The following is a 72,089-nucleotide window of genomic DNA, read 5'->3' on the forward strand; positions in this document are numbered from 1 at the left end:
TGACCGCCTTTTCTTGACTGTGGGCGTCTTCAGCTCGACTCCCTTTGTACTCTTCAACTCTCATGTACTCCTGGGCGACCTTCCGGACTTCTTCTAAGTCAGTAATTTCATGGCGAGCGAGTTCGTAGGCGAACGCTCCTTGTCGCAAACCCGAAAGGAATATATTTACCTGTACCTTTGGGTCTAGGCCTTGAACTTGCAAAGCCTTTTTGTCAAAGCGGTCTAGAAAGAATCTAAGGGACTCCCCAGATTGCTGTCGGATTTTTTCAAGGGAGTGTACGGACTTCGGCACTGGGCGACTGGTTGCGAAGTGAAATTGGAACTTGCTTGCCAAATCATCCTAAGTTGCGATGCTACCTGTCGGTAGGGTGGTGTACCATGTCAGCGCTCTCCCTCCCAACAGCGCAGGCAAGGTTCTGCACATGAGAAGGTCAGTTTCGCCGTGAAGGGTCATTACTGCCTCAAATTTTTGGATCCATTCGAAAGGATCGGCGTTCCCCACATAAGTGGCGATGTTGGATGGGCCCTTGAAACCGAGGGGAATGGGAGTTAGCCTCAAGATGTCGGTCAAGGGTTTGTTGCGTCCTGACGTATGAGCATGCGTTATCCTTATGTTGTGGTTGTGGGCATGTCGGTTCATGTGAGGCACATGTGGGGCTTCAATAGAGTAGGATAGAGCTGGGGCGTGATTGGGAGCTTGTTGTGCGACATATGGTGGTTGACCAGGATTTTGACAGGACCCTTGGGGTTGTGGGATGGCCATGTTATGGATTGCTATGTTATGAGGTTGGGCAGCGTAACCATGAAAAGGGAATCCAGCTAAATAAGGTTGAGGAAAGGGAGCAGCAACGTTATGAGTGTACGGTCCTGAGGGGTATTGGGCGACCCTGGGAACTCGATGTTCGTTGAACATCGCTACCGGCTGACTTTGGGCCGGTTGCGGCTGACGGGTAGGTTGTATGACGGGTGGAGCTGCCATGTGGAAAGGCATTCCGAAATGTACTCCTGGCGATGGGGGTTGGTCTGAGGCTGCGACTAGATTTTCGCCTTGCATTTCGCGCATAGGTGCGTGATGACTTGGTTGTGCTGTTCTTGCGCCAGCGGCTGGTACCTGAGGGCTGACAGATTGTAGTACCGGAGGAAGAGTCTCGACAGCTGGTCGCTCAGCTGGGGCTGAGTGCTTGAAGGCGGGGAGTTGGAGTGCACTGTTCGAACGTGCCCGTCGGGGGTAACGGCCCTGGCTTGTTCCGCTCTTCTGGTTGTGACAACCATTTTAGTTATCGGAATGCGAAGTATATCTAACGAATTTTTGGTAGGAGAATGGGAATAGAGGTTTATAGATTTCCCAAAGATGGCGCCAATGTACCGTTAGGGTCTATAAGCCCACTATGTTCCCTATAAGGACGAGTCACTATATGGATAATATAGTATTCTCAGCGCAGGTACAGACCAAGCTGAGAGATACTAATCCAAAGATAAGCTAAGCAATCAACAGTGAATAGGTAAATAATATGACTCAAAGTAAATGGGCAAGTTAACAATACATAGATGCCTCATCTAGTGTATCCAAGGGGCTATTTATAAGGTGAGGGGGTGGTGTGCATCCGATGCGGGTTGGTCAGGGGAAGGTCAACCCTCCTTGGGATTTACTACTGGTAGCAGTGTTGGGCGTGACAGGCGCTGCTGTTGTAGCAGCGCTGAACCCTCTGCGCTTGGTGGTGTCAGCATGGGGTACAAGAGGTAGTTTCCTCTTATGGCATCTGGGGCGACTGCCTTCGGGGCTTATGGTTTCAAGGTAGGATACTTTGGTGTGTCTCTTTGGGGGAGTCGCCATGTTGGAAAGTGGGTATCACCCCAGCTGGTAGGGCTGACGTGGATACCTGATACGTCGGTTGGGCTCTGACCGTTGGGCCAGGTCCTTATTGGGCCATCCGGAACAGTATCAAATGTAAATATTCAATTTTGATACTATAATTACGAGATTTATTTTCTTTACATGCATTGTCATCAAATTGCGTGTTATCAAATATAAAAGTTGGATGGTTAATTACAATTATTGTCGAAGTTGTTTATTTTTCTTAACAGATAGTGTGATAACATTTGATGGACAAAGGGTACACAACTGCTAAGCAAGAATATTAGGCGATGTAGTTAAGTTTTTTTTTTTCCAAAAATTCATGTCTACACTTGTAGACATTGGCCCCAATGTGGGGATCTGTCGATGATATGGGTCTTATTTCTTTGTAAGAATGAAATGAAATAAATTATATCATTTAAAAAAAGAAATATTTTTTCCTTAACTTAATGACAAGAGGGATGGATACTAAATAGTAAGTGTTGTGTTCAATTCTAAATGTATTTAAAAAAAATATGGAATGTGAAACTCATTTCAATTTTTTTCCGTACAATGAGACCGACAGTATTTATGTGTCTCAGATAAAATATCTACCATTGCGTGAGAAATCAATCGCCCTGTATTTAATCAGTTGAATTTTTAGTAAACTCGTTTTCCAAACACAAAGAGTTGGATGAGGGATTAAAAGTAGTACTAGTCACTAGGCATTATATCTCGTTCGTACATTACAAGTCACTGTTTGATGTACATCATATTATCATTCGTACATTCCTTAAAAGTGAGATTATATATAACGATAAATAAGTCTCTGGAAAAAATTCCTCTCCTGCATCAACCACCGACAAAATCAAAGTTCTTATATATATAACTAAACTATATATTTATTTACATTTTGTTAATTATAAATGTTATTCATTATTTATTAAATATTTAATAAATCATAAAATAACAATTTTGTTTTTATTTAAACTATTAAACTATAAACTACATCATTTATAATTAGGAATGGCAATGATTCAAACTATTTTTATTTAGACTAATTCTCTACACAAGTGATTTGATGCAGGTGTGACACTGTGTTTTATATTATATCTTATCGGTAAGACATAGTGCAAAATACAAAAATAATTTTTTCCTTTCTCTCCAGTACAATATAAGCTGATGTGGCACACTCTTATCAGCCGGATGTACCTGCAAAGGTAGTATTGAATTTTTTTTCCTTCATTAGAAGTGTGCCTGCAAGACACTCTAACGTTCAAATCAGATTTTGTAATAACAAGATTTTGTATAGAAGAACATGTGTACCTTATGTTCAGCATACTTATATTTATAGTGGAGAGATAATCAGTTTTGGGAGATGCCCTTACAAGTTTCCTACAAGTGGTGAGGCAATAAGGTATTTCTATATCCATGTGTAGGTAGGTGGCTTAATTAAGATGGCTTTTGCGGAGTAGTTGCAGAAATAACATTGTTGAGATGCATGGAAGCATTGAGATGCATGGCAACCTTTGTTGACTTGAGATATTATCTTGAAGATACATTCTTTCATGGTGAAAGCTTTAAATATGAGCCTTATATTATCATTACATATCAAAATTAGAAATTTGAAAACAAAATTGGATTGCACCATACAAATGAAAGAACATGAAAAAATAATGAGTTTGGCAAATTAAATATCATTATTACACAATGAACCATTTAGACTAATTAATAATTATTGTGAACTGACCTTCACATCCCAATGTATTGGACGAGCTGCAAAGGTTCATTAAGGGGTTATATTTATGCATTTCCATAGTAAACACATAAATCTCATCTCTCACTCCCTGCATAGCTCACCTATCATACATGATAATGGAGCAATCCCCTACTCGTAGTAGTGAGAGGTGGACAAAAACGATTAAGCTTTTTGTTTTCCTCATATCATTAGGGAATAATATTCTCACACACACACACATGATAATGGAGCAATCCCCTACTCGTAGTAGTGAGAGGTGGACAAAAACAATTAAGCTTTTTGTTTTCCTCATATCATTAGGGAATAATATTCACACACACGCTTTTTGTTTTCCTCATATCATTAGGGAATAATATTCTCACACACACACACATGATAATGGAGCAATCCCCTACTCGTAGTAGTGAGAGGTGGACAAAAACGATTAAGCTTTTTGTTTTCCTGATATCATTAGGGAATAATATTCACACACACACACATTTCCATTAGTAAACATATAAATCATCTCTCAATCCCTACATAGCTCACCTATCATACATGATAATAGAGCAATCCCCTACTCGTAGTAGTGAGAGGTGGACAAAAACGATTAAGCTTTTTTTTCTCTCATATCATTAGGGAATATTATTCCCACACACACACACTCTCATCTGAATTGACCTTCACATCCCAATATATTGGATGGGCTGCAACGGTTCATTAAGGGGTCATATTTATGCATTTCCATAGTAAACACATAAACCTCATCTCTCACTCCCTGCACAGCTCATCTATCGTACATGATAATGGAGCAATCCCTTAATCGTAGTAGTGAGAGGTGGACACAAACGATTAAGCTCTTTTTCTCTCTCATATCATTAGCGAATATTATTCCCACACACACACACTCATCTGAACTGGCCTTCACATCCCAATATATTGGATGGGCTGCAAAGGTTTATTAAGGGGTCATATTTATGCATTTCCATAGTAAACACATAAATCTCGTATCTCACTCCGTACGCAGCTCATCTATCATACATGATAATGGAGCAATCTCTCACTCGTAGTAGTGAGAGGTGGACAAAAACGATTAAGCTCTTTTTCTCTCTCATATCATTGGAAAATATTATTCACCCCACCCACACTTACACTTCTCCACCTGAAAGGGCATTTGATCCATACCTTTGCCAATCTGATCACCTATACATCAAAATACATAACTCATTAAGGGATATAGTCCTAGCTCCAACTCCATAAAAGCTCAATAATATTAGTTTATCATTTTATTTAAAAAAAAATTATATGAAGTGAAAAGTTTAATTAACTCCTAAGTCATGTTTAAACAGTTTATTTAATTTTTTTGTGATCATTTTGTATTAGTAGATTATTAAGATAGACATATTATGAACATAATTAAGATAAATATATTTGTATAGAAATGATTAGAATAAAATTTTAAATTTTAATTTTAATTTATATAGATTATCCATTGTAATAATTTCTTTCAAGATATTTAATCTACTCATGTTCATGTCCATCTTAATAATCTACTATTTCAAAATTAACTCAAGTAAAATATTTAAATTAAATAAAAATAGTATATACAAAATATTTCATGAAAAAGTTCTACACGAGTTATCATATAAAAAAGAGAATACTACATAAAACTTATTAAATGATGTGATAGTATATTATTAGATGGAAGTGTCAAATTTTTTATACAGTGATTTGACACCTTTCGGACCAGTTCTTTTTGTTTTAGTTGTTGTTTCTTCTTTTTTGTATATAAAGTTGTTGTTTCTTCTTATTACACAATTATTTGATTTGGAAAATTTACAGCTTTTTATAAATTCACGGATTCCAAACGCAATTAGATGGTGACATAAAGCAATTAGGCGTGATAGTTCAGTATCTTGTTCCTTAAGTAAGTGGTTGGGGGTTCGAACCCTAACTCTTGCGAATGAAAAATATTCTGTGGTCAGCTCTTTACCGCTTTGTACGCTGACTCTTAGCGAAGGATTAGTCTCATGACTATCAGCTGTAGGGATACCTGGATGTAATAATAAAAAAAAAAAGCAATAATTTTGTCCATTTTGCGTCCAATAAATATGTGAGTCTAATCTTGAAATTATTGGTGCGCAGTTGTGGTGAGAGTGGTTGCAATTGCAAGGTAGTGGGAGGAAAGATGCAACTTAATGGGTACAGTATAGTGGTAAACTGTAGTGATGTGTGATTATATGAGTGAGGTGGTTGGATTGGTTTTTTTTATCTTATGGAATATGACAAGATTACGGGGTGGTTGGTCTGGTTGTATGTCTTTTTGTTGGATGATGATATGATATCAGTATTCAGTAACAGTTGTTTAGATAATTTAAAAGCATAATGTCAATTTATGTATTTCTTTAGTATTATCATTAGTATCATCTCTTTCGTTGCCAATAAAATAAAAAATAAAAAATGCAACAATTGTCATGGTGTGAAATGGCTCATTCATCTGACAACTTAAGAAGTTCCAAATGTGAAATTGAGAGAATGACTAACTATTAGAACAAATAATATATTATTAATATAAAAAAATTATTTTTATAATATATAATATTAAAAAATTTAAAATTTATTAAAAAATCTAAAATTTAAGGAGGGATGACCCAAACCAATGCGTATCACATGTGTCCGCCATTAATATCAACAAAAATTGGAGGAGATGAAACACGGAAAGTTTGGAACACAACACAAATCTTCAATTATTGTTAATTACAAAGCAGTAATTAACAATAATTAAATATCATATTAAAGTGATTAAATGAGGAAATTAGTCGGTGGATGATTTCCCCTTTTTTAGTATTGTTCATACATATGTTATTGCATATGTCATTGCGATACAACTTAGAGGTGTACTGAATTAGAATTTTAATTGATTTTTTTGAGAATAAAAAATCTTTTAGATTTTAAAAGACTTAGAATTGGAGAGACGTTAAAGATTTTTTTAAAAGACTTTTTTTACAATCAAGATTTTATAAGATTGGATTTTAAAGGATTTTAATAAAATTTATAAGATTTGAAAAGACAATATTGATTTATAAAATTTTAAAAAATCATATGAATTTTTAACAAACATTCAAAATTACAAGAGTCAATAAAAAAGGAAAAGGTTATACTTACAACTTATTTTTGCTTACAACATTTTACAATCATATTTTAATCGTCGATTTCCGTCAATCAACGGTTATCATTCATTGCAAATTAAATATTAATTAATGAGTTTGATTTGCGAAAATAATAACCGTTGATTGACGAAAATCAACGGTTAAGATATGATTATAAAAGGTTGTAAACAAAAATAGGTTGTAAATATAATCTTCCCCATAAAAAAAATAACAAAGAAATGCAATGAAATTAATAAAAAGAAAAGAAAAACCTAATATAATTTTCTCAATCAGTAAAACATAATATAATTTTTAACAAACATTCAAAATTACTAAACAACAGCTTTTCACATATCTAATGGGATGAAAATTATCTTCTTTATTTGGTATCAAAGCTATGCATATATATTTTATCAAAAAAAAGCTATGCATATATGATTATAAGACCCAAATTTTTTTAATTATAAAAATAATTCTAAATTTGCATATAGAACCTAAAATTCATGATAAAATTTCGTTTCAAATTTTTTGCAATTGATCTTGAAAATCTTGGGATTTTTGTTTTACGTGATGAGAGTTTTCTAACCATATATCATATGCATATTTTCATTGAATATTCTAAGAAAATTTCGAAAATTGTTTTGAGGGTTTTAGTTCCCATGTTATTTTTTCACTGTTTTATGTTGTTTTTAATACAAAGATCACATATTTTTGTGCCAAGAAAAACCGCGACCCATAGCTTGAAAAATCACTTTTTAAACTTTCAAAATTTCTCAAAAATGGCTCAAAATATATGTTATTTTTGAGATAGATTATATTAAAATCTCGTTGGTTTGTTATTTTTGGATTGTTTTGTGATGAAAATCGCTAAAAAATATACTCTTTTTTTTTTAGTTTTGACGAAGCTCCCATGGCGGAACCCAATTTCGAGCAGTCAACCTGCCAAAGAAAGAAGAAAACACTGCAATAGAAGAATCTCAAGAAATCCTAGGGGTTAGGGTGAGATTGTGAGAGGCATCCTATTTATATTTTTCACTAAAAAATCTCACGAAATCAACAGCAATAGAAAATCCATTAAAATCGTCGGATTTTTGTATACCACGAGATTGTATTCCATTGTTTAAAATCCTGATTGAATACCAACGGATTTGGACGGATTCTAAAATAATCCTTTAAAATCCTAATTGAATACCGCGTGACTTTTTTTCATTCCATTAAAATCCTAATCGAATACCAACGGATTTTTTTGTCCAAAAATAATCCATTAAAATCCTTTGAAATCTCAATCCAATACACCCCCTTAGTTAACCTGAACATGGATGTTTGTAGAAGTTTTTTAATAGCCCTACAAGTTCCAACTTCGATCTAGTTTTCAATATATTGATATTACATATCAGAATCCTTTTCTGGAGAAGTGGTTTGGACAATTTATGCAGCCTGTTTGCCACTACCAATATAGGGCAAAACATCTTCTTTTTCTTTCTTTCTGGACAAAATGTCTTTGCACCGATCTCTGCACATCTCCATACCTTATCAGACAAATGGCTTCAAAACTTACGAGGGGGATTGAGTTTTATAGCATCTTTTAAAAAATTACCTCTTTTGATATTTAAAAAAATTATTCCTTCAATTTTTTATTTAAGACAAACAACTCTAAGTTATGGTAAAATTTTATGATCAAGGAAACATGATAATATGCAGATGAACATAATCAATAAAGCAATCAAAGGTTTGAAATAAAGAAGATGAGACTTAGAGAGATTGCATATTAAGATTTATCCTGATTTGGTCACCACCACTTGTGACTTACACATTCCTTTCATTATTGGTCAAGTTTCACGGGTGTTTGACAAACTTCTATAATTCATCAAGTTTTTAGGATGATCCAAACGTGGGACTTCCGCTGGATAGGTCTCTTGAGGAGTTCCAGTTGGGTTTTGCCATAGGGTCGTCTCATCCATGGGAGAGGCACCAGGACGCTTTCTGGGAGTTATATGATGGGGTCCTTGAACGGAATCCTTATGTGAACGTTCGTGGATGTGAGCCTAGTGTGATGTGATTTTGTATGTTATGCATTTTATATGATGATCATTGTACGCACATTGAGTGAGCCATGAGGTGGAGTGATCCTCTATTACCCTTGGTTTACTGAGATATATTTGTATATCTCACCCCGCGTTTGGGGACATCATTTCAGGTCATGTTGAGCATGGAGGACCTTCGGGCAAGAGACCCGCTTAGTGGAGGAGTTGAGCATGATGAGCATATGGAGAATATAACATTTTGGAGGATTACATTTGATGCACACAGCATAGTCTTTAGCATTTTGGACTTAGATCATGAATATATTGCATATTGATATTGCCATGCTTTTGGGTGTTCATGATTATATTATAAGTCTTTTGTAATTGATTTATATTTCATGCCTCTTGTGACTATTGGTATTTTGGTGAGCATGAGACTTGTCCATGGCCACATATTTTTTTTTTGGATTACATCCGGGTATCCCCACAGTCGATAGCCATGAGACTAATCCCTCGCCCTGGGTCAGCGCACAAAGCGGTAAAGAACTGGCCACAGAATGCTTTCCATTCGCAAGAGTTGGGGTTCGAACCCCCAACCACTTGTTTAAGGGACGAGATGCTAAACCATCACGCCCACCCACATGGTTCATGGCCACATATTTAGATTTAGAGGCATTTGAAGACTTAGGATGTAAAGTGACCATTTGATGTTTAAATGGCTTTGGAATTGGGGACTATTGTAATTGATGCATGGATTAATGATTATGCATGATGGAAGGGCCCATGGCCTACATTATTATTGGTGCATGTGTTGTGATAAGTGTCAAAGTGTTAGGAGTAGAAAACATAGTCCATTTGGTAAAGAAAAAGCTGTCATCTGTGAATTTTGCAGTAGGTTAATCGATTACCTTCAGTGTGGTAATCGATTACCTGAAACAGGAGACGCAAAAATTGAACTACTGTGATCAAGGTAATCGATTATCTTTGCATAGGTAATCGGTTACCTAGTTCAGTAATCGATTACCTATGTCAAGGTAATCGATTAGCCAAAACAAGGGAGCCCAAATTGAGCTACTGTCTGTTACTGTAGCTTTCAGCAATTGATTACCTCAAGCATGATAATCGATTACCACTGTGCAATTTTTGAAAATAAGAAATTTTATAACTTAGAGTTAATGATATTGCTTAAAGGGGTTATAATAAATAAGTTTTATGCTTCCGCGAGTTTTGCATTTACAATTACAGTGTTGTTTTTAATTGATTACGGAAATGGTTAATGTTTAAAGATAAGGACGTAATAAAAGAAAAAGTTTACCCGTAATTTAATTAACTCAATCACTATGATTGTAACTGCGCTTAATACCATATGCAATGAGAACATTATCGGTACGTAATGGGCTGTTACAACAGACATAAGAAATCTCTTAAGAAAAAAAATCAATTGCTACCTTGGGTAAAAGACAAAACATGAGAGTTATTAAAAAACACTACGGTGAGGTGCTTGATAATGTTCAAAGTTGCATCTTTGGTTGTAAGGTCCATTATTTATCATTCTCGGGAAGAGTAAAATTGGTCAGTTTAATCATGTAATATGTTCCATATGTAGCATTCCCTACTTCTAAATACAACTTGTGATGAGATAGCTCGACTACAACATAATTTTATATAGGTGATACGAAAACACATTGTTATCTTCAACTTATTTCATGAGACCAAATCTATAATTTGATGGCCTTTAGAGGTCTATGGGTAATTAATATGCAAACCCATAACATCACTTTCTTGCACAAGTCAGTATGGGGGTGTTTTGTCTAAGCTAGATGCTCTATAAGTTCAAATTTCCTTGGGACAATATGCTAGAAAGTGTTATTCTAAGCCGTTAATTGCATTGATTTGTTAATCGACAAGAGGTTCCTTCAACAACCGTTCAAATTGACACAGAAATATCAAAAAATTAACACATTATGCCTCTAGTTCAATTCATGATCCCAACCTAGGAAGCACCGACACGTGATTTCTTTAAAAAAATGTGTGTCAGACACGTGTCGGTGTTTGACACGCTCTGACATGCATCTGGCACGCGGTCAATATTTTGTGACACATTGACTATCTCGACATGCGATTTTGACCGTGTCTGACACAGTCAAGTGGCCAAAATGTAAATTTTTGAAATTTTTATAAAATTAAAATAATTCTAAAAAAAAAAGACAAACCTCCAACTCACCGCATCATCTTCTGCAATGATCGCGAAGCTAGTCTTCCCATCCGATTCAAGGTTCACTTCCTTTGATCAACAAAGATGATGATTTTATTCTTCTTATTGTGAGTAACTTCACTTTTGAGCTGTGAAACACGGACACATGAATTTTGGAAAAAAATGTGTGTCCGACACGTGTCGGACACGCGTTCCATATGTGTCGGACACGAGTCCCACACGCGGTTAATTTTTTGGGACACGTTGACTACTGGGACACGCGAATTTGACCGAATCCGACACGCGAACGTACGTGGACACGATTTGGCATTTTTTTTGTAAAAAAGAAATAAAAATAAAATAAAAAAATATTTAATAAAAACCAAAAAGTCTAGAACGGTGGAAGTGGAACCCTATCCTCTCGCGCTGGAACGGTCCTCGTCTTCTTTGTTGTCGGTCGCCGTCTACATCTCCATAAAGAGGGGAATCAGTGTTCTTGAAACCACCAGCGGCAGGTAAAGGCACAACTCAGGTAAAGGGAAACAGCAGCAACCTTGATGAGTACTTGATTTGGCTTCAACTCAGGTAAAGGCACATTCTGATTAAACTTGAGAACATCAGCGGAGGGACCATATTCGGAGTATGTCCAAGCTCTCACATGAGTAGGTATTGCACCCATTCTTGTGTTGTGTCGGTGGTGGAAATGATTCAGCAAGAAAGACTGAAGGGAAATGAAAGATGATGATTGAGATAAAGCAGCAGCTGCTTTGGAATAAAAAATTCACACTTTATTATTAAAAAAAATTAATCATTTAATTAATCCGATTTGAATCTCCTGTAAACACTTCATATCGAACTTTTAGGCCCAGTTTGAATATTATTTTTAAAAATAATTTTTTGATTTTTAGAAAAAAATTCATTTAATAGGGTTTGTTTCGTAAAATAAAAATAAAAATTATAACTTTTTATTTTTAAAATTAAATTTAAAGAATATGTTTGAGTTATTTTTATTTTGTTTTGACTTTAACTTTAAAAAAAAATACAAAAACAATTCTTTATTTAATATTTATGTTATGAAATTTAAATATTTGATTGGTTATATGCCTTATTATGAACTCTTATATGTATTAAATATAAATTATATTATATATATTAAAAAATTTATTTAATATCAAAACGTGTCTCAACGTGTCCAAATATGACATTTTTTAGAATTAACGTGTCGTGTCTCGTGTCCCGTGTCCGTGTCCGTGCATCAGCTTTTGAGAAGGTACTATGACTCATCGTAGAACTCAATCAAGAAGAGAAAGAAGATTGAATCTCTCCCCATCGCTTCATCCTACAATTTTCATGCGAACATTTTTCTCATCTTTCTTTTTCTCTGTTAATCGATCAATTTGTTAGAAAATTCAAATGAAAAATCTCAAGCACAAGCACTACCTGGGTTGGTTCCAACATTGAAGAAACGAAAGCAAAGAGATTCAACCCTCCATTTCCTGTTTGACATTTTGCCCTTATCTTTCTATTTTCGATTTATTGAATTATCGTTAGCATGCATCACACACACATCCACCTCGTTAAAATTAATTGAATAAATTATTGAATATTTTTATTAAATTTGTATAAATATCTTCAATTTGTTTAGAATGAAATTGGTATTTTTGTTAATTTAAAGAATGGAGGTATTATTTACTCCAAAGTTGTTTTGTTTTCAATTGTATTTCCAAGATTGTTGACCCTTTTCATGTGAAAGTTTCAAAATTTATATGGACTGCAATATGTATTAAATATAAACTATATTATATATATTACAAAAATTACTTTTGTATCAAAACGTAACCTAACGTGTCGTGTCTTGTGTCGGTGTCAGTGCAACATAGATCCTAACTTCACTAGACACCCGAAGCCAAAATATGTGATTTCTGCTTTCATAAATGCTATAAAGGTAGAAATTTTGCCCTCTTTTAGGGGACGTTTGGTAGAGGAGAAGTTTTATTTGTCCTGGGAATCATGAATATGGTGGAAAAGTAAATTTCCCGGGAATGTTACCAAAAAGTTGTTCAGTAAGCCAAAATATTATCAGGAATGTTGGTTTAAGTTTCCCGATTCTATGTTTGATTGATTATCAAATATTGCTGGGAATGTGGGATAATCTTACATAAGAAATATTGCTCAAGTAACCCTACCCATCATTTCATTCAAAATTTGTTGAATTTAAATTAAAATTCCAGATGTGGTTGTGTGGGTGTGGTTGTTGATGGGGACTGTGAACCAGATGGTGCTGATGGAGACAGTGAGCTATCAATGCCAGGGAAAAAGATGGGTTTGGTGACTTGGAGAATGGAGATGTTGTAAGGTTCGGTGGTGAAGGTTTTCACGAGCTTGACGTTGGTAGAGGCACCGCTTATGGCGGAGCCGAAGACGATATTGCCATTGCCGACTTGTGCAACCTTGATGAAGCCTTGCTGGTCGGTAGCGAGGCCTGAAGCTTGGCCAAGGGTTGGTTGCTACCCTGAGCTTCCATTAGCTTCTCTCATCAAAATAATCGATGACGACATGAATGACGGGCTGAGGGTATTTTTGTTTAAAAAACTTGAGAATATTTTCCCACCGTGTGGAATTTTCAAATTACCACCTGTAGGGTGGTATTATTGATTGGGATTTTGTTGAACATTTTAATATCCCAAAAATGTAATTTTCCTAAGAAAATTCTCACACTTCCTTGTACCAAACGTGGGTAAATAAGATTTCCAATGTCAGTTTCTCGAGAATCTAAAATTTACCTACGTACCAAATGCCCCTTAGTTCTTGTATAAGCTTTGAAAACTCTCGAGCCTAGCTAGTGCAAAGTCAATATTGTTGGTTCTATGAAACTTCACTGAAGGGCTACTGGTTGCAAAGCTCTCATTTGCTCAGAGAGAGGAGCTTAGCTTGGAGGTTTTAAGAGTTACCTTGGTGATTGTAGCCTTTTGGAGTTTGAGTTGTGGGGTGTACTCAAATGAATCGAGTTGGCTTGATTATTGGGCTTGTGTACTCTTGAAGGACATTTGCAAGTAATTATCTCCATGCTTACCATTTATGGTGATGATACCAGACAACCACATTTGGTGGCTAAATTGCAGGATTGGCTTGTTAAAAATTATGATATTAGGATAAGGCATACATCTTATGAAAGGAACAAATGTGTAGATCCACCACTCTTAAAGGTAGGGCTGACAAAACGGACTCGGCGGGCTGACTCATTTTTTTGGAGGGTTAATGGAGGAACTGGGCGGGCTGCCCCCTTTGCCACATTTACTTAAATGTGTCATTAATTTATGTTTAAAAAAAAACAATAAGAAAAAAAATAATAATAACAATAACAATTAACGACGTCGTTTTGAAAGTAAATGCAGATAAGTTATCTGCATTAACTGCAGACATATTTTTCTGTAGAATATATGCTATTTTCTTCTTCTTTTTCCCCTTTAAATAATGTTTATTAGAATTGGCTTTTAACTTATTAAATTTAAGGGAAATTGTTTTCTTATGTGACATAGGATAAGACTTATCTCCTATAGACCATGGTAGTTAAAATCTGAATTTAAATATTAAAATCTCGATTTTAACGATTTATTTTTGCTAAAACGATTTAGATTTCACTTAAAATTATTTCCAATATAAAATCCCGATTTAGACATTTACTTAAGTCCCAATTTTAAGATTTAAATCCCGATTTTAACTATTGGAATGATTTAAGCAAGTTAGGAAAATTGTTGAATATAACATTGCTGATGTTTCATCCGAAGATGAATGGATGGTGGAAAATGAAGGAATTTTATCTCATGATGAAAGTTTAGATGAAGACAATTTTGAATGATGTAGTTGAAGATCACGTGGAACAGAATGTCTTCGATGATAATAACTTGAATGATTTATTAGCTTAGACTCTTAGAGTGTGACAATTGTATGCAAATGTATAAGGATGACGACAGATAGTCTATTTTTCTTAATTTTTTTTATACATAAGCATAGGTATATAAAAATTTAATTTTAGAGTGCAGGTAAAATCTACGATTTGTATTACGATTTTACGATTTACGATTTACGATTTTTTATTCTCTTTCCGATTTTAGGTAAAATCCCGATTTTGACTACCTTGCTATAGACACATAGAGGAGAGAGGAAAGAGAATATAGGAGAGAGAGAAAATATAAGTGAGTCCCATCTCTTTATATGTTAGTGTAGGAGAGAAGTTTTACTTTATGTTACATAAGAAAAACAATTTCCTAAATTAAATACAATTACATTTAAAGCTAGAGAACATAATTTATTTTGAAAAACCATAAAAGAAAGTCACAAATGTTGCGGAAGCTACCAAAAGAAACAAAACAAAAATAAAAAAAGCTACAGACAAACAAACCATTAAATCGAAGAGGTTGGGTGCGGGCCCCATTTTATCTCTCTCTTGATCTCCATTTCTCACGCAACATCTCACTTCGCTTAGTACATAACTCACAAAGACAGAGAGAGAGAGATCCATCCATCCATCCTCCGCCACCGCCATCACCACCACCATGGCGACGGCGACGGCGGCGGAGCCAGAATTAAAAACTTACTGGTGTCACGAATGCGACATGAGCGTGGCTCTCACTTGGTCTCCCTCTCCTTCTCTTTTGTGCCCTCATTGCCACACCCACTTCCTTGAGCTCATGGACTCTCCCTTGTCCCAAAACGACGCCGAATCACCACCACTCCCTTCCGCCCTCTTCGACGTCGTTTTCCAAGACGCCCTCGCTCTACTCTCCCCACAACCTCGATCCGCAACCTCCAAGACTCTCACCGTGCCCGTAATTGCAGTGACCAAAACCTTGCTCTCTGAGCTGGACCCAAACGGCGTCGTTTTGTGCGCCGTATGCAAGGACCAAATCTGCGTGGACAACGACGCCAAGCAACTACCTTGCAAGCATTTGTATCACTCCGATTGCATCACGCCCTGGCTGGAGCAGCTTCACGGTTCCTCCTGTCCCCTCTGCCGGTTTCCGATGAGGGAAGATTTAGATGATGATGGTGATGGTGATGGTGATGGTGATGATGATGATGCTTTGTCGCAGTCTTCGCGGACGAGGCAGCTGGTGGTGAGGCTGTCGGAGTTGACTGAGGATGATTTCTACGGTTTGAGAACCACTCTCAATCACATTGCTTCTAGACTCGCCCTCCTCGACTCGAATAATGAGAATCGTGTCCAATTGAATGAACCTGGTGATGTTGCTGGTGAATCAGGATGCTGATGTTGTCGTGTCTGAAAATTCATCACGGTAATTGAGGTATGAAGTTGGAGGGATCTTGAATATTGATTTTCAGCTATTAATTCATTAACTGCTATTTGCTTAATTAGTTATGTTTTGGCTAGGTTTCTGTATTTCTGTTATGTTGCAGTTGGTTGTTAGCTGTCTGTCTTTCCACCATACATAGCTCAAGCTATGTATCAATGTAGTCACAATTTTCACAAACTCTACAATTCAGTTTTTTTTATTTAATGCAAGTCAGGATTCATAAACAGATCAAATCACTCTGATGGGCCTGAAAATAAAAGAATCAGTTAGTTAAGGAATGATTCTAGAATATTCTGATAATTAGGATAAAAGGAGGGGAATGTGAGGAGTGAGGTGGACATGAATTCAGTATTGGTTTAGTAGGGGAAATTGTAAGGATCTCTTTGGAGCCTAGGTATGTTGGTCTTGGAGAGTAAGTGAGGTCTTTTGGTTATCTGTTTTGCCTTTTAATCTGTTTGAAGGCTTTATAGCCATTGTTATCGTGTCACTGTTACTGTTATCTGTTTGCATTCTCTGGTTATTGATACTGTAATTGCTGGATTGTGTTGATATTAATACAAATATGATGATTTGTTTTACATCTGGTGTTATAACAAATTGAGGTTCCATCACACTCATTATGTGGGTCTATAGAAGGCAGTTTTATCTTGCATTTTTCAAGAGGTTGATTACATGAATCGAACTTGTGACGGTAGATCACATGGCAACAACACCAATACTTGTGCCGATTTTTTCTACTTTTAATGTTAGTTTGTATAAAATATAGAGAAATGCATTTGAGGCATCTCTTTGAACCTGTTCATGGAAGGAACCTGGAGAGTAATCTTTGGATTTCTTGCTTCCATTTTCTCTAACATGACAACTCCTTTAGGTTGTGGCTAGTTCCCTTTCTAGTGCTCCGTGCACTAAGCCAAATTTAGAGTGCTGTGCTGGTACCTTTGGGGAGGGGAAGGGCGGAGGGGGTCAAGATAGGTTTTCAGCGGAAACAAACATGTGGAAAACAGGTAAATATAACCAACAACTATTGGTTCAAGTGATAAGCAATTTGTTCCTCTAATTTGAGGTCTCAAGTTCGAGTGTTGATAATGGACAAAATGGTGCCACCCCCAATATGGGTGTGACAGTTCGAGTAATCGATGAGCTGATTGGGAAGAATATAGAAGATTGAGATTGGTCTTTTGTGGATATTTGTAATGGTAAATCAGAGCTTAAATATTTATACGTGCTATAACTCATTGTTATCATCATCGTGTAGTTGATCATGTGCATTTTATTCAAGCTAAAACATTAAGATTACCGAGTAGTTATTGCATAATTCAGGATTACCACAACTGAACTCTTGGGTGATGTTGTATTTTGGCCTAAAATGTTATTATAAATTTGTTGTTAGTGCAAACATTGAAGCTCCTTTTTTTGAGGGGTTGGTGAAGGGGAGGAGATAATAATCAATTCTTTTGAGTAGTAATGTTTATACCCTAGTCTGTGTCATTCTTATATGACAAATACTTATTGGTTTAGCAACTTTAACTATTTTCTATTTCCTGCAGGATAGTCAGCACTAATGCCTCGTGGGATAATAAACCTACTCTTCTGTCACTTTTATTAGCCATCCATCTTCTATTTTGAACAAACCCTATTACTGCTTGTGAACTAATATTGTCTGTTCTTATATTTGATTGCAGGTATATAGTGTATTAAAAGAATGTTGAGGTTGTATCACCATAGATCGTCTTTCAAGTGTAAATCTGCACGGACGATTAAGTTTCTCCTTCTCTTTTCCCTCCTTTTTTGGGGAACTCCAACTAGCTAGTTGTAGTGTTATAGCCAGAAATACAATAAATCGATGGAGTGTACGAGTAATGTGCATCCTCCACTCTCTCTGTGTAGGTTCTTGGAACTGGATTCTGAACCCAGATTCTCCTCCATTTTAGGCAATAAAATCTTTGTAAAATTCAGCTTTCGTTTGTATAGTATCTGAATTGTTGAATTGGATCATTTCCACTAAATCATTTTTTTATCACAATTTTTATGCTTTACAGTCAGTAATTGAATCATGGCAGTAATTACCGTATAAGGTTGTCAAGGAATTGAATCATCCTAGTGTAGTTGTGTACCATGGAAGAGCATTAAACTGCATACTTTTTTGGTGTGGCTAAAAAATTTAAAAATTGTAATTTAAATAATAGATTCCAAAATTAATATGATTTTCAAATATTTTATGCAATTAATGCAATCATTGAGCCTAAATTTGGACGCAACTACCACGTGGCAAGCTTTGGTCAATTGTGTTCATTTTGATGCCCAACTAGTTGGATCAATTTGGGCATAACTCACTAGTTGGGCATCAATTTGAGTACAATCTACCATAGCTTGGCACATGTACTAAGGGTGGTTGTTTGCATAATTTGGGCGCAATTTTGTGCATTGTGGCAAATTATCATGAGTTGTACTCAAATTGATGTGCAATTGGTTGCATAAAATATTTAAAAAAGATATTAATTCTGCAATTTATTATTTAAATTGTAATTTTAATTTTTTTTTTACATTTTGGTGTAGTTTGATCTATGCTTGAGGACTGAATGCAGCTGGCTGATTATATGATCACTACTGAACTGAACCTCAGCTTCCCTCTGACTTTGATGTTTCAAAGAGCAGGTGGATGATGTTTTTTTGGGTAAACCATAACTAGAGCAAATAAGAAGTTTTTATCTTTTTTTACTATCTGCTATAAAGAACAGGGCGAACCTTAAGGGCCTGTTTGGAGCACCTGACAAAGAAGATAGGATAGGATAATTTATCATATCTTGCTTTTATATCTTGTTTGGTGGGTCAATAGGATATAATTAGCTTATCCTATTGTCTTATTTTTGTATCCTATTCAATACATGATTTCTTATCTTATGGGGGGAGCTGAGTTAGGATTCAACAAGATATGATACCAATATTGAATACTCAATATACCCTCACACTACTCAACAAGATCTGAATCTTACTTGAGATCATTTTTTCTCTCAAACTGGTTGGAATCGACGTGTAAACGCATAAGATTAGTGGAAACAAAAGTTTTCACCATTGAAGTGATTCAGGTGAAAAAAAAACCCAAATTTATGGCGGCTTAGATTTGGGAGAAAAAAAACACAAAAGAGGAAGAGTCTTCAAGCGGTGGTCGGCGGAGACCGAATCCTCAACAACCTTTTGCGATTAAATTTGGCCAATGGAACTTAAAAAAGAAACAAAAGAAAGAAACTTAAGAAAGGAATAGAACTCAAGGAAGAAGAAAGGAAAATACTCGCTTGAAGAGAGAGAAAAAGTATGTGAAAAAGTTATTTAAAAATATTTTGTTTAAAATTATAATTGTTAGAATTGTGTTGTATAAATAAATTTAATAAATTTAAAAATTAGTTTTTGATAAATTATATGACATTATGTTAAAAAGGGTAATTTAGTTTATTTGTATTATATCGTGATGATATCTAGTTCGCCTCAAACACATGATATGATAACATAATCTTATCATATTGCTAATCAGGTGTCCATCAAACAGAAGACATGATATAGGCTTATTAGCCTTATATCATATTCTACCCTTATCCAACTCTCTTATCCTATTTATTCTTATCCTATCCTATCCACCAAATGATCCCAAAAGAATATGGATAAAGTTGTTACTTCGAGTTCAAAAAATGGTCTTTTTTTATAAAATTACAAGGGTGAAAATGGGTACAATCAACCGTCACCCATATTTTCGCAAATAGTAAAGTTTTATGTATCGGAGTTTTTCCTTTGTCCTTTACTATATCAGCTAAAAAGAAAAATGAAACAACACCCCTTTGATTTTTTTTTTTATTTCATTGGCCTTGGTCCTCAGGTGTTTATTTAGGTCTGGAAGGCAAAATTCTCAGATTATCCTTTCCATGAATCATAATTCCTACACTACCTTTAGGCCATGATGTCCCACATGTATAATAATTCCAAAGAAAAGTTTGCAGTCACCCAAAAATGGTTTATCTAGAGTCTCTCCAAAGGGCTGCCAACTTTATCATTGTGGGACACGTATAGGTTTTATTGTCATTGTTTGAACTCAGAACGCAAGCAGATGGCACTCGTGTGGTGCAAGTCAAGTTATTTCTTTTCAATCAATAATTCAAAGCAAACATTTGCGCGTGATGGATCTATATTTCTCATAAAAAGAAAGTATAAATGACAAATACATAAATTTTAGCGAAAGAATAATCTAATATTTTAGGGTCACACAAGGGCACGAGTCAAAAACTGTTGTCATCGGATGGCTAATTAAGCAAAATAATAAGAAATTTCATCTCCTTAATCCTCATAGCTAAAAAAAGAAAAAGATAAACAACAAGAATTAAATAATCGATAATTACGTAATCAATTAGGCTAAAGAAGACGAAGACGAAGCCGATGAGTCAGCACCCCTCATTGAAGGCCACAAACTGACCAAATCCAAATTATGTTAGGAAACTTCTAGCAAACTTCTCCTAATGGGTCAACAAGCAATTATCCTCATTCATTGGTTTCTCACTTGAAATGGCCACTACATTCTTAACACGTATTCTTTATTACCTTTCTGGATAACAACGAAAATTCCACTTCAATTCCAACATTTTCCATATGTGAAATAACTGGTCAAAATGCTTATTCTTTCTTTGCTTTTCCAAAGGCTGGTCCAACATATCCTTCACGCACAAACAACTATAAAAGTATGCATGCCACTTTTTTCTTCAAATTCATTCATCATCCCATTGTTCTCTTCTTTCTAGCTTGCAAACACACGAGATTGAAGCAAATCATTAAAGGGTGTTTATATTTGTATCATACAAAACTTGAAAAGATGGAGAGTAGCTTAGGTGACATGTTGTTGAAGGTGATCATGTTCATCATAGTCCAAGCTTTGGTGTACCTTATCCTTACCAATTCATCAAACATCTTCTCCAAGAACATCAAGAGATCCAACAGCTTCAAGCCTGCACGATCGGTAAGTATTCGCCGGATGCTTGCTTTGCTCTCTGATTTTCCTCCTGAAGGAGAACCCTCTCCTTCTTCAAAAAGTCCTCAATCACCAACCCTTCAAAATGAAGATAAACTATCATAGATTCTTAGTAGGGTCAGGCTGTGTGTAAATTATTTCTCTCTCACTCTCCCTTTAGTGTAGAGGTTATGGTATTGCAAAATTAGTTAAACTATCCTAGATTATTGGTTTGGGGGTCTTGAATTCTTTTGTTCATTGGTTTTTTATTCATGAATGATGTAATATATATTTATAAATGGAATGTTGAGAGATTCATTTATTTTTTTACCTCTACTTTGTAAATTGAGTATCATATATGATTAAGAAAACTCAGTGATTGTGGCCTTGTAGGTTATATATATACTTGCTTGTTAAAATATGCTACTTGCAATATATTGTATATCACCGAAAAAAATTTAAAACAAAAGAAAATTCAAGTAACTAGCAAAGACATGACTTTATTTGGCAGAGTGTGGCATGATTAATTTTGGACTTGCAAATGTTGAAAAGCCTAGCACTATATATGTGCCTTGAGTTAACAAAATCCAATTCCAATACCATTAATTGATTTTTTTGTTAAAGAACCTTGGGATACACCACCCCAAAAGTTAGCTCAAAGGGTGAGAGTGCCCAAGTCCTTATATATCTCAACACGCCCCTTCACGCAAGAGCCCTCTTGGCTTGAAGCGTGAATTATGCAACAGGCCCAATCTTTGGTATACCTTTTGTGCTTCCACTTTAAAATGGGGGGCGGTGAGGATCGAACCTCAGGCTCTGATACCATGTTAAAGAACCTTGGGATACACCACCCCAAAAGCTAGCTCAAAGGGTGGGAGTGCCCAAGTCCTTATATATCTCAACATTTTTTATTATATTTTTCTGAGTGTTTTCAGTCTTATACTAGTGTTACATGTTGGAATTTATATATATATATAAATTGTATAGACAATCTATTGGTTATGAATAAGAAGTTTGGTAGTGAAAAGGTGTGTCTTTTCGTCGACAAACAGATGTATCTTTTCATCTTAAAGGATGTGTTGTTTCATCCTAACGGACATGTTGTTTCATCCTAACGGACATGTTGTTTCATCCTTGAATTAGTGTCTTTTCGTGTTGAACGAATGTGTCTTTTCGTGTCGAACGAATGTGTCTTTTCGTGTCCAACGGATGTGTTGTTTCGTCGTCGAATAGGTGCCTTTCGGAACGTGACTTTACGTTGTCTATAAATAGACACTGACACCTTCAGAAAATGGATCCAATTTTTCTGCACTGAAACTCTGCCGGAATTTTTCTCCTTCCGGTTTTGCATGTTCCTTTTCATACTCCGGTGTAGTTTCCTCTGGCATTTTGTTGTGTTCGTTTGGGCTGTTGATTGGTAGTGCCACCATTCTTCAGATGAAATCCGTTCTATCCTGGGAGACAAGTGTCCATCAACCTTTGGCATCAGTGAGGGGGCAAATTGTCTTAAGGAGACACGTTCTGTGGGCTCGGATTTAATTCCTCTACTGCATACATTAATCTGTTCTGATTCTTTATACTGACTACAAGTAAGTCTGTTTTTAATATTTTTATAATTGCACAGTGATAATTCTGATCATCTACCTCCTCTGCCTTATACATGGGTTCAAATCTCTTAGTGATATAATATCACCCACTGTCTTCAATAACAATCTTAAGACAATTTGGTGTTTTGAACCTGTGATCAGTATATTCTATTTTTTACTTTAATATACTGTTTATACTATTTACTGTGTGATTAAAAGATTAATTTGTGTGATTAATCGAAATTTCTGTTTGAGTAATAGAAATGTAATTTATAATCTGTGTTGAGTGTTTGATTTGTGAACATTCAAATGATGGAATAATTATTTTGATATTTTACAAATATTAATACGTATTTTTAGTTTTTATCAGTATCGATTTTTCTTTGAATATTCATCTGTGTTTGAATATTGGAAGTGATGCGTTTAATTTGCATCTAATTATGAAAGTTGCCGTGGCTTTTGATTTTGATATTTTGATTGTTTCCATTTTTTTTTATCTGTGTTTGTTATCCCTGTGATCGGTATCAATTTTCTATTGACTTGTCTGTGTCTGGGTTTCAAAACTGTCACAGAAAACAAATCCGCACTGTTACAATATTGCATTCAGATTTGATTTTTTCATATAATATCGTTTCTCGATTTTGTGCATCCATATTGATCTTAAATACATACCAAAATTGGCATCTTGATTCGTGTGATCTTGATCGGTATCTTGATTTGTGTTGAACCGATTTACACATTGTTTTTCTTTTCACAATGTCTTCTCGATTGTCGTGAATTTGCTTTCTCAAAAAGTCATGCACTGTTGTAACCATTGCATGGAAAAAAAAAACCGAAAAGAACTTGTTTTCAATCGGTGATCAATATTAGCTTTCATGATCGCTGACTTCTATACATAAATATTTGTACTCTATTACACAATATATGAACACTTCGGTAATTGTGCATAGAGATATTGATCTTCAAAGTTTTTCAGTTGCTGTGTTTGGTAACAGTGTAATAGATTTTGTTGTGCAATTGAAATTGCATCTCGGTTTGCATGTTTGAAATATATTTGGGCTGCACTATATATTTGCTTATATGTTGATAAGCATTTATTGGTTGTTATATATGCAAGAATCGAATAATTCAAATGTATTGAAAATCATTTTTTCAATTGTTTTGGATTTTGGTTAAATGAATTCTCCATGTTGTCATTAAATGCACTGAATGCATTACTATTGAATTTGAAAAAAAAAAAAAACGTAAAAAGTTGCATCATTTCAATTTTGGAACTCTGGTCGTCCATTGAAAAAGTTTGTGACTATTCCCATAGGACGTATCTTTTAAATTTTAAAACAGTTTTGTGAAGAAAAAAAAGGTGCTGTGGGACTTAATTTTTAATCAGTATATAAACGGTAAAACTGTAGTTCCTTTGTGCACATGTATGATGTATTACATGTTACTTTTTTGTTCAATTATATGGAATCACAGTGTGTGGAAAATGTGAAGTACTTATTGGTGCATTGAAAGACTTTGTTTTTAGAATTAATACTAGTTTATTTCCACGGCTTTCCATTTGAAATGGAATTAATGGTTGGCTTGTTTCGATTGTCGTGCTATATTGCATTTGCAATTTGCGTACAGTGTTACATTTTTTTCATTTTGACAATCAATGCATGAAATGGAATTAATGGTTCTTAATGACCATTTATTATTTATAAATATAAAATTGGTGTGAATTAAATATAAATATTAATTGTGTGTTGCATTGAATTAAATGCAATGTGCGGTAATAATGGATATGAGGCTCTTATATCTAGTGAAATATTTGATACTATGTGAACTCAAAAGAGCTATCTTAGTGATGGCATGATCAAGGTCAATGGATAACTTTGAATATTGTAAATGACATGATAATTGTATATTATCTTATGGTTAAATTGGATTTATTATTTGATATATGTTAATGTTCAGTAAGAAAGTTAAAGGCATTAAGGAGCGATCGAGGGGAAGATTATAATGACTCTTCGAGGAGTTCAGTTTGGAGTGTGATATCATATAACAAATGATTGCTCCTTATGCTTCACAATCCAATGGGATTGCTGAGAAAAAGACCCAGACATTAAATGATATGATCTTGTTGATGTCTGGTTTGTGGGGAAAAGTCATTTAATGACAAATTATATAATCAGTAAAGTATCCCACAAGAAAATTAAGAACACCCCCTATGAAATATGGAAAGGTAAGGAGCCTACCTTGAATTATCTTGAAGTGTGGGGGTGTTTGACAAAGAGCATACCATACGACATATGGAAAGGAAAGAAGCCATCTCTGAAATACTTTATAGTGTGGGGGTGTTTGGCTAAGGTTGTGGTTCCTAAACCTAAAAGGTTAAAAATCGGACCTAAAATCGTGGATTGTGTATTCATCGGTTATGCACTTAATAGTAGTGCTTATCGATTTCTACTGTATAAATCTGATGTCTCAGATATACATGCTAATACGGTTATTGAGTCAAAGGAAGTTACTTTCTTTGAAGACGTATTTCCGTATAAGAGGATACCTGAATCAAGTGGTAATAATGATGATCAGGTTGTGATACCTCAGGATGCTACAATTGATACTGATCCTGTAGAGGATATAGAAGATGAACCTAGACGTAGCAAGAGGCAAAGGACCGCCACATCTTTTGGACCTGATTTTACGACATATTTATTAGAAAAATGAGCCTCGGACATATAAGGAAGCTATAACGTCTCCGGAAGGACCATTCTGGGAAGAAGCTATCAATAGTGAGATAGAATCTATCTTGTCCAACCACACTTGGGAATTGGTAAATCTTCCTACTGGCAATAAGCCTTTAGGAAATAAGTGGGTGTTCAAAAGAAAAATGAAAGAGAATGGCACTATTGATAAATATAAAGCAAGGCTTGTGGTAATAGGCTATAAGCAACGTGAAGGTCTCGACTATTTCGATACTTATTCACCTGTTACAAGGATCACATCCATCAGGATGTTGATCGCGGTAGCTACATTAAATTGATTAGAAATACATCAAATGGGTGTTAAAATCGCCTTCTTAAATGGCGACCTGGAAGAAGAGATATATTTAGAACAACCTGAAGGTTTTGTTATTCCAGGACAAGAACGGAAAGTTTGTCGCTTAATAAAATCCCTTTACGGGTTAAAGAAAGCTCCAAAACAATGGCATGAGAAATTTGACAAAGATATGTTGTCAAATGGATTTCGAATTAATGAATGTGACAAATGTGTCTATGTTCGAAATACTGAAAAAGGTTTTGCCATTGTCTGTCTTTATGTAGACGACATGTTAATCATGGGTAGTAATAATCAAATGATTAATGCTACTAAACAATTACTTAAAAGTAAGTTTGATATGAAAGATATGGGGATAGCAGACGTTATCCTAGGTATTAAAATCCATAGAGCATCTACAGGGTTGGCCTTATCACAGGCTCACTATGTAGCTAAGGTTCTTGAGAAATTCAAGAGTTTGAAAATAACTCCTGTGAGGAACCCTGTAGATTCTAATCTGAGTTTATTAAAGAACACTGGTAAAGCTACAGCACAAAAGCTATATGCTCAAGTGTTGGGAAGCCTTATGTATGTTATGAACTGCACCAGACCTGATATTGCTTATGCAGTAAGTCTGTTAAGTCGCTTTACCAGTAATCCAAATGAGAATCATTGGAAAGCTATGGTAAGAGTTTTGGGATACTTGAAGTATACTCAGAATTATGCTTTGCATTACGAGAAATACCCCGCGGTTATAGAAGGGTATTGTGATGCAAATTTGATCACCGGCTCTAACGACACTAGATCCACAAGTGGATATGTGTTCACCATTGGTGGAGGTGCTGTGTCTTGGAAATCGTCCAAGCAAACCTGCATTGCAAGGTCAACCATGGAAGCATAATTTATTGCTTTAGATAAGGCCGGTGAAGAAGCCGAATGGCTTCGTAATTTTATTGAGGATGTTCCTAATTGGCCAAGACCGGTACCATCTGTATGCATACATTATGATAGCCAAGCAGCTATTGGAAGGGCCAAGAACGTCATGTATAACGGTAAGTCCAGACACATACGTCGTAGACATGATACCGTAAGACAACTACTCTCCAATGGAATCATTTCAATTGACTATGTTAAGTCTAAGGAAAACATAGCGGATCCGTTAACCAAAGGGATTCCTAGAGAGTTAGTTGAAAATTTGTCGAAAGGAATGGGTTTAAGGCCTATCAATTGTTGAGCATTGCGGTAACTCTACCTAGAAGAGTGGAGATCCCATAAACTAGGTTCAAAGAGACAACTAAGTGATGGTCGACTGTTCAAACACTGTGGAGTTTTTAAACTCACACTCATTCCTAAGACAAGACAGTGTATTTATGAGGGTAAGCACTTAGGCTTTTAATGATTTCTTAATCTGTTGTGTTCAGATGATGTATAGTGAGTTACATCACAAGAAATCACCTATGTGAGTGTGAAGTGAGGGCCGCTTCTATGAGAATTTTACAAAGGCCGATTCTCTAAAACACTCGCAGAACCAGGCAGGTGTCCCACGGCCAAAATGGGCGCAACAAAGGACCAACAATGCTAGAGAAGCAATTGTGTGACTCCTATTGTCTAGGTATACACTAAAGGTTGACGGTTCAAGTCGACCTAGACCACCGATTGACCGAGTATATCCGATAGGTTTCCATTAGAGAAGGTTCAAAGGTAACTCCACCTATCTCGATGCAGTTGTTTCTCGTTGAGGAAATTACACTTTGCATTTATACTCTTGTGCATTTTTTGTCACGATGATTTGACTTCTTATCCATGTGGGGGATTGTTGGAATTTATATATATATATATATATATATATATATATATATATATATATATATATTGTATAGACAATCTATTAGTTATGAATAAGAAGTTTGGTAGTGAAAATGTGTGCCTTTTCGTCGACAAACAGATGTATCTTTTCATCCTAACGGACATGTTGTTTCATCCTAACGGACATGTTGTTTCATCCTAACGGACATGTTGTTTCATCCTTGAATTAGTGTCTTTTCGTGTTGAACGAATGTGTCTTTTCGTGTCGAACGAATGTGTCTTTTCGTGTCCAACAGATGTGTTGTTTCTTCATCGAATAGGTGCCTTTTGGAACATGACTTTACGTTGTCTATAAATAGACACTGACACCTTCAGAAAATGGATCCAATTTTTCTGCACTGACACTCTGCCGGAATTTTTCTCCTTCCGGTTTTGCATGTTCCTTTTCATACTCCGGTGTAGTTTCCTCTGGCATTTTGTTGTGTTCGTTTGGGCTGTTGATTGGTAGTGCCACCATTCTTCAGACGAAATCCGTTCTATCCTGGGAGACAAGTGTCCATCAACCTTTGGCATCAGTGAGGGGGCAAATTGTCTTAAGGAGACACGTTCTGTGGGCTCGGATTTAATTTCTCTACTGCATACATTAATCTGTTCTGATTCTTTATACTGACTACAAGTAAGTCTGTTTTTAATATTTTTATAATTGCACAGTGATAATTCTGATCATCTACCTCCTCTGCCTTATACATGGGTTCAAATCTCTTAGTGATATAATATCACCCACTGTCTTCAATAACATTACATAGGAACATTACAATACTACATTACTGCATATAAGAATTTGCATATACATACATGAATGAGGGCTCTTTGACCGATGGGGGTTTTTTGTGATGTTAATTTATGAATTTGGTATTTGGTTGAAGGTATTTACGAATTGGGGTCATTTAGTGACGCGAGGGGGACCCAGCGTCACTGAGTGCCGCTACCATCCCCTCGCGTCACTCTCACTTTTTTTTTATTTTTTTTTACTTTTTTCTATTGAGTGCCGCCCCCTCCCCTGAGGCACTCACAGAATTGTGCCAAGTGGCACAATCTGGTTACTCCTATTACCGTAAAACTTCAGAAAGCCATAACTTTTGACTCGGGTATCCAAATCAGATGATTTTTTTTTGATTTCACATAACTTTCCGAGATCTACGCAATGACATCTCATTTGACATATTTTATCTCTCACAAACATAATTCAAATCTGTAAAAAAGTGTAATTAGTGTTGCACATTCGAACTATATTAATGGAAGATAAAATATGTCAAATGAGATGTCATTGCGTAGATCTCGAAAAGTTATGTGAAATCAAAAAAAAAATCATCTGATTTGGATACCCGAGTCAAAAGTTATGGCCTTCCGAAGTTTTACGGTAATAGGAGTAACCAGATTGTGCCACTTGGCACAATTCTGTGAGTACCCCAGGGGAGGGGGGGCGGCACTCAATAGAAAAAAGTAAAAAAAAATAAAAAAGTGAGAGTGACAGGAGGGGATGATAGCGGCACTCAGTGACGCTGGGTCCCCCTCGCGTCACTAAATGACCCCCGTTCGTAAATACCTTTAACGCAATACCAAATTGATAAATTAAAGAAATTAAAACCCCTAATAGGTGAAAGAGCCCATGAATGAGTGGTCTGGTGAACATAACTTCAGAGAAATAATTTCAGTACCTGTAGACTATTAAAGGAACTAAGAAATTCTAATAATGTCAGATTTTGTTATTAATTTCATAGCTACTATTTCTCTTATACTGTTTCTCTCATCATTGATGCTACGGATAAAAACTGTCTACATTATCCGGTCTCTACTTAGCGGTGGAGCCATGGAGGGGCGAGCAAGGGCAAATGCCCCCTTCAAGTTTATGACACTTTTATCTTAGGGTGTGTTTGGTACAGGAGAAATTTTTTGGTGACCAGGAATCATGATTAATGGGAATTCAGTAGAAATTGAGTTTACTTGGAATCTTACGAAAGATGTGTTTGGTTCGCCAAAATATTACCGGGAATACTGGGTAAAAATTACTGATTCCATATTTAGTTTAGAACGAAATATGACTTGGAATATGAGGTTATTTTACAAAAATAACCCCAAACTATTTTTACTTTTGTAATTGATAGATTGAGTCTAGATTTTTATGTGTATTGGGGTATTTTTGTCTCAAAATTTATTGTTGTGTTTTTCCTTTACTTGGTATTCTGATTGGTATTCCGAATTACCATATTATTTTTGGTAATCTGAATAGTGACTTTTCTTTATAAATCAAATTACCGGTAATCCTTGGATATCCAGGAATCGTAATTTATTCCTTCTACCAAACGTGGTAATTACATTTACCAAAGAAGGATTACCGGTAATCCTCTCCAAAAACTTGAACCAAACACCCCCTTAGACTATATTTAGACTTAAAAAAAGGGTAATGTAATATAAGTTCGTCTCCATTTTTTATTATTCCTCATGTATCAAGAAAACTTGGAGTTTTTAAGAACTTCTTATATCGACCCACTATTGTTGTTTTCATATTTAAGTTAATGTGAATTTTGAATTCGTAGTCCACTCTCACAAAATTTTCTAGCTCCACCGGTGTCTCTCTATTATAACTTTTGAGTGTATATTGATGCCAAAATAGCACATTTTAACTCAAAATTATAAAGTGGTTTAGTTCAATGGCAATGGTTATTTCAATTTATTTTTTTCTTTTTTGTGTTTGACCAGTTATTCCTTGAAGCATTTATGTGAAACTAACTCTTCTAACATTGTTCCAATTAGAAAGCCCTCACAGCAATCGTTTTGTACAAAATTTGAAAACTAAAATGATTTCAGTTGAATGATTCACTGTGATTTGTGTATAAGATGTGAAAAGATGATTCCATTATTTTTAACTATTATGGAAAGATTATTTCGATTTTGAACTACGATCTGCAGAGTCAGAAATGTTCATTCTTTTATTAATCAGTGGGAATTTTTTCTTAATGGCTAGAATAAATTGATTTTTCTTTCGGTAAAAGAATACCTGTTATGTTTTCTTATGTTTTTTAAACTCTTCTTTTGTTGCAGAAATTTTGTTTTTGTCACATTCACATACAAATGAATAGATTCCATTAATCTTTTCTTTATAATGGACATAATTTTATATGAGTATGACAGAAATTTTTTTTTTACAACAAAAACAAAAGTATCTTCCAAAACGTAAAAATGAAATGAACACGAAAATTGATAACCAATCATGTGAGACAAAGATACATTCATGGAGGATAAAAAGCAGTTTAGAAAATATTGCATGTCACTTTGATTTCGTATGAGATTTTGTAATATTTTATTTTTATAAAAAGATTTATTGTTATACGAAAATTTTATCTATATTTATAAAGTAGGGTTATATTGACAAATTTTTTTTTACAAACTTACAAACTACACAATGTTTAACCCGTAATAGTAAAGAGTGTATTACCGGTCAGACATAATATAGTTTATAAGAGTTTATAAACATAAAATTTATAAATATAACCTCCCAGAGCCCGGCAAAACGGGCTCGGCTCGGCGGGTCAACCCGCCCAACTGGGTGGGACAGGCTGAGTTTTTCAACCCATCTCAAAAGCGGGGCGGGGCGGGCTCATTTTTTGGCGGGTTGATGGCGGACATAGGCGGGCCAAGGCAGATCAGTGTAAAATAGGCTCGGGCTGACGGGCCAACCCGTTCAATCCGCCATACGGGCGGGGCGGGCTGAATTTTTCAGCCCACTTTCAAAAGCAGGACAGGACGGACTGACTCATTTTTTAGCGGATTGATGGCGGGGTGGGGCGGAGGCGGGGCGGGCCGCCCACTTTGCAACCTCTCGTATCAATAATTTTTAACTATATGCTAACAATCACCCCAAGTTATTATCGGTAAAGAGATTTATTTATAATAGTTAGTATCATCTCACATGATAATTTTATGTCAAATAACACAAGAAGATAACTCATTATATTTATTCAATTGATTGTAATTCATATAGAAACCGGAATTGGCGAGACTGTTAATCATTTATGTTGTCAGTTTAAAAATTATTTAGAATTTAATTATAAATTAACTAATTGAACAAATCATGATCTTTTTATTTTTTAGTTCAATTTTCCATTAGCTTTTAAAAGATTAATCTAGAAATAAAGCTTCAAGAATCCCAAAATAAGGAATAAGGACCCTCGAATTGAAGTTCTTTTCGGATACCAGGCAATGACCAAAAGATCCCTTAAATTAAGGAACACAAGTTCTGGGTATAAACATAATTAAATCTCCACATAAACAACGCCTAGTCCCTTCCAAACGACAAAGTGCAAACTGTAAACATCATCAAGTTGGTATATACTCAAATCAATTTAAGCATTTTTCAACTATGTGAAAGCAGCCAAATAATGATAGCTCAGTTGATGCATGGGAGTTAAGTAGGTGGGGATGAGAGCATGTGTTCGAATCTCTCCAGTACCACTTTTGGGAGGAGTTTAAAGCCTTAATCCTGGACCCGCCCCGAATCAGATTAATTGCGAAGCAATGAACCGATTGGAATATTTCAAAAAAAAAAAAAAAAACTATTTGAAAGCAAAGCTGCAACTACCAACTGATGTTTTTCCTAAACAGGAATATGCTCTGAGCATCACTATAGTAAATTAATAATAGTGCTCTGCAACTAGCCCAAGTAGGATAATTTAAAGATTAAGAGTCGTAATCTATCACTTTTAAATTTTATTTGCACTCTGTCTCCTAAAGTTATCTAATTAGTTTGAGTCCAATATTGTACAAGAAAGAAAGATTATGAAATAAAGTGGTTTGGCCAAACCATTCAACAAATTTATGCATTTTTCAAACACTCAAAGATAACTTATTATATACTTTAAAGTATTGCAAGTGATAAACTTTATTATTAAAGATTTTGATCTTGATTATGAGAAGCCTTGATAATGAAAATGGTAAAATGATCTTATGAAATGGGAGAATGGCCTCCTCTTCTATTGGTTATGTAAAGTGTAATTTTTTTTTTTTTTTTTTTTTTATCTAAACCAGTTCAATCTGATTTGAGTATTATTGGACTCATATTAAAAATGACTCTCCCAAATTTTTCCGTTTTCAAGACTCGAATTCGAAATCTTTAATTAAGAGAAATAAAATATTTACTACTTGAACCCATGATTATTGATAAAAATGTAATTTTCTATGTTGTTGTAGTTGGAACATGGGCCTTGACTACATCATGAAGAGCCAGAATTTTCTACTTTTTCCATACATTATTCGTTGAAAAAAAATAAAAATAAAAAATCAGCATTATTTTGTACTAATAGTTATCAGTGAAAGTCAGACCAGGCCACATGCACCAACTAATTCTATATGGGTTGTCAGGAATCACGAACAAGTTCTTAAAAGTCAATATGAGCCTATGGGAAAACTTAAAAGAGAAAGACATTGTATATTTTGTTTACTTGTGAATTTGTAAAGTTATTTTCAAATGTTAAAGTTCCATTCACACTGCACGAAACTAAATTAAAACATGAAAGGAAATAAAAAAAATTGAATTGCTAATTATAAAGATTTTGTTTAAGAGTTTCATGAAATAAGTATTTAAATATTTATCTCAGTTGTTCCTATAAGAGGCGGTTTAAAAAATAATTTTAAAAGTTTAGTGATTGAAAGAAATTTACAATAGTAAGAGTTTGACTGTTTGAGTATGCGAAAAGAAAGACTTTCAAGGAGGAATATTAATCTTAACACTTTAAACAATAAGAGTCTCAGATTCAAATTGTGTATAAAAAAAAAAACTCAAAAAGCTTAATCTAAGCCAAGTATCAACTCTCAATGATGATCAGGTAGGGTCTCTATCATGAAGCAAAAACTGTGATGACCACCCTCAACCAATAACATAGAAAATGATACGTATACATAATTTATTTTTTACTAACCATTTACAATTATTTTTGCAAGTTAGTGAATAATATTTTTTTTTTGTGACTTGTGAGCGCCACGTATATATATTTTTTGGTCATATAAATAGCCGTATCTTCAAAGAAGAATATACATTTCAATTTTGCCCCCTTACTAAATTTTCGAGCTCAACCATTATCTCCATTTAACCCCTTTTATTTAACAGGGCTCACTTTACCATATAGTCCTCCTTTCCTCACCAAAAACAAACCTTGTTAACCCTTCTGCATCACACTAATTCATTGCAGGGGAAAGAGACATTTCACAGAATAAGTATTTATAGATATTTTACACTAGCAGGTTATATTTATAAATTTTTTTGTTTACAAACTCTTACAAATTATACTATGTTCTCCTGGGAGAACACTGGTTTCACTATGTTCTCTTAGGAGAACATAGTGTAATTTGTAAAAAAAATTCAAAAAAGTTTGTAAACACGTTCCCTATTTTACATACCTTTTAATTTTATTTCATAGAGACAAGGTAGAGAGAAAGGGAAAAAAAATTCTAAACATGTATACGTTTTGAATTTGGGGATGTAACTCTCCTGTCGTGAAATTTTAGAGTCTCCGCTAACACAAAAATATGGTGGGACTCATATTTTTTTAAATAAAAATAAATGAAAAATGCTGTTGAATCTGTGATATGAGAAAATCACTTTTGCAGTAATAGCAGAAGTGATTTTCCCTTTGAATTTTGTGTAAAGAGTAAGTAAAATTACACTTATGTGCTGTTAGCATTACCTCTCAAAATAATATTAGAGTTATGATCTTTGTGCAAATAAAGTATCTTACAAAATCCTATCACAAATCACGATCATCCACTTTTATTTATTTATTTTTTTTTTTTTTTATGATCATGTTATTATCCCTATCTCCTCTTGTTTCAAGAGTGACCTCAATGATCTCAAGAGTGAAAACTGAAAACCCTGTTGCATTGTACTTATTAACCGTGTTTGACAAGTCTTTAGTTAGGACTCACGTGCATGGCAGAAGGGACCACCATATCCTCACGTGGTAACCTTATCACACTGGAATTCCTCTGCAAGAATATTTGCTAATTAGGACTCACAACACTCTCGTGTGCTTAGCTGATATTCATTACACAACAGATATGCTATGTATGCTAATTTTTGCATACCCTTTTTGCACTGATCTCACAGTTCCTACACATTTTTGTAGTGCCATTCCTCAGATATCACATTCATGATCTGCACTTTATCAGAAATAGGATCATGCAGGATAAAGGCCCTTTTCCTATTTTTGATTAACTATGTAAACCAAAATATTTATTATTTAAAGGATTTAATGAATCCTAAATTTGAAAATGTTATGTAACAATTTAAGTGTTTAACAAGACGGGTATTGGTAAAGCTGTTCCTTTGTGATTGAAAGGTCATTGGTTTAAATTTGTGAAATAATTTTTTTGCAAATATGCAAGAAATAAGATTGTGTATAAGAATTTCTCTCACCCCTACCCTAACTCGTCCGGAATTAACGGGGAGTGATAACAATGATGGACACGGGATAACCACAAAAAAAAAAATAATCATCTAACATTAGGCTTTCAAGAATTGTAAAAGTTTCATTACACAATCCTATTCTTACATTTTTGCAAATAGACGATTTTTCAGACTCGAACATATAAGTTACAAAAGAATAATCTTATCACTGTTCTAACACTCTTCGTTTAAATTGATAGAAATAGATCATAACAAACTAAGATCAAACTAATCTTACCAAATTAACAAACTATACTAAGATGATAACATGACATGTAAAGGAACTTGATCTGATCATTAGTTTCACATGTGGCAAAACAAGATCAAACTGAAAGTAATAAGTTGGGCCAAAGGAACTTTGGACATGGCAATCATATTTTTGTTTTAAACATAAACATTAAATAATGGGAAAAAAAATTACATATATGAGTGAGCAGGACCCAGTAATGTTCATTATCTAGCTTTATTATTTCATTGACTATTTGGTAAGATGTATATCCAAATCCTAGTTTCCAAAGGACAGCTTCATGTAAACTTCAGAATTTGCTCCTTGTTTTCTAGCAGGATATAGTTCCATTCTTTTTTCTAAGTGTTAAGTCTCAATCCACTCTTTTTTCAACTTTCAGAATCAACTACCTGTGTACAACTTTCTATCAAGTTACCATAGAAGAGATGACAAAGTTACACACATGTTATCCAAGCTCAGCATCTTCTAAGCTAGGAATTGACAGAGATTCACACGTGATATCAAAATTCAAGCCAAAGATCCGGATAATTCACATATATGCACCAGAAATCATAAAAACTGATGCTGCAAACTTCAGAGAGCTAGTTCAAAGACTCACAGGAAAGCCAGAAGAAGAAGGGGGATGTGGAAGCAAATCCAAGACTGCACTAACCAAAGATCCAAAGGATTTACACCCCAAGAAAGCCGTGGTCATGGAAGAAGATGAAGAGGGGTTTCTGAGTCAGCAAAATGGGATAAGAGTAAAGAATGAACATGAAGAGGAAGAAGTTGAAGATGATGATATATGCAAAAGATCAAAGTCAAATGAGAAGTTCAGTGGTTTCTTTGATGGATTCTCAGAGTTGGATGGTTTTATGGAAGAGTTAAGTTCTATGCCTTTGGTTAATCAAAATTAAGGCCTGTTTTTTATGTGTTGTTATGTGTCTGTCTCATTGATGTGTGCATATTTATAACAAAAATTGACCATAGAAGACGTAATGCTTCCCCAATGTAGATTGAGTATTGACAATTGCCTTGCTTCCGATACAGTACATGTTTATTGATTTCAACGGGCCCTTGTGATGCTGAAGGATTATAGTGAGCATTTATGAACATTACTTGCCTTAATACTTTGATCTTTGTATAGTAGTTGTCTTGTTGCATATCTTTCTCTTGTTAATGATTGCTCTCTAGGTTTTCACATGATATCAAGCAATTGCAAAGTTTAGTACAATCATCTACTCTTTTTTTCGAGGGCGAGCCTTGAGCAGTGATAAAGCTTTCTCACCCCGACCTAAAGCCGGCTCTTTTTTTTTTCCTTCTCATCATTCCCTAAAGAGAAGAAGGGCTATTTAACAACCATTCAAAGATCAAATAACTCCATTTGTGAACAATTTTATAATCCTATTCAAGCTTTGATAACATTTGAGCAATCAACAACAGTATCCTTGTCACATATACAGCATTAAAATAGACCTGACTCAGTTGTTTATCTCCATGAAGACTTTTCAAGAGTGATGAGCTTTAGAACAATTGGGGGTATGTTCAAACATATAGCATTACGCTTTGCAACCTTAAGGAAGATTATTATGGAGAGTGAATTGAGTTAACGAATAGGGCATGCTTATTATGGATGAAAAGGGAATTGTTAAGGAAAAACAGATAAAAAATAAAAATAAAATCATGGTTAGTTTGTTAGAGAGCACAAATGATGTAATGAAAACTGAGAAGCCACCATTTGTAATTCATTATTCAAGACTTATATTCATTGCTTCTCATTTTCATCTTCTTGTGTTCCTCAAACAAAACCTTGAGGTTATTATTAAGAACATATAACCAAATGATGTTAGTTCAATTGATGCATGAGAACTGAGCAGATGGAGGTGAGAGCATGTATTCGATCCTTCCTAGTACCATCTTTGGGAGGAATTTAAAGTCTTAATCCTAAACCCACCCCGAACAAGATTGCCTTCCGTGGAGGATACCCGTGGCTTATCCATAAGAAAATAAATAAATAATGTTTAGCTCACCTAAACATGTGATCAACCTTTGAGTCAATCAGTTTAAATAGTTCATGCAATTATTCTTGCATTTTCTTGTTCACGTGTGGTTTTGAATAATATTGTTATAGGAAGTTGCAGAATTCTTTCGTTGTTTTTGTTCATAGCTTTTTGAGGTGTAGATATAATGCCTAATCTGTACTAATAATAAGTCTGTCTAACCCATTGTCATGTGTTTGTTTTATGTTTTTCCGGTCCAATGTTATCTTCATAATGCAAAAGACGGGCATTTGAATAAGTGATCCTATATATAGGTTTATTGATTACCTGATTAATGTCGTTCGAGTGTTGAACTTAATATAAGGGTAGCTTTCCCAAATACTATTAACAAAGCAGGGGCCGGTAATCTAGCATTATCTAAATACTATTAACAAAAAGGACAAATAACTTTATTACAAAAAAAAAAAAAAAAAGGAACAAATAACTCTAAAGTCCCTTTCCATTATGCTTCTTTCTCATGTTTTCCAGGAATGAAGTACTTGTAAGAGGTTAAAAAACGCTGTATTCTTTAAACCATTAAGTGTGATGGCTTTGTAATACAAGTATATTTACACTTAATCCATATATGTTTGCAATACCAAAATAATGTTTATGCATAATTATACATCAAAGGTAACTTTTATTATCAATACTATTCAAAGAGTACAAATAACTTTAGTGTAAACTCACTTCTCAATAAAATAAAAATAATGTAATGATAATAACAAACATGCATTAGGATAATAATGATTTGTCCAAAGGTCCAGATCCCTAGTATAAATCTAATATTTACTTTAATACTAGTTTAGTTTCAACTCATCATCTAACTGCTATTCCGGAATGAATCGGATACCATGACAATTTGGCTTTTGTAGCTTTCTTTTATGGGTTTATCATCTATCATTTAACATGACCACAAAAAGTTTTCTACACACACAACATTTTGTGGGGCCCGCAGCAAAAAAAAAAAAAAAAACTTCGGCACGCAAAACGAATCTCTATAACATAACACAATCACTTTTTCTACAACATAACTCTTATAAAACCCTTCTTTTATTCAAGGTAATGTCAATGTTGACCTTGGAAATAAAAAAATAGCATTAGCTTGTAAAGTTTTCTAATCTTTTATTCAAGATGATGACAGCGTTGACTTTGGATGTAAAAAAGTCAGCGCCTAAACCAGCTTATATAGAATAATTCAGAAAAGGGGGCAAAAGATAACATTGACTCGAGATCTAAATCTAATTCAATGAGCATCACAAGATAAATGGTAATGCAAAAGTGTGTTTCTTTCAATCTTCTATATATCAAACGTATAACAAAAATCAAAAAGCATTTTCTCATTAGATGGGTTGGATGAATTAAACCATAACACTAATGTGTTTTGTATAAAACCATATAGGCTTACTTTTCTCTCTCGTTAATAGGAAAATATTTAGAGTGCTACCGATATATCAAATATTCGGTACATCTTTTATCAAATATAATAAAACTCATTTATATTACCATTATTTTTATGATTATTTCTTCCTATATCTCTTTTTTCTTTTTCTTTTTTGATAAAAGAATACCTACTCCCATTGCATCGGAAATATACTCCATTAACATGCTATTCTCCCTTCTTTTTGAGGCGGCTTCTATTAATCTTCTTTTCACATTCCAAAAACATTGCAAGCACGATTCTATTATCTTTTTCTCAATAGAAGTCACTCCAATTTTCTCTTTAATTCTTTAATCCATTCATTATTGATCTGATATTTTATTAATAATCACTCATCCAATGCAACGCTATCATCTCTATAACACTTATATACGAAAAGTATAAATTTATATTAACTTAAATGGTGTGATCCAACGCTGGCCAAGATATTAAACACCCAAAACACAAAATATAATCCTTCCTTCCTTCCTCAGTTCCTCGTAAAAGGCATACCAAACTCAAAATTCCATTTTGGTAAGTTTGCCATAAAAGAAATAAATACAATAGCCACCCTAAAATTTTAAGCTGGCCTTGTAAATAAACTACCAATGACGAAAGATTAACACATGATCTGAAAATCTAAGCCAAATTTGCATTATTCACTAGCATGCCCATCAATCGACTTTGATCCTTGACCCTTTGATATTTGCTAAAAGTTGACACCAACATTTAACAAAATATATGCTAAGATACATTTAACAAAATTGTATCACTCCATATGGAGTGAGATTGACCATTAATGAAGATCTCAGCCAATACTCAATTCAAACTGCTTTTGGCTGGGGATGCTCGTTGCGTGGTATAGAAGCAAATTTTTAACATTATATGATATCTGAAATCAGAGAGACAAATCATTCTGTACCTCAGTAAATTGTATAATGACCCTCACAGTTATTATGGATTTAATATTGAAGGATAATTATAAAGAAAAAGAAATAAAGTCACCTTTGGTGAAAAAATGAGTTAAAATGACAGTCAAGGGGTAAAAATGCAGATAAACAAAGTTATTTGAAAAGTGAAAGTAAAGTTAGAAATATGACTGGAAAAATATTCTAGTCCATTGGGTAAAGTTTGGTAAAGAATAGAGGTGATTAGATAGATAAACTCTTACCCAGTTAAATTTCACTTAACCTATGTAAGTCAAATTTCACTAAAACGCTCGTATTCTTCTTCTCCACGCGACGACGATGCAGAGAGTAAAGAGGGAAGGGGAGAAAAAAAAAGAGAAAAGCTTGTGGGAGCTTCAATCCTTGATAACTTGAGTTAGGATTGATGAAATCAATCCATTCCAAAGCCTAAAGTGTGTCAAATTTCATCCTCTACAAAACCCATAAGATTGTTCACCATGGGAAGCTCTTGGGAAGGAGATTTCAGCCCTCTAAATCGCAGGTACTGTTCATGCGAAATTAAAGAGAGTGTATTTTAACGTTTTCAAGCTTTGAGATGGAAGCTTAGATGCCTAGGAGATCATTTAAGGCATGAAACTTGAATTTGGTTGATTAAAATTCAAGATGCTATTTAGGTTTTTCTTGATGTTTTATGGTTTCATGGAGGTTTTGTAAATGATGTATGAATGTGTATGTTGTTGTAGAAGTTGTTCATTGAGCCTTGTTGTTGGTAATAGTTGAAAAATCATTGAGAAAATGGATGGCCTATCTCTAATGTATAATTCAGCCTATGTACAATAAAATAGGTAGACCAAGTGTTTAATGAAATGCCAAAGTGAAAATAATACCTTGTATGTAATCATTGATAAGTGGTGTGAAATAGGATTGGTAAAAGTGGTGAAAGTTAAAGAAAAAGACATGGTTCCTATATATATGTATTCTAGTCAAGAGGAAAAATAATGAGGAATATCATGCTTTAATATGTTTGAATGTGTGTTTATGTGTCTTGAGGTTGGTTAATAATTATCTACTTAATTGGAGTTGTGTAGTGAGAAATAAAGGAAAGAAAAGCATGAAAAGATAATAAATACTTATGAGTGCAAATCTGCCCTCATCATGAAATAAGTACAAATGAGGTATTTAGTGATATTTAAATAAGAGATGATGATGGATATTCGATGTAGTGATGAAGGGAATGGTTACTAACAAAAGATAGCTTGAGAAAATGTCATGAACACACCTATATGTCGTTTTCAATCCTTAAAGAAGTAAATGGGTTGGAATTGTATTGGACTTGGAATTATGACTTGTAAGTTATGTTGAGGACATGATAAGTATATGTAAAGTGAGAAATGTTCACTAAGAGTTAGTGGTTTTATGCTAACTAGCTTTGGGGTCCTATATGTAAGTTTGAAAAGAATTGGTTATGACTAGTGTATTGGCATAGGATTGGCAAAAACGTAAAGAAACGAAAATAAACGATAAAATGTATGCCTTATGTAAAATCTAGGCATGATAGCATTTTATTGATTTGTATTTTTGTATTCTTTCTCTAGGTGTACCTAGGGACTGAAAAAGATCGGAACCTTCTTGAAGATATATAACTAACTTCTGCCACAAGTAAGCGGATTGAAAAAGCTTCAAGAGGTAAGCTCTATGTTTATGGGGTTCGCTCCTACTTTGTGTTCCGCCATAGTGTACGGACTGTGGTCAGGTTGTATGATATGTATGAGATATATGATATAGATGCATTCATATAGAGCTATATGATAATATGATATGTTTTGTTTTGATGTACTTACTTTGATATGTGTTAATATGATATGTTTTGTTATGATATGACTTATGTAATATGATTTCTGAAACAATATCTGGCCATTGATTGTATAGTACCCGGATGTTCGCTTTGGGGTCCTCCCTCGGGAACACGTGCGTTGATTTCCGCTTGGGGTCCTCCCTTGCTGCGTACGCCTCTGATATGTTCTGGTTCCGCTTTGGGGTCCTCCCTCGGGAACACGTGCGTTGATTTCCGCTTGGGGTCCTCCCTTGGGAATGACTGCGTACGCCTCTGATATGTTCTGGTTCCGCTTTGGGGTCCTCCGTCGGGAACGCGTGCGTTGATTTCCGCTTGGGGTCCTCCCTTGGGAATAACTGCGTACGCCTCTGATATGTTCTGGTTCCGCTTTGGGGTCCTCCCTCGGGAACACGTGTGATGATTTCCGCTTGGGGTCCTCCCTTGGGAATAACTGCGTACGTTTCTGATAAGATATGTGTATATGTTTTGTTTAGTTATGATATTTGATTATATGACATGTTTTATGGGATATGTATGATGATTTTGTAAATGATATTTGTTACGTACGTTGATTTCCGCTTGGGGTCATCCCTTGGGAACGATTGCGTACGTCTCTGATATAACACGTTTTGTTCTGATGTGAGTATTGTGATGATTTTTGTAAAAGATATTTGTTACGCGCGTTGATTTTCGCTTGGGGTCATCCCTTGGGAATGACTGCGTTTGTCTTTGATAAGATATGTATATATGCTTTGTTCAGTTATGATAATTGCTTATATGATGTTTTGTATATTATGTATCTGACTGTCATGCAGGAAGTGAGCCCAGGGTATGGAGGGTTTTCCATAAACCTGGAGTTTACTAGGGATTCGTCTCTAACCCCGTTTGGGGATATGATTTCAGGAACACAGTTAATTGAAGAGCCTCATGGGACCAGGACACTAACCGTGGCTAGAGGCATTAGTATGAGGATGTGGAGTTCTGGGTGGTCGGATGCTACTATTTGTTTTAGACGTATTTTTGGAAAAGATGTATTGTTGCATAGTGTTCATATTCGATACATGTACATTTATGTATTCAGGCATGATGATATGACTATGTAGTATTCAGTTATGTTATGTATTGGATTGCATGCTATTAGATTTGTGGCACGGAGCCAAGTTCAGCATGCGCCCATAGATGGGTATCTGAGTATATTTGCATGACTGGTACTTCTGGAAATATATATTGTTTAAACTGTCTATCAGGAACTCTTGAGAGTGGGATTGGAAAATCCCCAGTTGTCCGATTTACAGAGGTTACTCTGTCCGATTTTCGTCTCCGTAAAATAAGAATTAAATTAGAAGAAGTATGCAATGTGATATGTCATGTGAAAAAGGATTAAAGAAAAAGAAAAAGTTAGTTCGTATTTTCGTAAGTTAAGTCTTCCGCTGTTTCTGTTTGTATCATATGTATGTTAATTGAACCGGTTCGAGACGAGGATGTTACAAATTGTATAACCAATCATCTATGAGATTGAATGCATATATATATATATATATATATATATATATATATATATATATATATATATATATAAGCAAAATAATTTGTAATGTGACTGCATATAAGTATTGGTGCAGTCACCTAAAACTACGTCGTTTTGAGTGAGAAAGAGAAAGTCCGCTTTCAAAATTAATTGTCAAAAAAGGAAACATTATATTTATTTCCATCTTATGGTTATGATTCCGCATATTTAATGTTTTACATTTATTTCTACCTTTGTACGGTTACGATTCTCCAAATTTAATGTTTTCACACTACAAAACGACGTAGTTTTATACGACTGCACCAATCCTTAGGTGCAGTCACTGTACATTCGCTAAACCCATATATATATATATGGCAAAATGATTTCTGCAGCTGCTGTACCTACAGCAAGCAAGGATCCGCATCCGAATCCTAGGATACGACAACGGATCCTGAGTTTTTTTTTTTTTTTTTTAAAAAAGCCGTGGGGCCCACTTTTCTGTGTCAGCTGTAGGTGTTATCTACAGCTGCTGCAGAAATGTTAAGCCCTATATATATATATATATATATATATATATATATATATATTTTCACATACACTAGGGATAAGGGTAATCCTGCACGTAACCTTACCCTTATACATTTGCAAAGAGCATTTTACTCTAAAGAGGAAAAAAGAAAGAAAGAAAAAACCAACCAGACCTTATCCACCAATATGTATCATAGGCCTATTTGCTGTCTTTGCTATGTCAAACATACCAGCATGTGATGCTTTCTTTCTCTTCACCTAGACAAAAGAAAAGCCAACATTTAACATAAAAGACCCCACAGAATATATTAACTAAAGTTAGGCATACAAGTTCAAGTAGCATGTGACCCACTATTGAATATTTTGCTACACAGCCATATAGAACGAAATGGCATATCTTATAGGGAAGAACTGGACAAACTAGGCTAAAATAGCATGTGAACAGAATCGTATTCTTATATGATCATATTAAAGAGGACAACAAATCCTGGCAGAGAATTTAAAAAAATTACTAAATCATCATAATGAAATTCTGAATCTTAGCAATAATAACAAGAAATTCATACCGCTGCCCCTATTATCTCCCTAAGCTCATGATCCTCTGCACCATGTCGCAAGGGATCCCTTAAGCTAACCTGCAAGACAATGAGCCCATGTAAGAACATGACAGAAATCTTTTGCTGAAGCTACACATGAAAGATGCTATCTGTATTTAATGTCAGCACATTATTAGCCTCAACATAATAATAGCATACATAACATCAATAACCACTAGCATGTCTTGTAAAAGCAGAATGCTTTGAGATGCACTTAACTTTTAGTACAAATCCAACCCCCCCCCCCCCCCCCAAAAAAAAAAAATAAATAAAAAAATAAAAAATAAGATAAAGGAGCTGAATCTCAAGTGTAAGCATTGATGAAATAAACAACATGCACAAGGCAATATTTATACGATTAAGAACCCAAAAGATGGATGATACATCTAAAAAATTATTGTAAGGCATCAGCTAATGGAATATCAAAGGAAATAGCATATGCACTAGAATGAGGGTGAAAAAAAGGAGCAAGAAATTGAGGATTCAAACTGAAAATTTGAACACCCGTACTTCAAGACTTAAAGTAACAAATATCTAATTGCTTGAGCCTGTTTGACACCTCTCTCTTTTAAGTTAAAAGCTACTTTTAAGCTAAAGTTAAAAAAAAGAACTTAAAAAATAAAGTTAAAAGATGTTTGGTGATTGTATAAAGTTGTTATCATGATTTTGAAGGAGGGAATATAAAATAATTTATTATTAGGGTAAATTAAAAAATTTATAAATACAAGTTTAGAATAAGAGTAAAACTGCAAAATAAATGAGTCAAAAAAGCTGACATACATCTTAAAAAAAGCTCCTTTTGGGAGCTTTTAGCTTTTAGCTTTGTTCTCCATTATGAAAAAAAAGCTCTTTTTATAATAAGAGCTTTTATAAAAACCTGTTTAGCTTAACTTCTGCTTATAAGGAGAAGAGAAGCTAAAAAAAAAAATTCCAAACAGGCACTTAATAGATCTTCCTCTAGAGCAGGTCAATGCAATGAATATATTTTCCTGATTATTTCTGACCAAAATTTTTACACCACCAAACTCAATAGTCACCTAAAGTCATACAGAATTTGTAGTTCGTTCACAGAGCACTCATCATATGTTACACTAAATGGTAAATCAGAATATAATAGGAAGCAAAACAAGCATCACTTTATTTTACAGAGGGGTAAATCTAGAGTTAAAACATACCAAAGAAATAACCAAACATTCTCAATTTATGGCTTAAAAATGAGAATTAGTTCATCTACTTGCAGCACAATGAAAGGATTGGACAAGTTCTCATAGAGCCACGTTATTGATATTTTTAAAGATCGAGTCCAAATGTGTATCAAGTATTCCTTTTCCTAACAAACTTCAAGATAGACTGAGTGCATCCACTTTCAGCAGGGTATTTTAGACTTCTTAATTTGCAAATGAATTTCTGAAATTTACGTATGTCCATTAAGAGTTTATCAGATAGTTTCCCCTTTTTTCCCAAAATTGAGAATACATCATATCAAGAATTCAGGACTGACAGTAGAAATCACAGGTTCAAAGTTCTAATTAGATGCTTCCCAATCTTTCTCCCTTTATTCTTTAAAGCCACTGATCACTTATAGAAAACAACTCCCAGAACTATACCCAACAATGGCAACAGCTAACTGAAAGGAGTCTTCTACGCCCTTTTCAAAATCTTAGTATGCTGAAGGTTCGCAATAGCATTAGTACCAATTTTACTCACCAAAAACACTTATAGGCCTTAAAAACCAATTCCTTAAAACAAGGTCCTTTGTCCACATGAACATATGATCTAACTATCCAATTCATTTAATCATTTTGATGTAGAAAGCCTGCCATTATCATCATCAACTTTAACCTCAGATTCAGCAAAAACCTTAAGTATTCAAAATATATCTAACATCACAGATTCAAGCAAATTTAAGTGACATGCATAATATACGGAATTTTCACGGTTAGAATATAACTTACCTCGGAAGGACCAAATAAACAGACTTTTAAGTTTCCATCTGCTAGTAGTCGCAATCTATTGCAACCAGCACAAAAATGCTCAGTCATTGATGTGATAAATGAAACTCTACCTTCATGCCCATCTATTGTAAAATTCTTGGCTGTATCTGTTGGGTGATCCTTAACTCTTTTTAAGCTTGAAAACTGTTTCACCTGTTTGGGGATGATGGTTATAAAGGGTTTCTACTATAAGAAAACAAAAAACTCTATATAAGTGAGGTTTCTATTCTGAATTCTACCTTACCACTGTATCCAACATCTCTGAGTAGGGTACAAGTTTCTTGACGTTCCAAACATTTCCATCAAAAGGCATGAACTCTATAAACCGAATATTAATTGGCTTTTCCCGTGTCAACTCAACAAAGTCACAGATTTCATCCTCATTGAATCCACGCATGACAACACAATTGACCTGCAATGCAACAAAAACATACAAGACACCTTAAAATGCATCCATCAGTGACATGTGAAATTTACCATAGAGGTTATGAACCCTTATTCAAGAAAAATCCCCATGCTATACAATTCATTTGAATAACTTAATGAATTTGGCAAAAGGAAAGCTACTAATGGGGAGGTGATCAAAGAGAAAAATGTGCAAAAAGCAAAGATATAAGAACAAAAAATACCTTGACTGGATTATATCCAAGGTCTATGGCAGCATTAATTGAATCCATAACCTTTTCATGCCCTTTGCGTCTCGTCATAAGCTCAAACTTTGCTGGCACCAGAGTGTCTAAACTAATGTTCACAGAAGTAAGCCCACATTCTTTCAGCTTTGGAAGTTTTCTTGCCAGGGCAATACCATTGGTAGTCATGGACAATGTCCTCAGTCCCTTCGATTTTGACAACTCCAAACATATCTCTTCAATATCCTTCCTCACAGTTGGCTCCCCACCAGTTAAACGTATTTTATTCACCCCAGAACTCACAAACAGATTTGCCAATCTTAGAATCTCGGCCTTTGTTAAAAGCTGAGGGCTAGGACTGAGTTCCACACCATCTGCAGGCATACAATACTGACACCTTAAATTGCACCTCTCTGTTAAGGATATTCTCAAGTAAGTGTGCAGCCTTCCAAATGAATCTACTAACATATCAGAGATAGAATTATCTTTTGGCTGATCTTCAGACAAAGAAGCACAAGATGTTGCACAAGTTCTTGTGGCATATTCATTCAAGTTGCCACTGAATAAAGCTTGATTCTTAGTATTTCTGGAAGCACAGCAGGATCCCTCACAATTCATCTGCTTTAGGAAAATTTGTGTCACCAGCCAATCACATTTTCATTAACAAAATTTGAACATATGTCAACCCCTCCACACCCGAGATTATTACACACGGGTAAGGCTCCCCGATTTGTGAGGGTAGAGGTGAAGGTCGATTGTACATGGCCTTACCCTTACATTTTTGCAACAAGACTGTTTCTCATACTCAAACTCATCACTTTCGGGTCATGAGGAGCAACTTTACTTGTTGCTCCAAGGCTAGCCCTCACGAGATCTAGCCAATGATTAACTAATATTCTTAGACACAATCCCAGGACTAAAACTAATAATTTTCACCTAGATGCAAATGGGTATTAATATAATCAACCCTTCAAGTTAGCATATCATATAAAAAAAAACTCAATTGATGTTACAATGGCACAACTAAATAAAAGATTTTCACAAGTTCTTGATAGGACTAATGAATTCCAAGTGTCTAACATTGTTGTTCATATATATAAACATGTCCAAAGAGGCCAATTTTCAATCCATTAAAGTACAGCTTGATCAGTCACATCACCAAAAGAATAATCCAAAACAAATTCACAGAGAGAGAGAGAGAGAGAGAGAGAGAAAGCTCGCACCAGCCAGAAATTTGATGATGAGTTGAACCGAATAGGCCAATGAATGAATTTTGATAAGTTGCGCCTCATCCTTGATGCTAAAACAATCAATATAGAAATATTGAATCACTTGTATGTTTTTCTGGGACACACTTGAAGATGTTATAATAACCAAAGACTCAAAATATATACAGAGAGAGAGAGAGAGATGTCGCGGTATCTGTTCTGACGTCTGAGGATAACAGGTGACAGGCAGTGAGACAAAGCACCTGCAAGTGCCGCCTCCATCTATCTATCAATATAATAGGAAAATGTAAGTATTATGTTAATGATATTAAAAATAAAAAAATTCTACTCAGTTATTTTTTAAAAATTGTCAGAGAAAATAATAATAATATTATAACCATATATATTCTTTTAATTATAAGGGAATAACATGATATAAATTACATAATATTCGACGGATCCAATATAAGTGTGTTTTCGTATAAGTTTTTTGAAAAACAATATGGTTAATTATTGTTTTAATTTAAAAAGTTAGTTTTTTTTCATTTAAATTCTTTTGAAAAATTGTTTTTTTCAAGTTTTTTTTTTGTTTTCCTAAAAATTTATTTAATTATCACAAAACTTTTGAAATAATTTAAAAGATTTTTTTTAAAGTAATTTAAGAGGCGATCCATGAGCATTATTAAAGAATATACCGCTAAAAAGACATATACTCCTCCCTGCCATTCTCTTTGACAAGAAAGAGTTTTATTGTCAGAAAATGATCTAAAGTTGCAAAATGGATGAGCTTTTATATATATATATATATATATATTGTAATAACCAAGTTATGTTATTATTATGTTACTATCAATCAATTTTACTATTAGATCGATTATGTTGATCCAACGGTTATACTTATTTTCATCTTTGTATGGTCATGATTTTCCAAATTTAATACTTTATATTTATTTTCACCTTTGTATGGTTACGATTTTTCATATTTAATGTTTTCACTTTAAATATGAGGAATCATAACCTTACAAAGATAGAAATAAATATAATTGTTGGATTAACATAATCAATCTAACGGTGAGATTGATTAGTAGTAACACAACTTGGTTGTTACAATATCATTTCCTATAAAATTATCTCGATAAGTCCTATATATATATATATATTGGGAAAACATTTCCCTGGCAATTATATATATATATATTGGGAAAACATTTCTCTGGCAACTTGAGATAAATTTATCTCTGTAACAGCCTGTTGTACACCGGTATTGTTAACATTAATTATGATATTAAACGCAGTTACAATCACAGCAATTCATTTATAAAAATGTGAATAAACTTTTTCCGATTATTACGCGAGCCTTTAAAACATAAAAAACGTAATAATTAAAAGCTGTGACTGTAACCGTAAACTCTTGCGGAAGACTTATTTAAACTATTTTTATAACTTACTTTACTTATTATAAGTTACTAAGGGGTTCCCATAAATCCACTTAGCCAATTTCTCAACTTTACGTTTTTACCTTTCCGAACATGGTTCACTAATTAATTTTCTGCGAACTCACCGCTCATAATCAGACCATCCTTTCGAGTTATATTTTTTTCTTACTTAATTCACTTTCTAAGAAGCTATCACACGCTTTAATCGGAGCTCGTTTACTCCGGCTATCGTCGTTTGAAGTTGGATAAGCAAAACAGCCAACCAACCCCAAAACAGCTCAAAACCTCTCTCACTCCACGAATTACTGCAGCAAATTCACTCATCCAATTGCTCTCAAATTTTTATTCTACAAACTAGACACCTCAACCTTCAATTTGATATATCATACGCTTAATTTTACTGAGAAACGAAGCGGGAATCAATTTCTCAAAAACTACCAGAAACAGCCCCTGCATAAGGGGGTTCTGGACAGTCCGTGTTCAATAAATCCTACAGGGCTGCGTACAACCCATAATTTTCTCATATTTTAACACCACGTAGAAAACATCTCAAGCTTTAAAATGGCATATGGTACGTCCCTATCGGACCTCTGCGGAGGGAGATATGTTCTCCCGAAGTTCACCTAAAATCTTCCAATTCTACAGAAAATTCGCCAGAGTTTCCTTTGTTTTTCCTTAAATCCCCAAATTTACATAAGCTTGCTAATACCACAATATACCTAATAATCCAATGGGTGGCACACACAAGGACCAGCAATGCCTTGGGGCACTTACAACCCAATTCAGTTTACATTTATTACATAGTTTATACTATAATGCTCACTTTAAAATCCTTAACTTGTTTCAATCACAAGGATCCATTTGCATGCCATTTCTCAACATAAGTATATAATCATCATCCTACAATAGGCCTAAAGCCCTTCCATCATATTACATCAATATTCATGCATACTTACAACATCTCATTTAAATATAACAACGTACATATTCATAACTTGAATTTACAACTTGAAATATGAACTTGAATTTACAACTTTAAACATAACTTCGAATGACATAACAACTAACTAGACTTAGGCAAAATATATATCATAAATTGGTGAGAGGCAGTTATTTGGGCCTGATATGGTCCAAGAGACTACCAATCAAATTATGATGATTAAGGATCGATTGAAGAAAGCACAGAGCCGCCAAAAGAGTTATTGTGATGCAAAACACTGACCCCTTGAATTTTCTGAAGGGGATCATGTATTTATCCGTTTGTCTCCGACTACGGGTGTTGGGCGTGCTCTAGGAGTGAGGAAGTTGAGTCCTAGGTTCATTGGGCCCTACCAGATTATAAAGAGGGTCGGACCTGTGGCATACCAGCTTGCCTTACCTCCACATCTGTCAAATCTGTATAGTGTTTTTCACATCAGCCAACTTCGAAAATACGTGCCGGATGCGTCCCACATTGTTCAACGGGACGATATTGAAGTAAGGAAAGACTTGAAATTTGTTGTGGGACCGTTGAAGGTTCTAGCTCGTGATGAAAAAGTGTTGAGAAACAGGACTATCCCCATGATCAAGGTGCAATGGGAAGGATTGACTCCTGAGGACGCTACTTGGGAGCGGGAGAATGAAATTCTCCAGCAGTACCCTGAGTTTGACGTCAGGTATATGTTTTATTTGATATTGTGGGCAAAATCCTTAAAAGGTGGGGTGAATATAATGACCCTAACTGGTAAATCTTAGTTAAAAATTTAATTTAAGGATTTAAATGCCATAATTAGATTCAGTGAGGGATTTCGAGTATTTTGACTGTAATCATGACTAGGTTATGAACAGTGCGTTCTTTCGAAGAATTCGCAGTCTTGTGAATTAACCGGTAGAGCTTAAATAAGCAAAATGATTTTTGAGACATAATTTGACAATTCTGACTCCATATATGAGTTCAGAATGAAAAATTGTATAGTCTGGCACTTTCTGTGAAAATATCGTGAATAGTGTTTCTACCGGGTATTTTGTACCGCTGTTTAAGCAACCGGTAGAGTCCAGAAACAAATAATTGATGAAGTAAGAATAAGAAAGTCCAATATATGCCAAGCAAGTCAATATAGGCCCAAGAAAATGATAAGTTTATAAGTGTTAAGTTTTAGAATTAAATAAAGTACAGTTAGTGGTTCACAGTGCATTTCGTTAAAAACGATGCAAAAACCATACTGTGAATTATAAATATTGTTCCTTAGAAAATAAAAATTAATGTAAATGATTTTAGAAAAATAAAAATATGTTTGTAGCTTTAAGTTGGTTCCGGGTCAGTTTAAGTTAAAATACGCGAAAGAAAAATACTCGGGTAAAAGCCACATGTGCTTATAAAACATAAGTGACCTAAGTAATCACTATTCACATCAGCATCTATCTCCTCTCCTCACTCTCAAAACCGAGTTGCACTTTGGAGAAGGGGGGGGGGTAGGGTTTTGAATTTTGTTTTCTTGATTCTCCATCATCTATACTCCAAATTCAAAGACCCACCACATGAAATTGCTTGTAAACCACCCAATGAAGCCATTCCACCCATCAATTTGAGCTGTTGTTGAGTGTGTGAAGAGTTATTCTCTCCCCCAAATTCGAGCTACTATGCATCAAAAGGGAGAAATGGAGTTTTTCATGGAGTTTTGCTTAGTGGATGTCCTCTAGGCTTTGGGTAGTTGACTAGAGGTAACAAAACTCTAACCCTATGATTTTAGTCTTGTGGTTTATGTTTTGAAAATTATGACTATGATTGAGTGGAAATAAAGTAGCTAAAATTGGAAATTTTATGAAGTATTATGGAGGTTTTAGGATATAGGCATGTTAACTAAGCTTTTGTATAAGAATAAAAATTGGAAAAAAATCCATGGAGTGGACCCTTTAGCATTCGGCCTTCATGCATGGAGGGTGTAGGGGTTATTGTGCAAAAATTATATTAAGTATTGTGAAGGTGTAATGTGTTGGAAATGAGTGAAAATAGATGAGTTAGTAAGAATGCCTATTAAAAAGAAAACACTAAGGGTCATACCCCCTACATGTCGGCCTTGATGGGTTGAAAAGGACTTGATGTCTAAACTTAAATTGGAACCTTGTGGATACATGCATAGGTGTGTGCAAGTTGTAATGTAAGTGAAGAAAATGTATTGTAAAAGAGAAAGATCTTTGGAAATTCCCCTAATAGGATTCGACCTATAGGGTATTTAGGGATATATTTTGTACATTTTATTTTAAATAAAATGTGTTGTAATAAATTGTATAAAAGTGATGAGTTTTGAAGAAAAATAGCATGATTTATATTGAAAATTCCTAAGCGAATGGTTGATTAAATTAAAGAACACCAACGGTTATAAAGAGGTCTAGACTTGTGTATTGGCATAGGATTGGCAAAAATGCAAAGAAATGAAAATAAGCGATAAAATGTATGCTTTGTGAAAGGATCATGGCATAGTATCATTTTATTGATTTTATTGTAAATTCTTCTCTAGGTGTGCCTAGGGATTGAAAAGGAGTGGAATTCTATTGAAGCAATATAAATAATTTGTGCAACAAGTAAGGGTATTGGTAAAGCTTCAAGAGGTAAGCTCTATGTTTAAGGAGTCTTTTCCTACTTGATTGCTCCACCATAGTTAGTGAACTGTGGTTGGATTGTATGACTGTTTTGATGCTTTGTATAGATGCATTCATATAGAGCTATTCGATAACATGATATGTTTTGTTCTGATATGACTTCTGTAAGATGATTTCTGTAATAATATCTGGCCATTGATTGTATAGTACCCTGATGTCCGCTTTGGGGTCCTCCCTCGGGACTCATGGTGTACGCCTCTGATATGTCTGGTTTCGCTTTGGGGTCCTCCCTCGGGAACACGTGCGTTGATTTCCGCTTGGGGTCCTCCTTTGGGAATGACGGCGCACATCTCTGATATGATTTGGATATATGCTCTGTTCTGTTATGATATCTGTTATATGTTGTATTCGTATACTATGTATCTGACTTTCATGCAGGAGTGAGCCAGGGGTATGGAGAATTCTCTATAAACCTGGAGCTTATTGAGATTTGTAATCTCACCCCTCGTTGGGGCAATATTTTCAGGTGCCCAGATTCCCGGTGAGACCTCTCTAGTCAGGGACATGACCCGTGGCTGAGGATTTTGGACGTATTGGATTTTGAGTAGCTGTAGGCTACTTCTATTTTGGAGTATAGTGCTTTCACTTAGTATTTCAGTATTTTGTGGATCATGATGTTAGATCCATTTATTTTGTATATGGCTTGTATATGTTTTGTACATGTCTGTCAGTTGATGCATGTACATCAGAGTATTTCGGCACGTTATATGATGATGTAGTATTCAGTTATGTTTATGTATTGGATTGCATGCTGTTAGATCAGCGGCACTGAGCCAAGTTATGCATGTGCCCATGGATGGGTATCTGATTATATTTGCATGACTGGTACTTCTGGATTGATGCGCTGTATAAACTGTTTATCAGGAAAGGCTTCTGAGTGGGATTGGAAAATTCTCAGTTGTCCGATTTATAGAGAAAACTCTGCCCGATGATTTCTGTTTGCGCCGAGTAAGAATAAAAGTAGAAAAAGAAAAAGTTAGCTCGTATTTTTCGAAAGTTAAGTCTTCCGTTGTTTCTGTTTATATCATATGCATGTTAATTGAACCGGCTCGAGACAGGGATCTTACAAAGACGGGGTGAGATATACGGATATATCTCAGTAACCCAGAGGTTCTGGAGAAAACTCCGTCGAATGGTTCACTTTGATGCATATAAGTAATATAAAACAACCACTTTCAAAACAGGATAAAGCAAGGGATTTAGAGAAACTGGGGAATATCAGGATATAAAATACGACGAAGTGGGATGGTAGCTACCAATACCACGCAACGTCCTCGGCATATATAAGCATATGGGTCTCATCCAAGGTGTGTTCTAAGAACCACAACCAAGGTACCCCTTCCATCCATAACACCCGAGACATTCCTAGTGTGCTCCTATCCGGATCACACACCACGATCCTAGGTCAACTGGAACTCCCTCTCGGAGACCTATCGAGTGGAAGTCCGCACTGCCCGAAGGCTAACTGTCTACTGGCCAGAGACTCGGTACATAAGTACCCACTGTGAAATGCATGCATGCTCATGTTGTTCTACACTACTCATATACACTTCCTACCATTACCCTCAACGAGTATGGTGGAACAGAAAAGGGGAACAAGCCTCAGTACCAAGAGGTTACCTTAATTCGTTCCTTCACTTAGCTCCGCAGCAGCTTAAGTTCCAAGTCTGCTACTCAACAGAACGCCTACACATAGGACGTTCTCACTTACTCAAAGTTCACAAAATGCATGCCAATTCTCAATTTCACATGCATAATACAATCACTTACCTCAATCCACTTGGTCCAGGACCAAGGGCAATCCACTGACTCACGGTTCGGGGTTCAAGTCAACATATGACAACCTACAACAACCATGTACGAATCATCAGTACACGGCAATTCTATCAGAATACGAAAAACGTCAAAACCTCCCCTACACCCTTGTAGGTTCGGCCAAAGTAGTGTATTTTTACAATTTATTTATTTTTCTAAATTTTCTTTCTCATTTTATTATGCTCTGTTAGGTTGCCAAGAGGCTAATTCAATTGCCGTTTTTCCGTTTTACGTCTTTTAAGCATCGTTTTGCTAAACAATTCACTCTAGGTTTTTTTATGTATCTAAACACCACTTATTATTTTCCATAGATTCCACCACTTTCCAACCACCACACAACCCATTTTAATACCATTTAATTACACAACATGTCATCCAAGTAACTTCAACACATCATTTTCTTTCTTTTCCCTATATGGCCGAATTCAACATTGTTCTACCTCCAAGGAATTTCCATTAATTCTTACAATTCCACGCCTCAACCAATCATATTATATCATCATATAATCATATTACAACTCACCAATAACCTCTTAACACATTTCCAAAAATTCATGTCATGACCATCACAATTATTTCTAATTTAAAAATCCATCTTTTTCCACTAAACTTTTCATGGCATTTCTAGCTTTAATACATCATTCTAAGACATTATCATCTAATACACATTTTCCAATTGAGCTATCTAACATCACCAATCACGAAATTAAGGTGTAGGGTTCATGAAAATAAACTACGATCAAACCATGTAAATGGGATGGAAATACACTCACAATCAAGGCTAGATGCTAACCCAAGACTCATCCAAGCAATGGAAGCTCAAATGACTCCATGAAACTCCATTTTTCCCCAAATTTTCGCAGCTGATTTTGCCCAATAACTCACCAATGAGAGGGTTTCAAGGTGAATGGATACCACCAATATGTTTGGAAGGTTGTTTCCAACAAATTTCAACACAAAAATCGCTTGATTTGGTTAAGAAATGATGGATTTAGAAGGAATTGAAATTTGAATGAAAAATGGGGTTATTTGGGGGGAGGAGCACGGTTTTGGCATAAGAAGGGGAGAGAAGGGTGATGATGAATAGTGGTAGGGTGATATGGCTTAAGTGGTTTAAGTGCGATGGGTCCTACCGCCACCTCACGCGATTTCAAACTCATTTGAATTTCCCTCCGATTCCACTAAACGTCCATAAATTCAAAACCTATTTAGAAACTCTAATTTTTAACATTAACCATTGTCCTTTAATTATACTTGATCAGATGAATTCGGAGTTTTCCGGTCGTTCGGAGAAAACACTGTTTTAAGCTGTTGCGCGCGCCATTGGCACGCTTCCCCAAACTGGCTTAATTCCATCAAATTTTATCAAAAATCATATTTCCTAACTCAATAAACCATTTATAACTCATATTTGAAACTTAGAGTTCAAAACTCAATCAGCACGTTTTACGATGCAATCGTACCGCGGTATTTTTACCCGCGAAAAACACTATTCACTGATTTTTTTGAAACTTGCCTATCCACTCAATTTTTCGTTCTGAATCCATTTCCAGGGTTATTTTTACCATCTGAGACTTTCTACTCAATTTTTATCTTCCTAGGGTTGTGTGCATGGCTAATTACCATTTTGCCCTTTTTTTGTATTTTGGCCTAATCTTCAGGATTTTCACTAATCCTTCACTTAAATACTCACTTAATATTTTAAATATTTAATTTAAAAATGTGAGGTGTTATAATCTCCGACCACTTCAAAATTATGTCATTTTGTTTATTTATTTCTTTATATTAATTGATTACCCTTTTCTCTCTCTTTCTTTATCCATATTTGTTTTTCCCTACAGGGAAGATGTTTTTCCATATATATATATATATATATATATATATATATATATATATATATATATATATATCTAAAAACATAGAGTTTAATGTTTTTCTATACATACATAAAATGTAAATATCCTTTTGGGTACTCAACAAAAAATATGAAATCCATTTTAATTTTTTAGAATAGAAAAGTCAATTCATGGTTCCTTGAAATTCAAGTTCTTTGAAATTGTGATTCCTCAAAAATTCAAAGAAAACTTACGTTGGTCACTAAAAAAAAACTACTATAGATATTTTTTTTCTAAAGGATTAAATGGGTTCTGTATTTTTTATTGAGGATCCAAAAAGATATTTACTCTATCTATACAGGGTCACATGAGAAAAAGAAAAATATATGTCTCATATAACTTAATATAAGATTTATTGTCTATAATGTTATAAAAGATAAATTTATTTCTTACACATATATAAAAATACATGAGATTCATATTTTTTTTCTCTTCATATAATTCTACATGGATCCCATACACTTTTATATATATATATATGAGAAAAAATATCTCTGTTATATCGACCACGCGGAGAAGCACGTGCTCTTATTGTCTCATTCAAGGAAAAAAATTATATTTAGTTTTGGAAATTTCAAATTAGTAAAGAATATAATCAGTGGCGGAACCAGGCTCCGAACAGAACCCGGGCTAAAATATTATATATGTATTTTTTTTTTAATTTTAGTTAGTTCATATTATAATATATTTAAATTATATTAAATACAAAACACTTGAGCAGGAAGCATAGAAAAAATATAATTTTATTAAATATTTTTAAGTCAGTGGGATAAATGGTTCAAAATTTTGGAGAGGGAGTAAATGATTATGAAGAAAGTTATAGGGATTTTTTTTGAAGTTTTCCCTATATTTTAATTTTTTTTATATAAATGGAAATAGAACACATAACTTAATACAACTTACTCAAATTTCTCACCAAATATATTTTAATTTTTTGATAGGGCCAAATTACAAATTTTAGCCTGGGCCAAATTACAATTTTAGACTGGGCCAAATTATAATTAATTATATAATTATACATGATAAATACAATTTGTTAAAATTTAGCCCGGGCCGAGGCCACACCCAGGTACAACGTGGCCACTGAATATAATATAATACAATTATTATTTGAAAGTTAATTTGATTGACATTTTTATTTCACATAAAATTAGCTAAATTACAATTTAGCAACCTAAATTTTGATATCTGTTCAGAAAACTACTCTTTTGTTTTAATTAAAATAATTAACCTAAATAATATATGAGAAAAACTATTTTCATGGTGTATGAGATAAGTTTTTCCTCCTATACACCATTCGATAATTGTGCTACTTTTTTCTTTTTCCTTTTTTTCAAATGGTGGAGCCCACAAGTTTATCTCTATAACATGAGATAACTTATCTCCTTTGATATGAGATTAATAAAACCCATAATATATACCCTTTAAACAATTAAGCATCTTAATATATATAATCTTAAACCCACCATTGGAAACTTTGTTGACGTGTCGCTCTGTCCTTCATCCTTAGCTTTGGGTTCACACTTGACACTTGGAAAGAGTTTGAAAAGTTGCCTCTTTTGGAAATCTTTTACTTTTTGTAAAAAAAAATTGTAAAAAGGTGAGATAATATTTTAAATTCAAAATTCGTTGGTGGCAGACACATGTATTAATGATCCACTACTTGCTGCATCTGTCATGGTGAAGTGTATTCTACAAGCACTCAAATTTTTTAAAATAAATAAATTACGACTTTCTTTGCCTATAAATAAGGAAGTGTTGCTTCTTCTTTTTTGTCTTGCTTGCATTTTTTTTTTCGTTCACGTGTGTAGGAATTGTTCTATTGGTATAATTTTTGGTTTCTTTATGAACAAACCCTATGAATTCGTTTTCATAAATTTTATATTGACACTGATTTATTCATTTTTTAAGGTGGAAGGATTCATAATACAGTGAGTGGTTATTTACATATTCAGCGTCTTCCACCTTCAATTGTTTCGATCCATGACTACCAAAAAGAGATCTTTATTCACAGTGCTAATTCATTCTTCTTCCACGGCGGCAGTGAGGGTCTTTATGCTTCCAGAGTCACCTCTTTCAACGACACTCAACCTTTCGAAGAAAAGTCCCTCAATGGTAAATCCTTCATCAGTTATTCCTTTTTATCTCTTTGTTTTTATTGTTCCATCCACAAAATAGGAATGTTTGATCCATTTCTTTCTCGAGAAATAGATTGAGTTTCGTCCTTTTCTCTTGGAAGTGAGTCGAGGAAATTGAATATATGACTTTTCTCTTCATCAAAGAAAGAGATGCACATTGTAGAGGACAACACAACCGCACAATAAAAAGAAGACAGGGAACAACGCATATCTGAGCAACTCAACAAAGAGACAAGCATTGCACAACTGAGAAGAATGAAGAAGAAATGGGTTCCCTCTTTTGATTTTTCAATTTTGAAGCTTCCCTTTTTTTTTTGTTCTTTTATTTGAATATGCATCACACAATTGTGGCTCCATAATAGCGAAAAAGATATATTATTATATATTCTTTCCTTTTCTTATTTTTTTTATTTTTTATTTTGTGTATGACTTTTATTATGTATCCTTTGTATATCCTTTTTATATTCTTTTTATTTCTCCAGCAAAATTAAATGTGAATAAATTATTGAAATTCCAAAAATTAATGAAAATAGCAGTAATTAATATAACTATTAGGAATAAGTCATTTATTGTCTAATTGCTGATGTTAATAATGAGTTGCCAATTCGACGTGAATGAGATATGAATGGAATACTCATAAAAATGGGAGTTGCCAATGCTCATAATGATAAGATGAAAAATTAAAAATAATTATACGAGATATAGAATTTAAAAACCCAGATGAATGAAAAATATTTTATTTTAATTTGAAATGTATATATTCATTTAATAAGAAATCTATAAATTTGAAAATTGTATTTAAAACTTTTTTATTTTAAAACTATACATTTTTAATAATAATTCATATATAATAAATATGAATGCATATTTATAAGTTAATGATAATTTATAAAATTTATAAAGAAATTTATTTAAACAAAGTACAGAGCTTATTAATCTCCACTTGAAGGTGGGGAATTTTGTAATATAATATATATTCTAAATTAATTCTTATTCTTATATTATATGTTTAAATTTAAGAGAGAAAATTTAAGTTTCGTTTGACGTATAATAAAAACTAAGTAAATGTCTACGTTAATAAAAAGTTTAATTTGACTTATAATATTCTTGGCGTTGTTATTGCAATTCAGGAAGAGTCTTATGGTGTGTTTGGTTGAGGTTTTCTTTTGGGATAGATGGGGAAGTGTGGGTAGGTATCCCAAAATGCTATGTTTGGTACAAGTTTATGAAAAAAAAGTCTAGGAAAGAAGTTTGCATAGGAAACCATATTTCAGTTGATTTTGTGCTCAAATTCACTGTTTAAGAATACCTCTTGAGATGTGGTATTTATGGAAAACTAGGGAAGTAGAAAACTGAGAGTGGCTAGGTAAAATTACTATCTCGTTGATTAGATTGGCTAGGTAATTAGATGGCTCGGTAATGATCTATAGTGATGAACTAAAGGAAACATCTTGAAATGATTGATCAATTGTAGGATTACTGATGTACTTGTACTTGTTTGTTTAACACTGAATTTATTGCCTAAAAAGAATATGGAACTCTTAGTGCAATGATCTTATCTCGGTGAATCAAATTTTTCATTAAGGAATATCGATGAAAACCAAGAAAAAAAAAACTTTTTTTATTTTGGAAAGAAACAAAGGGTTCTATTCTAAACAAGGATCTGTGACAAATATCTGGACATACAGGTTCATATCTCTCTCACTGAATACGCGTTTCAGAGTTTCACTGTTCTGTGATCTCACTCAAACAATACAAATACTAGACTCAATTGAATCCTTTTCCTAAATAAACAACCAAATTTCAAACTTTCTCGAATCTCGAAATGTGAAAGGAATCAACCCTAAAAAAATTAATAAAAAATATAAAAAAAAACTTACTGAGTGTAACACCCCGTATATATCCGGTAATGTTATCATATTATCGTATTAAGCTGCGCTTAATTAAAAATGCAGAATATTCTTTTTCTTTTCAATTATGACGTCATTATCAATTACCATCTTGGTTACTTAAACAATTTCATAAAATATCGCCTGTATGTAAATTACAATAAGACATCTACTGAAATACCTCAATATATAAATAAAGTGAGTATCTAAATCACAGATCTACATCGCGTTGTCTGGACAATATCCTGATACATTATTACAACTCCAAATCCAACTAAGACATAAATCAGTCTATGTGTCATGGACAATCCCCATGTTCACCAAATAAACAGCGTAAACAACAAGTCTTAACATAAAACTCCATAAACATGAACAGAATCTATAAGCATATAAGCAGCATGCAAATCCAGCATCCAACATGTCAGCATAAATAACAACAAATCTGACTCAGCTTCGGCCTCCTGCCGCCTGAGGTCTCAACATTACCTGACCCTGAAATAAGCATTCCCCAAACGTGGGGTGAGATCTCTAAACAAGAAATCTTAGTAAGACAAGGGGTCCTCAAGGATCTTCTACCCCAAGCTCACTTACATGTGCAATATAAGTTCTAAAAGCATTTATATCATTATCAGTTCCAAAACTATGTAGTGCAACAGATATTCATGCCATGTGTGTTTATCACTATCTAGTGGCCAGAGAAATGCAGGAATACGTCTATACCTACATGTAGTACAAGGAACACCGCTTGCACTTCACCCACAGCCTCACCATATTGTATGTACTACATACTCAGACTTACCGTATAGGTGGAACACCACATGCATATCATAAAGGCACTAAAATATAACAGCTCAACAGCATTTCCAAAACATCAAAAGCATGTAACACAACATGCATATACCATACCCCCATGGGGCATGGTGGAACCACAACATGGCTAAACCGAGGACACGAAAGCTTACCTTGCTAGCTCACTATCCAATGCCAAGAGTCCTCACAGCTAAAGTCCAACACACAGCAGATCACAATCTGATTTAGGACCAGCAAGTGTATCAACATACATAACTCAAAAGCATTAACATAAAGACTACGTTCTCCTTTAACGATTTATGTCTTAAGGCTTCCCACAAAGCCACAAGCCCTTAATCACATGATTCTGACTTAGTCCATTAAATACAGAAGTTCAACTTCATCAATCTAGGGTCCACAAACCCCCAATAGCCTACTGTCCTCACAGCACAGCTACTGTTCTACGAAATCCCAGAATATCCGGATATTCCTCGGGAACATATCCGGATATGCAATATCCGGATATCCCACTGTGCATATCCGGATATCAATATCCGGATATCAATATCCAGATATCCATATCCCCATATCCAGATATCCGGATATCATATCCGGATATCCAATATCTGGATATTCCACGGGCAGATATCCGGATATTTCACGACAAAATGCAGAAACTGCATTTCGTGAAGATATCTTTCCAAGGTTGGGTTTTTACCGATTTCAGACACTTAGACATGCATTTCTAGGTGTGTTTGACATTACCCAACGTTAAGTTAACATCTTTAAGCCTTAACATGCATCAAGCTTCCAATTTTAAGCATAAAACTCAAGTTAAAGTGTGATGATCATACCACAAACCCAAAACAGAGAATGGAGATGCTCTTGGAGCTCAACACAGCCCCTCAAGTCTAACTCAAGGATGTGCACGAAAATAGCAACACAAATGTTGGTTCTTTAACACAAAAGATCACCACTTGGACCTCCAAAAACCAAAACCAAGCTTTCACAACCCCAAACCACCAAGTCAGAACCAAAGCTTCCTCATACAGCCCCTCAAACTCAGAAATGAAGTCACTTTCTCACTCACAAGGATCACTCACACCAAGCCCAAGTGCTAAGATGAAGGAACAAGCACCAAAGGTGAATGCTTGCTCAAGAAATGGTGAAGAAGGCAAGGAAGGAGTGTTTTCTGGTCAGCCTCCAAGTTACTCACGCAGCAATTCAGTTTTCTAGGGCTTTGTGCCCTTACAAAGGGTATTTATAGCCACTTACACACTTAAACACGCAGTATTAGCTTTAATAGCTACGCTTAGCATTTTAACCCCAAACTTTGGATTCTTAACCTACTCAATTTTACAAGAATTATCATATTTTTATAATATTTTTATGAGCACCTTTCCGGTACGCGCTTTTCATAGCCAGTATCAGATTCTGGCACCAGTTCTCATTATTTGGACTTGAAACTCGTTTTACAAGTCCTATATATTATTCTAGTAATTATCATGCACTTACTTTAATTTTCCGGGATATTTTTCGGTACGCATTTATACCGACTAGCAGAACCGGTATCTGCACTTTTCTTCCGAAAAGCGACTTTCAGCATTCTTACTCACTTACTATATTTATTAGAGCCTCATAATAATTATTAGGGTCAATTATGGAATCATTTCCTATATTCTCATAATTAGTTAATTAAATACCTTAATTAACGGTGCGAGTTCTTACATTCACCCCACCTTTTTAGGATTTTGTCCTCAAAATCAGAAACATACCTGGTCGAAATTCAGGGTACTGCCGGAGAAGCTTGTCCTCACGCTCCCAAGTATCAGGAGTTCTTCCGGTCCATTGCACCTTGACCATTGGAATGATCTTGCTCCTCAGCTGCTTCTCGCCACGATCGAGAATCTTTAGTGGTCCGACGGGAGTCTTCAGGTTCTCCCGAACCTCCACATCATCAGGTTGCACCACGTGCGACGGATCTACTATGAGCTCTCTGGCATTCAAGAAAGCATCATTCAACACTTTTCTTGGATCAACAAAGCCCTTTGATTGAAGTTGAACAACATTCATAGCTTCTGTCATGAGATCTCTGGCATATTCACCAGCATCGATTCCTTTCTTGGCCCAACCACCGACCCCATCAGCCACACCCATGGTTTGCTGTTCCTCACAGATGAAGAATGCATCTTCTCCCATTGGTTTCTTTGGGTTATCCTTTGGATAGTAGAATTTCTCAGTAACCATCTTCAACACCTTCAACCGTTTCTTTGGCTTCTCTATGGCAACAACGTATTTATCACGAAGACGCTTCTTGATAATCATCGTCGACTCGAAGGTTTCAAATTTCAAAGAAAAGAAAAGATGGCGCAGAGAAAGAAAGAAACAAGTGTGGGTTTGATAAAAGAGATATGTAGTGAAAAAATTGTAAAATACAGGTATTGTAAAACTAAACTGAAATGTCCTCCGATGTCAGAATATGACCGCAGGGTGTGCTTTCTTTAGAAGATTATAAAGAATCATGTTTTAATTTCAAAGAAAGTTTCAGTGATTTGTGAAACTATACGGAATCATGCTGAGAAAATAAACCAAATCATACGAATATCTTTTTAATACAGATTATGTTTTATTTAAACCAAAACTTAAGTGATTTGCGATTCCAAAATTGAATTTACGTACCCTTATATTAAAGTGATCTTAATTAAAGGCAATTGATGCTTGTCATATTACAATGCTACCTTAAACTCCATGTGATAATTTTTTTTTCTTACAATTCATGTTTTTCTAAATAATTAGTCAAAAATTTAATAATTTTTGTTTTACTTTGAAACAAAATAATAAAATTCAATTTTCTCAATTCGTTTTGTCTTATTTATTATTCCATTTAATTTTTGAAAAAAAAAACATAAAAAATTTCAATCATTACAATTTTTTTTTCTAAAATTTATTTAATGTTCGTTTCTTAAATAAAACTAGCAATTAATATTTATTTTTATAAATTCCATTTCTTTCTATACCTCCCAATTATTTCAGAAGAAAAGCAAATACTCATAAATTTAGGTAACTATTTTTTAAATGAATATATTAAGGGTTCAAATTTTCTTCATTCCTCATACATAATTAGAGTTTTGAACCTTGATTTACATTTTCAAAAGACCAATGTGTCAAATAATTTTTTTCTAATTTTATCAAATCCAATAAAATTGATGGCAATCTTATATTTTTGTTTTGAATTTTTTCGATCGTTACAACGGCTATCATCTCACAATTTCAAACAGAACCCATATGATGCCAACATTTGACGCTCTATTAAAAAAATAAAATTAAAAGAATATAAACAAATGAATAGCACAAGTTTAACTTTACGCAATTAATAAAAATTAAAAAAAATCAGTTAGACGTAAATACAACGCGGCTGGGAAAAAAAATCAAAAAAGGATTCTCCATACCACAAATGTTAGATAGAAAATTTGTTTGAAAGCTCCATCATAATTGGCAAATAATTTCATTTAACTAAAAACATAATTGATGGACAACATAACAATATGGTCAGTTTGATTAAATTAAAATATTAATAAAACTAAGATCAAATCACAACTACTAAATCAAATAATATCCATAGCTAAGAAAATTTTAAATTAAGAGGGTATAAAAGCTCAAATTATATGCATTTTGAAAAGATCATACACTGTGATGAGTACAATTTGAGGAATAAGGCACAAATATTATTGAGGAAGATTCCATGAAAAAAAAAACAAATGTAAAAGAATGTAAATTTCAACAGGCACTGACTAGTTCAAGGGTAGGCATAGAGGTTCCTGCTAAGAAGGCTTCGAAAAGTGCAAGAGCAAGTTTTGGTTTATGCAAAGGAACTTCATTCCCTGCACCCCTTATTAGATTAATTGAAAACAAATCAATTGGATTGATTGACCAAAATTAAGGAAATCAATTAATTAAATTAATTGGCTAAAATTGGAAAAACAAATCAATTAGATTGATTGATCAAAATTAAGGCAACCAATTAATTAAATCAATTATAAAAGAAATTTAATCATAATTTTATAAAATGTTTGTATAAAAGAAATCTTAGTAATTAAAAGCATTATATAATCAATCCATTTTATGCACCTTATTTGATTATATAATCATAACGTTCTTTTTTTCTTTTTCTTTTTTGTGTGGTTAACATTCTTTTGAAACGTAATCATCATGTAATCACTTTATGTGATTTCATTATAATTTATAACATATGATTTTATTTTTTTAAATTTATGATTTAGTTATCTCGTAATACTTTATTTCCAAATTTGAATTTATGATATCATGCATTAAAAACTTTTATTTCCGTTTCTCTTTTATTTCCGTCATTAACATGGGCGATTTAACTGTTATTAAAAACTTTTGTTTTATTTTTTAAATTATTTCAAAAAATTAATACCTTTAAATTTTTCTATGTTAATTTTTTTTTATCAAATATCATTTATTTATACTTTCAAATTTATTATTCTCAATTTTCGTTTATAATTATAATATATTTATTATTCTCAGTTTTAACTTATCATTTTTTTAATTTTAAATTCAATTTTCTGAATTGATTATGCACATTTTCTTTATATTTTTAATTTTTTTTCGATGTATAATTTATAATTTTTACTATATGAATTATGTATACGCCTCTTATATAAAATTTTAAACAATTTCTAAAAATATACTTCATAAGTAATGCAAAAAAATAAAAAAAATATACTTCATAATTCATACATTTTGAATTTAACTTAAATATAAAATATTTGTATAATGCACATGATAATTTTCGATAACCTAACAAATTCCCTTATTTAGTCTAGTTTGGGTTCTGACGCCGTGGTTTGGGTTATAGCGCCTATACCTACCCACACTTCCCCATCTATCCCAAAAGAAAACCTCAACCAAACACAATCTTAGGCGCTATAACCCAAACCACGGCGTCAGAACCCAAACCAGACTAAATAAGGGCATTTGTTAGGTTATCGAAAATTATCATGAGCATTATACAAATATTTTATATTTAAGTTAAATTCAAAATGTATGAATTATGAAGTATATTTTTTTTATTTTTTTTGCATTACTTATGAAGTATATTTTTAGAAATTGTTTAAAATTATATATAAGAGGTGTATACATAATTCATATAGTAAAAATTATAAATTATACATTGAAAAGAAATTAAAAATATAAAGAAAATGTGCATAATCAATTCAGAAATTGAATTTAAAATTAAAAAATGATAAGTTAAAACTGAGAATAATAAATATATTATAATTATAAACGAAAATTGAGAATAATAAATCTGAAAGTATAAATAAATGATCTTTGATAAAAAAAATTAACATAGAAAAATTTAAAGGTATTAATGTTTTGAAATAATTTAAAAAATAAAACAAAAGTTTTTAATAACAGTTAAATCGCCCATGTTAATGACGGAAATAAAAGAGAAACGGAAATAAAGTTTTTAATGCTTGATATCATAAATTCAAATTTGGAAATAAAGTATTACGAGATAACTAAATCATAAATTTTAAAAAATAAAATCATATGTTATGAATTATAATTAAATCACATAAAGTGATTACATGATGATTACGTTTCAAAAGAATGTTAACCAAACAAAAAAAAAGAACAAAAACGTTATGATTATGTAATCAAATAAGGTGCATAAAATGGATTGATTATATAATGCTTTTAATTACTAAGATTTCTTTTATACAAACATTTTATAAAATTATGATCAAATTTCTTTTATAATTGATTTAATTAATTAGTTTCCTTAATTTTGATCAATCAATCTAATTGATTTGTTTTTCCAATTTTAACCAATTAATTTAATTAATTGATTTCCTTAATTTTGGTCAATCAATCCAATTGATTTGTTTTCAATTGATCTAATAAGGGGTGCAGGGAATGAAGTTCCTTTGCATAAACCAAAACTTGCTCTTGCACTTTTCAAAGCCTTCTTAGACGGAACCTCTATGCCTACCCTTGAACTAGTCAGTGCCTGTTGAAATTTACATTCTTTTACATTTTTTTTTTCATGGAATCTTCCTCAATAATATTTGTGCCTTATTCCTCAAATTGTACTCATCACAGCGTATGATCTTTCCAAAATGCATATAATTTGAGCTTTTATACCCTCTTAATTTAAAATTTTCTTAACTATGGATATTATTTCATTTAGTAGTTTTGATTTGATCTTAGTTTTATTAATATTTTAATTTAATCAAACTGCCCATATTGTTATGTTGTCCATCAATTATGTTTTTAGTTAAATGAAATTATTTGCCAATTATAATGGAGCTTTCAAACAAATTTTCTATCTAACATTTGTGGTATGGAGAATCCTTTTTTGATTTTTTTTCCCAGCCGCGTTGTATTTACGTTTAACTGATTTTTTTTTAATTTTTATTAATTGCGTAAAGTTAAACTTGTGCTATTCATTTGTTTATATTCTTTTAATTTTATTTTTTTAATAGAGCGTCAAATGTTGGCATCATATGGGTTCTTTTTAAATTGTGAGATGATAGCCGTTGTAACGATCGAAAAAATTCAAAACAAAAATATAAGATTTCCATCAATATTATTGGATTTGATAAAATTAGAAAAAATTTATTTGACAAATTGGTCTTTTGAAAATGTAAATCAAGGTTCAAAACTCTAATTATGTATGAGGAATGAAGAAAATTTGAACCCTTAATATATTTATTTAAAAAACAGTTACCTAAATTTATGAGTATTTGCTTTTCTTCTGAAATAATTGGGAGATATAGAAAGAAATGGAATTTATAAAAATAAATATTGATTGCTAGTTTTATTTAAGAAATGAACAGTAAATAAATTTTAGAAAAAAAAATTGTAATGATTGAAATTTTTTATGTTTTTTTTCAAAAATTAAATGGAAGAATAAATAAGACAAAACTAATTGAGAAAATTGAAAGTAGAATTGGCCTTGAAGGCCGTAGCATGTGAGAGGGAAAAACAAAAAAATTTCCGCAAGCGGAATACACATGCATGTCAAGATACATACTTTAAGACGTATGTCATACCTTGTTCGTGAAAACTCAAGATGATCAAGGTAGGTCTGAAGGGTTCAGACCCTCTAACGTTGATCCACACCACCCGCGTCTAGATACAGGAACTCCTTCCACGATTGATCACCACAATAAGGCTTGCTATGCGCTCAATGTGTAATGAAAGGAGACTATGTAAAAGTGTTTAGAAGAGTGAAGTTTTCAGAGAGAAAACCTCACAAAAGTGGCGCAGGAATAAGGAGAGAATGGCTTGGTTGGTTTTTTAAAAAAACCCTAGAAGGAACATATATATAGAGGCGCACAAGAGGAGCCTATTTGTTAAAAACAAATCAGATTTTTAATCAATAAAATTCCCTTCCAAAAGGGCGCTCCATCAAAGAGAGAGAGAATAGGATTTGTTGCAAATCAAATCTTGCCAACAACATCCTATCATATCTTTATGATATATTAGGTTCAAAACCTAATCAAATATCTGATCATAAATCATCACATAATCAGTTATATGGTGCGCCCCATATAGCCTAAATAATGACCAGATACATTTGAGTAGTTGCATTCAAACTTGAATCAAATCACTCAAATATTCTCCCAACAGATCGTATCTTCTGGAGCTGATTCTGATGACTAACCAACAGCCAAATCAGCACCCCAAATCTTCTTAGATTATGTCCAAAAGATTTCCTCTTGATATGTTCCAACAAGATCTCATCTTATCCTTCTGTTATGAAACAACTTTTCATAGCCAATTCAAATTCGAATTTCAAACATTTGAATTCAAACTTTCAAACACATTGAGCGCCAATATAATTCACACTCGGATTTTTAATCAATAAAATTCACACTCGGAGGGCCGGCCCGCTAATATAATTTTATAATTCAACTGAAATTTTATCCTTCTTCTTTTATAATTAAAATAATATACATGTAATTTATAAAAAAAATATTTAACATAAAAATTTTAAATATACATGCATAACCAATTAAAAAATATATAAAAATCATAAATTAAAGTAGCAAAACATTATATAAAATGTATGTATAATTAATATAAAAAGTTTTAAATTTTAAATTTAGATAAAAAATGACGTCTGTCCTTCTGTAAAAAAAATTTATTAAAATTTAAGAACTATAAAAATTAAAATTTTAATTTAGTACGTAAGAAAAAAATTAAACTTTCATTTTTTTATTGCAAGAGTGTAATTAACACAAATACTTGCAAAAAATAATTATTTATGTAAAATGCTGACAGTTAGAGGTTGAAAACTGGGCTCGGTCTGGAGGGCCGGCACGCCAATATATTTTTGTAATTCAATTGAAATTTTATCTTTTGTCTTTTATAATTAAATTACTAAATCTGATTTCAATTTTTGTAAATACAAATTTGTGAAATTTCAAAGACTGACGACACTAGTCCTTGCAAAAAAAATTATTTATATAAAATACTGACAGTTAGAGGTAGAAAACTGGGCTCGGCACGGAGGGCTGGCCCGCTAATATATTTTTATAATTCAACTGAAATTTTATTCTTCTTCTTTTATAATTACATTACTAAATCTGATTTCAATTTTTATAAATACAAATTTGTGAAATTCCAAAGACTAACGACACTATTAGTGTTACTTATTTAATTAGTTTTTGTCTTCTGTATCGTAGGCACAAGGAACAAAAATCACACAAGAAATGACATATTTAGTAAGTGTTGAACTCATCCCTCCAATGATTGCTAAGAATTGACACTGAATGAATAGCGTTTTCATATTATAGGTAAAAGCTGATATTTTAAATCCATATTTGCTTGGTGTTATTGTTACCTTGATTTTGTTGATGAATGTTATAGTTAGCAATGATTTGTACGCATTTTTCTTTTTATATCACTTTCTCATGTTAACATGGTGTATTATAACGTATTATGGTGTATTATTATGTAGTTGTATGCAAAATTAATTATCCCTCTGAATAACAGATTTTTGTTTTGTGATTGATATTTGCAAGCTCTGTATCAATGCTGTAATTTTTTTCACCTGAAATATAGAACAAAATAACGACACAGTTGTTCTGTAAATATAAGGTTTGCAGTGCAATTAACCAACCGCGGCGGACGACAAAATTTTTGATCTTTTTTCCCTGTGCATCGCACGGGTAATATACTAGTTTATTATATATAAGAAAGAAAAAACACTAGCACCTATTTCCTGATTTCTCTTATTATATCGCACTTATACTAATACTTTCATATGAGAAATTCTAAATAAGAGAGATTTAATAGACGATATTTTTAAGATGACTTTGAACGAAAATGACAAGGATAGACCCTAATCCGATGGCAGAGTTATGAATACGAGGTATTAAAAATGAAAAAAATAAAATGCATGACACACTTTTTTAAGTAATATGTCAAATACTTTAGTTAATGACGAGAAAAGGTTATTGTTTGATTTAACCAACATTTTCTTTATGGAAAAAGGTGTAAACACGTATGTAGAAAATTAGGTAGAGAAATATTATTATGATTGTTTGATTTAACCAACACAGTTGATTGTGACCAATGTTCTTAAAATTGAAATGGTCATTAAATTGAAAAGATAATGATACACATCTAACTGCAGTCGCATTTCATCAATGATAACTAACATATTATAAAAAGTTTAAACGAAAAATGACTTTGAACGAAAATGACAAGGACAACTAACATCTAAATTTAATAAAAAATTATTAATTAAACGAAAAAATATTTAAAATTATAAAAATATACTTTAAAATAAACTAAATTAAAATCTTAACTTAAAATAATGATACAAAAAAAAATTCGTACAAGAAACTTTTTAGAAAATACTTAAGATAAATATTTTAAATATATATATGTATATAATATAAATTAAAAGAGAAAAAAATTATTTTTTAAAAGTATGTATAATTAATTCTATTATCATGTTGAATTTTAAATTTTAAAATTAAATATATTAGAAAGAAATGACATTTTCATTCTTTTGATGTAAGAGTGTAATTAACACAATTTCCTATGTCGTGAATGATTACCTAGAAGCTATTACTTGGAGATTGGAAAATGTGAATGATTACCTAGAAGCTCTTACTTAGAGATTGAAAAATGTGCACAAACTTCTATGCATGTTTCCCTTTATTTTTTGCATAGAAAATTGTTAAGTCTATTAATTTACTATTATGTCTATTGGGAGGGAAAATATTTAATACTTAAAATTTAAACTTTTTAAATTTGAATTTTGAATTTTGAACTGGAGAGGTGAGACAAGATTCAGCATTTAATATGGCCCACTACTTTCTGCATGGAAAATTATTAAGCATATTAATGATAGTTATTATTATGTCTATTGGTCTTAATTATTATACCTATTAGAATTAATTAT

At 33.6% G+C, this 72,089-nt stretch overlaps 4 protein-coding genes and 1 long non-coding RNA gene across 5 annotated transcripts; 4 read left to right on the forward strand and 1 right to left on the reverse strand.

Moving 5' to 3' along the window:
- Nucleotides 1–15,402: 15,402 nt before the first annotated feature.
- On the forward strand, nucleotides 15,403–18,284 carry LOC133299573 (uncharacterized). The gene is made up of 2 exons (XM_061499040.1): nucleotides 15,403–16,245; nucleotides 17,937–18,284. The coding sequence occupies exon 1, from the start codon at nucleotides 15,496–15,498 to the stop codon at nucleotides 16,207–16,209; it is 714 nt and encodes a 237-aa protein (XP_061355024.1). The 5' UTR covers nucleotides 15,403–15,495; the 3' UTR covers nucleotides 16,210–16,245; nucleotides 17,937–18,284.
- Nucleotides 18,285–20,955: 2,671 nt separating this feature from the next.
- On the forward strand, nucleotides 20,956–21,576 carry LOC133299576 (uncharacterized). Its single transcript, XM_061499043.1, has one exon. It carries the CDS (start codon nucleotides 20,978–20,980, stop codon nucleotides 21,365–21,367), a length of 390 nt encoding a protein of 129 aa, XP_061355027.1. The 5' UTR covers nucleotides 20,956–20,977; the 3' UTR covers nucleotides 21,368–21,576.
- A 14,085-nt stretch (nucleotides 21,577–35,661) lies between these two features.
- Nucleotides 35,662–36,292, forward strand: LOC133299571 (VQ motif-containing protein 25-like). The gene has a single exon (XM_061499038.1). The coding sequence runs from the start codon at nucleotides 35,822–35,824 to the stop codon at nucleotides 36,290–36,292; it is 471 nt and encodes a 156-aa protein (XP_061355022.1). The 5' UTR covers nucleotides 35,662–35,821.
- Nucleotides 36,293–39,317: 3,025 nt separating this feature from the next.
- Nucleotides 39,318–48,280, reverse strand: LOC133299574 (GTP 3',8-cyclase, mitochondrial). The gene is made up of 8 exons (XM_061499041.1): nucleotides 48,228–48,280; nucleotides 48,057–48,133; nucleotides 46,834–47,451; nucleotides 46,449–46,616; nucleotides 46,166–46,357; nucleotides 44,181–44,249; nucleotides 43,788–43,872; nucleotides 39,318–39,726 (listed from the first exon to the last, which is right to left on the reverse strand). The coding sequence occupies exons 2-7, from the start codon at nucleotides 48,123–48,125 to the stop codon at nucleotides 43,789–43,791; spliced, it is 1,200 nt and encodes a 399-aa protein (XP_061355025.1). The 5' UTR covers nucleotides 48,126–48,133; nucleotides 48,228–48,280; the 3' UTR covers nucleotides 39,318–39,726; nucleotide 43,788.
- LOC133299577 (uncharacterized) lies at nucleotides 39,781–42,841 on the forward strand. The gene is made up of 3 exons (XR_009749950.1): nucleotides 39,781–40,283; nucleotides 41,338–41,428; nucleotides 42,480–42,841. It is a non-coding gene; the product is annotated as an uncharacterized LOC133299577 (long non-coding RNA).
- Nucleotides 48,281–72,089: the final 23,809 nt, after the last annotated feature.

The sequence above is a fragment of the Gastrolobium bilobum genome, unplaced genomic scaffold (genome assembly GCF_033153095.1).
Source record: "Gastrolobium bilobum isolate Gb01-03AN ecotype WA unplaced genomic scaffold, APGP_CSIRO_Gbil_v1 utg12922, whole genome shotgun sequence".
NCBI lineage: Eukaryota > Viridiplantae > Streptophyta > Magnoliopsida > Fabales > Fabaceae > Gastrolobium > Gastrolobium bilobum.

What these genes read in the sequence shown, in the direction of transcription:
- LOC133299573 (XM_061499040.1), top strand. Translation starts at nt 15,496, where the DNA reads ATGGCGACGGCGACGGCGGCGGAGCCAGAATTAAAAACTTACTGGTGT.
- LOC133299576 (XM_061499043.1), top strand. Translation starts at nt 20,978, where the DNA reads ATGCATGCCACTTTTTTCTTCAAATTCATTCATCATCCCATTGTTCTC.
- LOC133299571 (XM_061499038.1), top strand. Translation starts at nt 35,822, where the DNA reads ATGACAAAGTTACACACATGTTATCCAAGCTCAGCATCTTCTAAGCTA.
- LOC133299574 (XM_061499041.1), bottom strand. Translation starts at nt 48,125, where the DNA reads ATGAGGCGCAACTTATCAAAATTCATTCATTGGCCTATTCGGTTCAAC. An exon ending in TTGGATATAATCCAGTCAAG is followed by an intron (nt 46,617 to 46,833) that starts GTATTTTTTGTT and finishes GTTGCATTGCAG; the next exon opens with GTCAATTGTGTTGTCATGCG. An exon ending in CAGAGATGTTGGATACAGTG is followed by an intron (nt 46,358 to 46,448) that starts GTAAGGTAGAAT and finishes ATCCCCAAACAG; the next exon opens with GTGAAACAGTTTTCAAGCTT.